The 72,089-nt window shown below is 41.5% G+C and overlaps 1 protein-coding gene across 1 annotated transcript; it reads left to right on the top strand.

Annotated features, from left to right (window-relative positions):
- Nucleotides 1-31,144: 31,144 nt before the first annotated feature.
- On the top strand, nt 31,145-60,152 carry SNX7 (sorting nexin 7; the record flags this gene model as incomplete). Its single annotated transcript, XM_084266189.1, has 9 exons — nt 31,145-31,330; nt 37,378-37,560; nt 39,485-39,595; nt 40,043-40,207; nt 41,192-41,393; nt 43,298-43,497; nt 46,220-46,306; nt 51,490-51,642; nt 59,777-60,152. 9 exons carry the CDS (start codon nt 31,145-31,147, stop codon nt 59,855-59,857), a joined length of 1,368 nt encoding a protein of 455 aa, XP_084122315.1. The 3' UTR covers nt 59,858-60,152.
- Between the last annotated feature and the right edge of the window lie 11,937 nt (nt 60,153-72,089).

Below are 72,089 nucleotides of genomic sequence, written 5' to 3'. Positions count from 1 at the left end.
TGGGTGTTAACATGGTGTAAGGAATGAATTCATTATGAAGAACTCTTACCTGAAATTCCATTATCCTTTTCTTGCCATGCTGACTCCTATCAAACTCATTCATATAACGTAACCTGGAAAGGAATAAGAATCGATGCTAAACTGCTGCTTTTTCAGGGGAGTTTGAAGATAAAAATCAGAGCTCTCCTGCATGATTCAAACAAAACCAGTAGTTTAACACTACTAGTAAACAAAGTAATTGAGCAACATAATTTCAGTGTTGTATTTTGTATCTGTCTGGTAAGATTATTATCTCTGACACTATCTTAAGCAGATGCAGGACTGGAGTTGAAATTAAACAATAGTAATGATATTTGGAGTGCATCCAGAATGATCCTCACTGTTTGTGAGAGTGGCTTCCACATCATTATTTGATCCATAATTTCTCATCTTTTGCTAACCATATCTTTCTACATGTAGTGCACACAGCATCAGCTCTCTGTGGGATGCATCTTCCTTTGCAAACTCCAAAGGGATTGTCTACTTTTGTCAGGAGGGTAACAGAAAGAAATTAAGTTCTTAGGAAATACAGCACCATGCCTCGAACACCTAATCTATTTGGACAGCTTCAGGAAAAATATAGACCCCTTCCACAACGTATTCACATGCTTGGTGTCAGTCAGCAGACTACAGTCAAAGGGTACAGAAGAGCCACTGCAGCAGAATCTCTCTGATTTATCTGGAGACTTCTGCCTGTAATCTGTTCTCTGTGGCAAGGATCTGGGAAGATTTTAGGCTTTTTTAAAAAAAAAAACCTCAAAGATTTTGAATATTTTGGTTTAGAGAAGTACCTGAGAGCTCAGATCAAAATTTATCCAGAATGCTTTAGCCCACGACTCCCATCAGAGAAGATTTCTGCTGGGTCTTTCCTGCGTCAAAAGCATCATAAACCCAATCTTTCCTGGGCTGTTTGAGGACACGCTGCCACAAAGCAACAAATGCCAAGGTGCATGATTTCTTTCAAAAGCTAACAAAAATATCCAGAACAGGTGCAAGCTGAGGTCAGCTATCATTTTGGCTAAAGTTTTCTCCTAGTTTCACTGTTACTCCTACTCCTAATTAAAAGTTTATTGAAGCACTTTGCATACTCTAGTGTATTGAAGAAGCAATTGTTGGAGTGAAAAGAAAAACTGTCAGTTCTGAAAATAGCTAGGACTGCTCATGTGTCATTCTCAGTATATGCTGAAATATCCAGAAAAACGTGGCTCACACTGTGGATTGCATCAGATACCCACACATGTATAAGCAACCCTCTCCCCGCCTTCTCCTGAGGCTCATTTTCACAAAACACATGGTTAGAACTGAGCTATGTTTTCTGCCGTTGGAGTAAGCTACAATGGAGCAAAGCACAAAAGAAATGTATTTCCCTAGTGTTTGTAGGATCTGCCTGTAGAGCTCAGTGTGAGAATTAAGAACAGACACTTATGGTAACCAGCACACTGCAGGGGTGGGGGGAAGCAGACTGCTTTGTTTTCTTGGGTCTCATGACCAAACCGTGGGTAAGGGTACATATGTGCTGAGCATCAGATCACCTGTGGATCAGGAATGCAAGCTTTTTGCCCAGGTCCTGGGAGCTCATCCTCCTGTCCCAGCTGTGCCAAAACCCATCCTGCCCGAGCATCCCCAGTGCATGTGGACAGGAATAGCTGGTGTGACCAGCCCACCTGCCCGTTCCCTTCTCTCCTTCTCAACATGCAGCACTATTTATGCTTTGCCATCATCCTGAAGTACCACCCAATGTTTGCTGGCTTAGGCATGTCCTAGAGGGAGACCAAAGGGTTTCAGTGGCTACACAGATGGGCAATTGAAAGAGAGTGTTGTGGAAATCATATTCCTAGGGAAAAAGAACTGAACTCAGGCAGGTGTTTCTCCATTTCTGTGTGACTCCTCTAGGCAGAACAACAGGTGAGCTTGCTGCATGCTAATCAAGGAAAAGAACATCTGAAATATGCATCTGCACATAAGCATCTGTGCAGAGCTTCTCCACACCAGTTCTCAAGTGCATTTTTTTTCCTGTGCGGGCCTCTTTTGTACTTTGTTGTGCCAAGAGGCTTATTTTGTATAGGTGGAGAGACCCCTATTCACCAGCCATCAGGGAGTGCTATTAATATGCAACATCTTGAATGCATGAGCTGAATGACAAGCTGGCAGAGTTTGAGACTGTGTGGTCCAAGTTTATGTCTCTCCCTGAAGAGGCGAAAAGCCCCTTCCCAAACTCTCTGCCAAACTGTGCAAGAGATGAAAGGAAGGAGAATGGGCAACCTATTTTTTGTGCTTCTCTCTTCCTAATATCTTCACACTATCATTTCTTTCCCCTGGCCATGGTTAATGTGAATGGTCGATTTCACCTAGTTTCCTGCTGAACTTCAATATCATAACAGAACATGATAACAGAGATATTAAACATTTTTTTAACTGCACATGGAACTAATTGGAACTATTTATTGGACTTTTTATCCACGTGCTGTCTTTTGGATGCACACATTGACCTCTGTTGTCTGATTCATCCCTGCTGTAGTGGCTTAAGTCGAGACCTTAAAGTCACCATGCAAGGCCTGAGCTAGTTTTTCAGCCCAGATGAAAGGATACCTGTAATGTTGCATTGTGGCCTAGTTACAGCTTAACCTAGGAAGAGTATGTGGGTGTTTGTACTCTACTCACCTAAAAGATGGGGAAAGGTGCAGAAGGAGAAGAAGGAACCAGACTGCCACCATCCCCGGCCTCAAACCAGGCTACTGCCTGGGGCTGTTCCCAGCCATCCACAGGGGCTTGTGCAAATCAGTTATACCTGCTGAGATGTTCACCTGGGTCCTCCTGCACCAAAACACTCTGGATTTTGTTATCATGCAGCATGACCATGCTGTGGTGTGTGGAACTGATGCCTTAACATAGATCTTTCACCATCACCAGCTGTTCAGCTTTGGGGAAAGAATTAGAGAAACAAAGATCCACAAATCAAAAATTTGCTTCAGAGTCTTGTGATAAAAGAGACAGAACACAGATGGGCCTGCACGTGTGTACCTAGCCTAGCAGCAAAGTCTACTGTGTGAGCAGAAGGGAAATAAGCCCACCCCAGAGACCTGTCCTTGGTGCAGGCATTCCCACTGAGTCCCTGTGGCCATGCAGGGAACTGGCTTTTCACCTGCACGTGGCATTGTAGGGTTAGGGTCAGGTTTGTCTGTACTCAATGATCCCAATCGGATGGGGCATCCCAAGCTGCAAGTTGCAGCCCAGCAACTCCACAGCAGCATCCTCCTTGCTAGGGCCTGATCAGTGGCTCCACCCCAGCCTCCATGCCAACAGCAAAGCGGGCTTGCTCAGGTACCAGCTGTTACCCTGGCATCACTGCCTCCCTCTGCGCGTGCCTTTGCCATTCCCTGAATCCCTGCCCACTCCACAACTCTTGGATTCAGTTGAAATGACTTTCGGGATGTTTTCCTCTTGCCTTAAAGGACTCATCTGCTTTGTTTTGCCCTCAGTCACAGCAGAATGTAGAAAATGGTCTACATGGACAATGTGAAAAACGGTTTCTGTGCAAATTGGAGGTAATGTCAGCCAAACCAATTTGTTAATTTAATGTCTAAAAATAATTTTGTAGTCCCCATTTACAAATCTATATTCTTTCTTATGGGAATATATTATTCCATATCAATTTTGATTGATCAATTCTCAATCAATTTCTTAACTGCTCCAAACATTTTACATTTTTTCACTGTTTCACAAAGCAGGTTCATTTACAAACGATGCTTATCAATCACAAGGTAAATTATGTGTTTTATTCCTTTTTATGAGACAGAAGTCCTAGCCCTTTTCTGGGAAGACTGTAAGTATCTTAAAAAAACTCCTTTCGATTTAGGGATCAGGCCCTGTGAGGAAGGTCAGACAAATGCTGCCAGAGGAATAAAATTACTAGCCACAGTGTATCAGCTTAAGGAAAAAATTGTTACAATCTGGGGGCTGATGTGGGACAAGTATAAACCTAAGTTTGCGTTTTGTATTGGTAAAAAAACCCCTTATACATACATACATTGATAATACCATAGAATATATGACTTTGTTTAAAATTCTGTCTTGCAAATGTGTTAAATTTAGGTGAGTTTTTAAGAGTCCTGTAAAATAGACAATCTGTTAATAGAATTGTCCACAGCATGCAGGAGGGGCTAGCAAGTAACTTTCATGGATACTTTAGATTTGGGAAATTCTGATTTTTACCATCTTGCCCACACAAATAGTAAAGAGATTTTCCAGCGTAAGAGTCACCTGGGTAATTTAAACTTTCAGGCCGACACGTCTCTGTTGTTGAGCGCATGTAACCTCCCTGAGATCACAGGCTGATGCCAGACACGGGTCTTCCACAGAAGAGAAAATCAAAGCTTTGAATCCTACATTCAAGGGCTTCTCACTGAGAGAGAACTGAAATAATTTTAAATAAAATTCCGAGGTATTGAATAAACACCAGCGCAGTGCAGAGCTGGCAGCAGACGCTGGCAGGTACCCAGGATGCTGCCGCCCCAGCCCCAGCTCCAGCCCCAGCTTTGCACAGCACCCTGTCTGCGATGGGGGCAGTTCCAGCGGTGTGGAGCCGGCACAGACGCTTCCCCATGAGCAGACGGACGAGCTGCCTCCTGTGGCAGGCAGCACTGACCTCTGCCCGCTAAACAGGCCATGCCTGAAACATCAAGCATCCTTTCCCTGGGCACGCTGTTGTGTTTGCTAATTGCACCACCTCTGCATAATGCTGATATCCTTACAAACATCTCGTTCTTTCTCTGAGCTGCAGAAAAGCAGGATTGGAGGGAAAACATCTCCCTGGAGTTAAAACATCCTGCCTCAGCCTCCTGCTCAGCTCTTCCATGGGGCAGAGGCCCCCAGACACCACACACATCCACAGGCCAGGGCTGTTTTAATGACATCAGATAGACTTTGCTCACCCTGCTGAGGGTGTCCTCTGATGTCACTACAGAGGGGAATAACTTTCCCCTACACTAACTGTCAGCAAGAAAGGTGTGGATTTCCTTAAAATAATAGAACTCTGAAAATAAAAGGGTATTGATTCAGGCTATCATGTCAGTCACAGAAAAGAACAACCCAGCAGGTTTAATATCAGGAGAGTTTGTAAAAAAATATGCCTTTGATTCTAAAGACCATCAGATATAGCTGTTTTTTAATGCTGGTTGGACAGACTATGAGCTTCTAAATACTTCCTGAGAAAAAATATTTTGCTGGAGACAAGCAAGACCAAGAGAACAAGTTCTCCACTGGACCAAAATAAAATGGTTCCACCAACAACTTCATTAGCACCCTCATCAAAGGCACCATCAGGAAAAGCTGAGCAATGTGCTAGACTGAGCTCTAAGGGCATCTGGTACCTCTTGCCTTGTGCAGGTCCCTCAGCCACTGTTGACACTCATGTATTGCCCAGGTTCCTGAGGACCCTAAACTGACGGGATTCCTGGTTATTTTGAGATGTTACTGACACAAAGGTCAGCAGGCTTACATGGTTTGGATGTTGCCATGTCCCCCCTTGTTTGCAGCAGGAAGGATGCTGCCAAGCCTCAGTCATGGGGCCCTGCGCTGTCTTGAGTAGCCCCTGGGGCATGGGAAGGCAGCACAGGAGCCCTTGGCACAGGGTGGCACAAACAGACCCACAGCATGAAAGACTACAGAGCTTTTGCATTAAACAGAGCTTCAAAGCTCCAAAAACATTAACACCCACCAAAACCCAGAAGCATAAAGGTCCTTTATTAGCTCTATGCAGCTCGTGCCACGAGCTCCGAGTGCTTAGTGAGGAAGTGACCTTTACAAAACTGTTATGATCTCTCTGCGTGTGCCAGTATAGGCACAAAGAGTATTCCAATTTATTTAAAAGGTTACATACCAAAACTGAATATGCAGTACAACTGCGTTATCGCATTGCATAGCTATTGCACTGGACAGCCAATCCTTGGCATGTATGGATGCCTTCTAGGCACATGGGCTGGATTCACTAGTATCAAAACTAAAGATGAAGTAGAAATATGCAACAAAGTAATTTATTCATCCTTTCCTTGTTTATAAATTGCCTACAAATCACTTGGAAAATGCCCTAAATAATCCCTGACTTTAAATTACAAATTTCTTCCAATAAATACTGTTTTAGCTCGCAGAACGTTTGAACATGGGATTCAGGGCACTGAGCACCTCTGCAAGCAGAGGCTCTTCATGGTGAATAATTTAGTTGTCTCAGTTTCAGAAACCTGATCTGATTTCTTTTGAGTTGTACGACCCTCCTAGAGTACCTTATGTATCATAAACAATCTCCCCCTTGCCTGCTGCTTGTTAGAGGCACTGGCTGTGCCTGCTGAGGGAGACTGACCCAGCACTCCTGTTACCTGCCCTCAAGCTGACTCTAGTAACTAGGTGGGAAACCACTCCCCTGCTCTTGTGTGCTAGTGTGTACTTCAGTTCTTTGCTTATGTGTAAGAAAGTGCCCTGAATCAGCCACAGGGAACGTGCCTTTCACGTGACAAGGTCCAGCAAAATAAGTGGTGAGACTGTTATGCACAACATTGGATAATCTCACAAAGAAACCCTAAACTGAAATTAAAAAGTACATTTCTAGATGACTGCAGTTATCGATAAGGACCTCTCCTAGACCCTGCAAGATCATCATCAGCACAACAGGCCAGCAATTACAGGTCCAAATCTTTCCTTGACTGGTCACCCTGAGTCACAGCCTTCCCTCAGTGTGATGAACTCACCTCCTCCAGGCTAGCCTAGTAGGTCTGTGGACACCTCTGTGGGCTGCCAGTGGCTTCTCTTCCCAGCATCCCTGTGTGTTGCAGCTCGGGGCAGAACTGACTCCCCACTGAGGGGTGGGGCATCCTTCTTTCCTTTCCTTGTTTCTGGGAACACAAGTGTGAACATGCTGATCAGAACACGTCCCGTCCTCCCGCCTCACCCCCTGGGATGGATTTCTTTCCCTGCTATAGGTGATCTACTGAACTGTCATTGCTATCAAATACTTTTCCTGCAAGCCACCACACTCAAGAATTAGCTTAAATTGGTGTACCATGAGAAACGTTTTGTACTAGAGATAGGGTTTCTCACTTCAGTTAGCTTCTAACTGAAACCAAACATCACTCTTTGGAGTTCCAATGACAGTCACTGCATGTACACCACTTTTTCAAGGTTACCCCAAATTATAAGCCATTGCATTCTATCAAGATTCACGTGTCTTAAATGGTTAAAAAAAACCCCAAACCCAACAACTTTCTTAAATTTACTCTGCTTGGACACAGTCACTGACCTTGCCAGTGACAACCTCTTAACAGCACAGATGAGGAGAAACTGGCCTCTAAGTTTACACTGAAGTGCAATGTTCAATACACTAAAAAAAATACCCCTCAAATAGAAATTTGAAGTCTGCATAGCTTCTTATTTTCTTTTATCTTCTAATTTGTTTCTGCTTCTGTCAACCTGCAAAGCATGAGGTTAAGGTTCTCCAAAGCGCTTCATCCAGAGGCAGCCTTCCTGCAGTCCTTCAAGCATGCAGTCCCACAAATACCAGGCCACACCACTCGAAATCCAAATCCCACAATTAAATATATCACTGAAAATTTATTTTCTGCAAGTATCTGAAAAGTCTAATTGAAAATTTGCTTTTGCAAATATTCATGAAAGGTAATTTCAAGTGCTTGTATGCTCATAGAGAGCAAATTCACAAAGAGTCATAGACATGATCAATTTGGAGTTAATTTCTGAATTTAAATGAATATTCATAGACATTTTTAACTATTCCTTTAACTTCAATACAGACTCATCAGCACTCATTTGCACCTAGTTTTTATTAGTGAAAATCAGAATTAAAAACATTGAAATCAAAAGTTAACCATGTCTGGAGCATGCTTAAAGAAGACAAAATTAAGCCATCCTTTCTTATCTTCAGAATGGAATAAATCTAGCTTCCTTTTTTATTAAAATTTGAGAATAATTTGTGATCTTTTGAAGTTATTGTTCTGCTGTCAGCTAAAGCTATTTATATGCTTTGATACTAAACATTCCTTTACATAATGGTATCTCTTCCTTCCAATCCCTTAAAAAATACTCATCTGCAATACTTTTTCTCTCCATTTCCTTGGATTCAGTTTAAGTGAAGTTTACAAAATTCCCATTAAATAGTCTAACTTTTTAGCTGGCTTCAAATGCTGGAAAATTGAGTATTAAGAATTTTTTCACTTATGAAAAATTTGGTAGTATCAAGAAAAAGAAGGAAGCTATTTTAGACAAAAAAAAATTTAAACAGCTGTATGACAATGAATTATTGAAACATTTTCTTAAAGAGATTACCTACATGCTTCAAGTGACCTAAGAACTCCCAAGATACGATAATGCAGTAAAATTACATTCTTTTGAGGAGCTTTAGTCCTGGAAGTTTATTTTCTTCACATCTTGTGATTTATTCTTTCTCAGTTTGAATCTGAACTCAGCAGTTCCTCATTTTATTTGACTCCAGATTTATCTGAAAACTCTGGAATGACCCTTGAATCTGTTTGGAAAGACAGGTCTGTATTAAAGGTCCTATTTTCAAAAATATTCTAAGTGATCTAGATATATAAAAGTCTATTTATCTATAGAATTCAAAATGTCTTAGTCACTTCTAAAAAGAGCATAAATCTGGGACTACTTGGCTCTTTTGACTGTTTTTGCTAACTTTACTTCATCAAAGCAATGATTGATGACATACATTGAGTTACATCACAATAGCTAACAAGGGTAATTGTTAATCAGGTTTGTGCACTAGGATGTCAACCACAAGCCTGTTCAAAATGCCTCTGGTAAACCTGATGCCCACCATTCCTGAACAGTAACCGACCTGTTCTTTGTCCTTTCCCCTGCAAAGCTGAAGTGCTGAAGAATAGCATCTCTTAAGAAAATATTCTCCAATATCACAGTACTTTCTAGAAGTTGAAAATGTATTAGTTGCAGATACTGTCTTCATTTATAAGAAGCTAGGTGCTTCTCTACAAAGGAATTTTCTAGAAACCTAAAAGATCTGAACTGAAGAAGAGATGGGCTTTTTCCTTTTGGGTTTTGTTGTGTGCCTTTTTAAAAAAAAAAAAAAAAGAAAAGAAAAAAAAAAACAAACCACCATTTTTCTTAGATTATCCTAACATCTAAAAATCAATATTTTTCTCCCTACTTATTTTTTCAGTACCCAGCTTCTGGGCATGTTTTATACAAGGCAAAGTGAAAGGCTTGGCTTTGAAGTCACAGAAAACTCACTCGCCAAGTGCATCAGCAATTCACGGAAATACACATGAAGGCATAGAGCAGAGAATTGGTACAGATCAGAGAAACTACACAAGCCTCTGTACCAGTTCAGCCTCATTTATTAAAAGGAATTGACAAGATACTCGGTATTGGAGTCTCTGATATATTACTTACAGAACAACAGGTCAAACTTTATGAGAAATTTCTGCTGCTGCCTTTTGCGGATGCAAAGGTCTTTACCGCAGGTGGATCATTTAACTCCCCTTGGATAAGGCATTTTAATTCCATCCAGCCTGATCACTCTTCACCTTTATTTCTGAGATCATATTCACCCTTGTTGCAATAATCACTGATTATCTACAGTTCTGAAAATACAATTGAAACATGACATTTCCTTAAATCCCTTTCTATTATTAGAACACTTATTATTGTAAGGCATGCATATACCTCCTATGCTAATTGATCAGCTAAGATACATCCTAGTAGAGGAAACTGGTTGTAATTCAGACTGCAAAATTCTGCAGTATCCTTTCCCATTCAATACAAGCAATTTTCAGCCTTGTCCTCTTTGCTTCCTCATTTGCCCCACAGTCATTTACTCAAGTATGGGGTTGTGAAGACTGCAGGAGCTGCTACTCTGCATGAAGAAACCATTATATCCATACCAAATATATGATATGCAAATATACCATTGTAATTCATCTGTTTCTTTAGGCTAATTTATATTTTAATGAATTTGGTCATTGGGAATTGAAGTACTTTAGCTTCAAAAACAGAGCTCGTTCAAAACCTTTTGCTGAAATATATAGCTATCAAGCAGGTTTTCAGTCATCTCAAATCATCGTTGAGATCCTTTATTTAGTGAATCAACACTTCAATAAATAAGACAGAGATACGACTTTTGTATAGCAGCCCATAATTTTGTATATGAGATATAAGGACAGCAGAGAAAGACGTGCACCACTGGGACAGTCAGGCAAGCTATTTCTGAGGTACAGTGTGTAAACAAAATTTTGAAACTTATTCTTAAATTACTTTGCCATTATTTTGTGGCAGGAGTAGTCTTTTTCAAAAGAAAATTTAAATTAATTTAAAAGATGCCATCAAGATTTAACAGACAACTTCTAGTCATAATTGGGAACCCAGTTAGGAGCAGCTCATGTGTCAGACAGCTGCAGGAATGGACAGATGGGAACACTCACAAGGCAAAAGTGGTGGCTGCCACAGCCTGGCTTCACCAGAGCTTGTCTCAGGAAGACTATGAAAACTCTCACAGAACTGTAAATGCAGCACAGTCCTTACACTGGTGGGAATATCCAGAACTCTCTTCGTGAAGCAAATTCAGGCATTAATGAAATTTCTTTGTGAAGGGATATAAGCCTTGTCTACACCATGAGTGGGGCTGATTAGCCAGTGCCTTCAGAATTCGCACTCTGGCATTACTTTCCATACAGAAAAGCACCAAATTTAACTTTTACCTAGGCAGAATTTAGTCTGACATCTGCACAGACTAGATTTTCCATTGGCAACACTGAGCCACAGGAAATCTGAGCTTTTATAGAAGCCCCCAGCACAACGGGCGTTTTGGAGCTCTTGCTCATTACCTGGGGATTACTGGTCTTGCAGCTGCTGGAAAGCCTGCAGTGTCATGGTCAAGCTGGAGTCGTGCGTGGTGGCAGTTGTGGGCTCTTGAAATAGATCAGTTTGGAGGGTAAGAACGTGGGGATTCAAGATCACAATCGGGAGGATGGGGAAAGAACACGATTAGGAGAGATGTCACTAACAAACCCCCCCCCACACACTGAAAACAACGGCAGTAAAATCACAACGACGGAACAATCATTTATGTCACAGCAGTTTGAGAGAACGTGGATTTAAAAGGTGTAACCAGACCCTTTTATTGTGGGGGCTAAAAGACCCCGGGCACTGGGAAAGCCAATACAAACACATCCTCTGCTCTATTTTAAACCAGCAGCACAGTTTGCCCAATTAGAATGAAACCCATCTTCGAAGAAATATCTAATTATATATGGTAAACTTATTTTATTTCAAAAGACAGACACCGATGACTCCTAATGACACATCCGCGGTCCCCGGGTGGATGCGGCCAGGCCGCGGGCCGGGCCTGTGCTTATCCAACAGCGTCACCTAGCGGGCAGCGCGCGGGCGGGGCGGGCCGGGCCCGCCAGGCCGCAGCTCGGCGGCGGCCCTGCCGCTTCCCCCGCGGCTTGCACGGGTGCACACAACACAACACAACAACACAACACAACACTCGCTCATCTGTTCCCTTCGCGTTACTGACAGGCCTTCCAGCGTACCAGCCGCAGGCACGCTCGGGCTGGCGGCAGGACTGCGGGGAGGGAGAGCCTTCCCACAGCCGGCCCCCAAAGAAACGAGCGCTGTGCCCGGCGCTTCCTGCCCTCCCGGCTCCACAGAGGGGATTTTGGGCTGCCTCCCTGCCTTCCGACCAGCCCCCTGCCGTCCTTTTGGTCTAGGTTTATAGCTGGAGTTGGGGGAAGCCTTGCTGCCAACCGCATGCACTCAGCAGAGAACCGATCCCGACGGGTCCACGCAACCCCCGGCCTCTCCATATCTTGCCTGGCCAAACGGAGAACAGCCACACAGACAGGCACACACACACCCCCCTCACACACAGCTGAAGAAATTCATATCAATTCACGCACTCACGCCCGCAGTCCCTCACATCAGGCATTTTTCTGCTCAACACCTCGACTGTGCTCACGAAAGCTTCGCTAACACCGGCTTCCTACCAGCCAGGCACCGGCAGCACGTGCTGCCTCCCACCGCAAGGCCACCGGCAAACCGTGGGGTAAATAACAGCATTCTGCAGGCCCGCGCCCTGGAAGTGATCGTAATTAACACACCGAGAAAAGAGGCGCGATGACAACGTGCCCTAGAAGCGATGCATCCCCCTGGCCCTGCAGAACCCGCCGTCAGCCGAGCCCTCTACCTACCAGTAAATCTTATTTTCTGAAAGGGGGCTGGCTGGAAGCTCTGGATAACAACATTGTGAGGGTACAGTCTTCAGAGGGCGCCGGCCGTGGGCTTTGGCGAGAGCCATCTTTTATAAGGTATATATGCCTCTGAGATCCAATACCGATCGTAGCGGCCAGACACGCAAAGCCAGACAGCATTTCTCAGCTCCTTGCTGTAACAGGCTACTCCTCTTCCCAGCAGAGCCCTGGGGCCTGATACCAGCTATCTTGACAAATCAGATATCACAAAATTGTCAGATTGGTAAGCTGTGATCTTTGAGATACACAAATAAAATCCAGATTCCACCTCAATTCACAGGAATGTTGTACTATTTCCAAGAGTCTACTAATTCCAACATATTCCTGGAAGACTTGAGCCATTATTTCTTTAAAATAAATGTAATAATTGGCATCATTAAAAAACTGGATTAAATATGGAAGGTCTTTTTGAGTACATTCTACAAAAATACCACAATACTTTATGCACAGATCTTCAACATCCACTAATTACAACTAGTAGTACAGAGGAGGGAAGGGAAGGGGAAGGGGATCTTGTAGAAATCAGCTTCTTTCGCAACATTTTTTGGAGGTAAGAAATAAAGCAAGGACTAGATTTTATGCTCCAAACCTGATCTCTAACCAGTAAGGTGTTTTTCCTATTCCCTGCTGCTGGGTCCCACTTTACCCAGCTTTTTTTCTTAATCCAGCACTCCTGCGAAGGGCTGCACTAAGTCAGCATTCTTTGACTGGATTGTTCCAGTGATCAATAGAGAAAGGCCAATGATTTATTTATAAAGCAGCAATGCAGCACTGCAAGAATTAGTTACCTTCTGGAAATGTTTCCCACTTTATGCATTTCCTACATCATAAAATGCACAATAAATTTCAGCATGAATTCCAGCACAAAACACATTTTAACTTTAGCCCTTTGTTTTTTTCTCTTTTGGAAGTACTGCACGGGGCTTTTATTTAAAGCTTGTGGTATATTGATTTAGCAAGGAATAGGTAATAGCCATAGAAATTTTCTCACAGTGAGATGTATTGGTAGAAAAACAGTTTTATAACTAGAAACAGAAATGACTGATCTATTGGTTATTATGACCTATTCTGATTACATTATACATAAACTATATAGTTGAACACAGACAAGTTTTGTACTTTAGATATGCTTCAACTAACATAGGCAGTACTGTTAAGCAACAGAGCGGTTCATGTCAACAGTATAATACACTAGAAATTGGTATTTTGCATAGGAAATGGGATATGTGTCTCCTTATTATGTTGATTATCAATATTTGGAGAAATAACTTGCAGTATTATTAGGACAGTTTGAGAAACACAAATGTATCTGAATCTGCAAAAAATACAGCTCATAGCAATGCAGGTACACGCCTGGTGTTTTGCAAAAAGCTAATGGGATAGAAAAGTATGGTTTACATCTTCAAAAAGAGATTTTTTTTTCCTTCTTTTGGGTTACATGTTGCTTCATAATCATCATTTTGCAATATAATGTCAGAATGAAGCACAAAAGGGATTTTTTTCCAAGAATTGGAATTGCCATGGCAACACCCCAGATCTCAGATAAAGTTTGGTCCTGTACCGATAGTCACATTAGCATTTGTTTTTGTGCTGAGTGCAATACTGCATGGGAAAAGCACTTTGGTCTCTCTACTTAAGTATAAGGTGCAGTTTGATTATTTAAAAAATGTGAGCTCTAAGATTTTGACAGCTCCATAGAAATCTTCATCTTTAAACCCACATATTTTTGAAATGACACAAATCATCAAAAGGAAATTAGGTATGGCTATCAATATTAAGAGCAGTTGTTTGCATCTCTAGTCTCAATTATACAGAATTTGAATAACTGTCGATTGTCCCCTTTCCAGCAGCATTTAACTTTACCAAACACGTTAATTTTCAGCCTCTGTATTCACACACAGATATATATATACATATAAACAGATGAAATTAAGTGATGCCTTTAAGCTACTAACGAATCAAAGGAGGGTATTTTTCCCAGATACCGTTGTGAGAATAATTTCCTTACACTAATGCAAGGAATGAGTTGAAGGCACACACAGGCATTTCTTCTCTAATGCTTCAAAACCCTGTCCAAGCTATAAGGGAATTACAAATTACAAATATTCTAACCTGGTAAATCTATATATCTACCAAGCAGAATGTGTTCAGGAGGATTTTATCCTGTAACACTACTCTGTATGCTTGTTGAACAACCTACCAGAAACAAAATACAGAGGGAGAAGACACAACTACTCGAGCTGAAACTCAATTCCTCCCCAAACCAAAACCCAAACCTGAATATCCTTTCTGTCAAAGCAGCATACAGTTCAGATTTCAATTACTGATCTTCTCAAACAGCAAGAAAACAAAGACTCCGTGTTCAAAAAAGCATGCAGGAGATATCTACAAGAGAAAGTACCAAAGCACTTAATATGGATTTTAACAGTTCTGATGACAAAACAAATAGTACAGAATGCACAATGAGACTGAAATTTTGTTGCAAAAATGAGATTCCAGAAAGATTTGACTATCCATCACTGGACAAGTGTCATGAACCCTACAAACAAAGGAATGCAAATATGTGGTCTTGCTATACTCAAGCAGGTACTACACACTCTGTAATACATACAGTGAATAATATAATAGGCAATGTTTCCAGCTGGAGAGGGAATAACCCAAATGGAAGACCTGTGTCTCCTTTCTCTTTAAGGAACAGCTGGGAAGGGATCTCTGAAGCACAACATTAAATGAGGTAGTCATGGATGTCACTGGAGAGATGCTAAATTCTAACATTACATGAGCACACAGGGTCTGTGTGAAATATATACTGGTGTTTGAAGTGCCATGATTTTCCTGATCATATTAGAAATACAACATGGGTCTATGATGACAAGCTTTGCTCCTCAAATGAAAAAAGAAATGACAAGCTGCAAACTGTATTTAAGGGGAGAATAAGCTAATAACCAAAGCCAAAAGCACACCACAAAGAATATGAAATGAAAAAAGCCCATGGCCAGGTACTGTTAGCTAACTTGGGGCTCGGTTTCCAAGCACCAGGAGAACCTTAAGCATCCATTTACTTGCCCCAAGAGGTGAACATTGCTTTTTACTGAGAAGCTTGCTGCCTCGATACACTGTTGTCCTACCTGAGACACACAAGTACTTAGTTAGGTGAGGAGCCCCAAAATGCTTTTGAAATGAACAGCCTCAACAGTTGTAAAGCCCTTGACAGAGAACTCCTGCCTGTCCCAGATGAGGTCCTCATAAGCCAGCAAGGTGTGCTGCATTAGAACCCACTAAAGGGGGATTCATTTTCAGTATTTACTGGTGGGTACCAGGAAAGAGAGGGAACTTCTTGTTACACCTCTTAAACATCAATAAACTTTTTTTATCCTACTGATTTCTGTTCTGCAGAACAGGTGGCTAGCTCAACAATGCAGCAATCACTGCTTGGGTTCAGCCCTGCTTTGATGAACAAATTCTTAATTAAGAGACCTTTCTTACAGAAAAGGCAAAGCATTTCTGTTAATGCACATTTCCCATTCTCCCAAGATATTTATTTTGTATGGGAAATAACTGGGATCTCCTTGAGGACACAGGCATACTTTGAATCCACTTTCCCAGATTTCATGCTGTTAGGCATGAATTATTATTCCTTGTGATGTGAGGCAATGACTTGAGTCATGAAAACTCTGTACTTTGGAGACTGCAAACCAAAACAGAAAACTGGGAGGAAGCTGGGAAGAAAAGACAGACAGCAGTGAGAATGCAGCACTGAATGTCTGGGGTTTTTTACCTTTCCTTGCTGCCCTACACAATTTTTCTAGCAGCTCCTCTTCAAAGGGAGTAGTATTTAGGTAGCTGTGTCAGTGGTAACTCTATCTGCAACCATGCAGTTGTGATTTTATTATGCAGTGTTGTGTTTTAATAGCCATTGGAAAGCATTATTGAAATATTTCATTGCAGATTATGACGACTCTTGTACCAGTAACTAAAGATGTAATCCCCAGGAAGTGCCATTTATTTCAGTGGAGCACAGCTGCACTACAGGAAAAAGCCTGGGGCACCCGCAGCAGCAACAGGGAAGCAGAGGGAATCAGCAGCTTCTGTCAGATGTGAAAGAGGAAACATCTCTTTTAAAGTATTTATTTGCAAACACCTTGCACAATTACAGACATTTCTAGAGGAGTACCCTGTTTGTTTTGTTCCTGAATTAATTTTTCTTCAGGTGTTTTGATGATTTTACCTTTTCCTCTGCAAATAAGTCTATTCCTTGTAAGAAAAGCCTAGCAGTTCTTTCTTTAGCATCCAGCATGCCCACACACGGAGGTTACACACTGAAAAACATATGCCCTGTTTCAACTTTTGCTCGTGCTCTAATGGAGAAAAAGCAGCAAGTCTTTGAAGTGCCTTTCTTCCTAAGCAAAAGTTTTCTATTTTCCCATTTTAGAAAATCATTATACTGTTTCCAGTTGTCATTTCAGTACTGTTTCTGAAAACCATTTCAATGATGTGTACAACAGCCACTGTAAACAGTTATAATTATTTCTGTAGAGAAGCACAAAAAGGATAAAAATAAAATTCAAGGCAATTCCAAACCCCTCACCTTTTCCTCAAAAATCAGGATTACATTTCTGGTGACTCCAAATTTAGAAGCTGGGCTGGCAATCTACTTCTCATGCTGTCAAAGTTGTGTGTTGTGATCTGAAACAGGTCACTTAATCTGTGTCTGCTGGTTTTCTTCCTCCTTCCTTAGCTGTCTAATTTATACAGTGAAGTATCAGGACAGACTATAGCACTCTGCTGCTGATACAGCACATAGGAAAATGAGGCATGATCTTTTAAACACAGTGTTCATTGTAATACTGGCACTGGAAACACTTTCTTACAATGCAAATAAGAACATCTTCGTTACGGAGGTACAGACACATGCCACAAGCACATTTAAGGACAAGCAAATAAATGAAAAAAAACCAGAAGAATCTGAATGATCACCAAATTTTACATTTTACACGAAGGACATTTGCTGCAGTATGCATAACGGAGGGTACAGTATATTCCCTTCCTCAAATGTGTACATTTTCAGTGTGTACAGCTTCAGTAATTAGAAATTTGGATGCTTGAGTTTCCATAAATAACAAAAAACAGCCAGATGCATTTTTGCCTGGTGAGGTTTGTTGGGATTTCTATCTTGCTTCTGATTTCTTTTTCTCTCCACGCGATCGAGAGATTAGAGTCCAAACCACCTCGCTGTATCACTGGCAAAATAAGTCCTATGACACGCTCAATTTTTAGAGTCATTAGCTATCTGCAGACATCATCTTAAGCAGTGGAGTTAAAAAAACCTGAAGAGGAAAAGACAGAATGTATCTGAGGGTAAAAAGCCTTTGTGGGTGTTGATGGAAGTATATGGAAGAAACCAGCAAGAACAGTGGATAATGGAAGATTGCTAGTGCAGGTAGTGGGCTTATCTATATGACAAATTGATGAAGAATGAGGAGGAAAACTATGTTGATTTAATGCTGGCAATTTGAAGCATAGGCTGCACAGCTGTTTCAGACAGAAATACCAAGATAAATTCAGAAGCAACCCCTGCTCTGACAGATTAATAAAATACCAGGAATTATTTGAGCTTCTTAGAGGAAGGGATCACTAAAGAGCCCTTCGAATACCCAAGATATTGCACATAAGAATAAAAGAACAGCTCATCCAGTCCTTGCCTGCCTGTTATCAAGAACATGCTTTAAACTGATAGCCAAGCTTTTCTAGCAGGCGTGAAAAAATACATATTAGGAGGGGAAAAGTAAAGAATCAAGCAAACACCTGGTACTGATGCAATTTTAGAAAAAAACCTGTCAGTGGCACAGCGTTCAAACAGGACACCTAAGAAAGGCTTAGGTAAAGTAAGAAAAATACATCATACAGGGACTTTTGTTTCAACTTATGCTCCTTAAACTTGCTACCAGCAATAGGAATGTTTACCCAGGTAAATGGAATACCCAGAGTTTTTACACTTCAAAAATAAGACAAAGCAACTCAGTGTAAACATTTCCACCACTGCTTTAAAGATGCCTGTGGATGCTGAGCCCTTCATTCTCTGACCAAATATGAAAGACCACATTTCCCTGGTTCTGCCAGGTGTTTAATAGGTGGTCTGCATGTTCACTGCTAACAATATCACTCTACCTGGTCATTAGAAAATACATTTTAGCTGATTTTACTCAACAGTCAACCATGCTTCCTGGCCGGATTTCTGAAACAAAGTTTGATTTACTGGCATTTTTGTCCAGTTCCAAACAATCCAGCACTCTCAGGAAGGCTATGCTGCATCAGCAGCTTTCCACTGCTCTGCTCCAGAACCTTTTGGAAAAATAACATTAATTAATTTACAGACCAAAGGATCAGAACTGAGAGTTAGTTCTTTGCTGGGAGAGAAGTTTGCTGCAGAAGAATGCTTAGGAAGTGATAAGACTGCAGGGTAGCAGTAAAACAAATATATATATATATATATAAAATAAAGGAGTAGCTTTGATATCCCTCCCTTCCTCCCCCAAAAGAAGGGAATACTTCTTTGGAAAACTTCAGTGTGATGGCTCATTAATGAATTATTCACTGAAAGGTAGGATAACCCTTTCCCAGGGGTTACAGCAATGTCAATTGAAAACACGTCAGTCTGCCAAGAAATACCAATGGTGTGGAATAATTCTACTGGAGATGACATAATCACCCCTCTAATGATACACACTCTTTTGATGAGTGTATCTGAACTACATTCCTACAAACGATGCCAGGCATTACCAATCACTTGATAGTTAATTTGGGGAAAATTTAAAGACTAAACAAGCTCCTCTAAGCAGCTTCTAAAGCCATGTTTTATTTTTAGTTTATCAACATTGCCTAAACTTATTATTCATTGCATAGTCCTCTTCCAGCACTATTTTTAACAGTATAAGCACTCTAAGCATTAATTTTAATACTAAAATGACCTGTGTTGTAAAAATGCCCACCACCCCCTCATCTCAATTCTGGGAAGAGCTGCTTCAACCTCAGTCCAGTAGACAGTCCCAAAGGGTGGGGAGCAGCATAGGTTGCAAAATGTGACTTGATCTCTGATATTTGGGTTGAGCCTATTTTTCTCACAGACCTTATAGCTGTAGTACAGAAAATGTGGTATTTGAAATGTTTTTTGCCAGGCTGTTGTGGTCAACAAGGAAACTGCTTTACTGTGGAACCTACTGGCAAAGGTCAGGTCTGTTGGGGGTTTTCACCTCATTCCAAACATCAATGTTTAAATAAAAAATTATAAATAAATGCAATCTCTTTAGGGAAAATAAAATTTACAACTTAGTTTATGCTAGAGGCATGTAAGAGGCCTAAAACACTTACCTGACAGGGTAAAACTTGAAATTCATCTGGTGGACTAGATTCTTACTGGAAAATCTTTGTAAACCCAAGTGTGTCCTTCCCACTCACTCGCTCTCATCCTCAAGAATAAAGTTAAGATCATTTCATAGAGCTGCATTTCAAGAGCTGCATTCATGACAGTTTCACAATGAATCAGCATTCCTGCAATGGTCCAACACTTACAACCATCAGCCAAACCTTTGCAGGTACAGGAAGGATACCCTTCAAAATGTCTTCTAAAGCCTCAAGGTTACACTAATCTAATTACCTGGACCATTTTTTCTTCTCCCTCATCGACATGTACTTGCTGTCACGTAGTGTCAGATATGAGAGTTCATGAGCCCATCTCTTTCTGGGCAGGAAGCTGTTGATCACCATCCTTCACTACGTTGCAATGACTTTTATTTTAAGGCCCGTGGACTCATTCCTACAAGGCAGCCTCCATTTCCCATCACAGTCAGCAGCAGCATTTCTAATGAAGACAGAATAAAGCAATTTAAGACAGAATAAAACCTGGTCTAGTGAAGGGTGTCCCTGTCCATGGCAGAGGGGTTGGAATTAGACAGTCTTTGAGGTCCCTTCCAATCCAAACCATTCTACAATTCTATGAGTTTCTTCTTGGTGTCATACATTTGATCTCTGAACACCAACCCAATGTTCTTAGTGGTTTGTTTCTGAAACTGCTTGCTTAAGGCTGGGTAATTTCATATCCAGTTTAATATCCAGTGTAAGTTCTAGCTCTGCTTGATTTCTGTTCAATTCACCTGAACTCTATGCTTCTTTAGCTCTTTTGTGTAGTTTTCTTTGCCTGACCATCCTTTCTGCAATCCTTTTTCAATCCTCTTGTGTATTTCTAATTCTGTGGCTATTCATCCAGTTAGATTCTTTCTGCAACATTTCCTTCTTTGTTCTGGATATTAATTCCAGACAGTTTTGAAACTTTTGAGTAGGAATTTTCCAGAACTCCTCAACATTTGAGTGTCTGAACTTCCTTGGTAGATTGACTTAATCATTCACATCCACAGAGCATCGAGCTTCGAAATCCTCAGTTACATATCTGTTTGTTTTACTCATGACATTTAGTTTTATCTGAATCATACATCATACATTCTTCAATCAGCTCATCTCAAATATCTTCACTACTTAAACAAAACCTTAAAGTTGGCCTCTTATCAATGAAGTGAAAAAAAATGTCAGCTATTACCAGCAGAAATAACCAGTATTAACATTTGTTCTCTGAGCTACACTGAAGAAGTTAAATACTTCCATATGTGGAGCTGCCCACCCATATGGTCACAACGCCTGGTAGTACTTATGTTTTAACATTTTGTGTGAGGTTAAAGCTTTAAAATGCTTAAAAAAAGATCCCTTTTAGTAACCATGTCCAACCCTACCATATCCTACAGACTCATGGAATTAATAGAATTTTTCTAACTCTCACTCCCTGATTCTGAAGCACTTTTGATTCAAACAACATAGCTACATTATTGCTACTTTTTTCTTAAATGTCTCAGATTCATGTGCAATTCTATCTTTCTTGATTACCCATTCCACACCTGTTTTTCTACTACATCTTTGCAATCCTTCTAACATCCCATACTTTCCTGATCCAGCTCATTATATTTGCATACATGTTAGTTACTCTTTCCTGACCATCAGTTGTTATCCAGGTTAATCAAAACACTTCTGCTGATTATTGCACCTATCTGACCTGTTGCTTCAGCAGGGTGGGCTGCAGCTTCCTTGTCAAACCTCTGGCCATTCCCCCCAGCTGCACAAAGAGCTGCCCCTGCCCCACCACAGAAGAGAGGCAGGTAGTAGTGGCACAACACGTCTCTCTCAGGGGCATGTGCATCCATCTGTGCAGGGCTGACAGAATCCGTCCCACCAAGGTATCCAGCTCTCACACTGCTGAAGCTGGACCAGACTGGTCTACCCAACTGTTGTCACACACACCACTCACTATTTTCTCTTCTTCCTGCTCATGTTTCCACTCACTGCTATTTCCATCATCATTGGGAGACACTTGAACTCACTTTTTCTATTTACAGGAGACAGGTTGGGCTGTCCAAAAAACTCTCAGCCTTACCCCTCATTTCTTAGTTTCAGACTCATTTTAACAATTATGCCAATTTCAGTCCCCAGAGGCAGATTACTGATGCTATTTCCTTATTTCCAGCTTTCTCAGTATGCAGCAGTACATGCCATTATTTACCTTTTGATCAATTGGGAGATAATTTGTATCCGTTCCACTCTGCATTTTGGTTAGCTAAAAATTGACTGATTCATTTGTAAATAAGTATAATTTTGTTTTAAAGCCATTAGCATTTCAGGCCATACTTTTACTGGAGACTGATTCCTTCAGCTTCTGTACTGCTCTCTACATTACTTTTTTGTACTATAAAAATAATAATAAGAAAAAATGCTTTATTAACTAGATCATACTCTTAAATATGTTGCATAGCAATAGGATTATTCATACCTTTTTTTTCATCTGGGTTTAAGTTCACAGCTACTGTGTTTGCTTTCCTTGTTTCCTTTCACCTCATTTCCTTGCTCCTATCAGGCATGTATTTGTGTTCAGGTGTGCATGTAAAATTAGGGAAAAGTGAAAAAGCATCCATAAACCAGCAGGACATTTTTGTGGAAACCTGAAGCCAATTCCTTTGTTGCCTTGCAAGTAATTTGCATCAGTTCTGCTACAGCACAGGAATCATGAATCTTCTTGTGGAACGCTCCTGAAGCCCAAAAAACCACATAGATATCACAGTAGATTTGCTCCAGTCTACCCAATAGCTCCTACTGAGCAGAGAGGATGGCTGGAGGCAAGAATGGCCCCAGTACAAAATACTTGTGCTGCTTTATCAGTACAGGGCTTCAGTCAGAAACCACACAGCTTCTAAGGAATTATATTAAGTGTTTTTGGCAGAGTGGGAATCAAATCAGAGTCTCCCACATCTTACACCAATTCCTTCTGGAAGCTTCAATGGTTTTCTGAAACAGAGGTGCACATTCACACACAGGCACTCCTGAGCTATTCCCACCTGCCAACGAGCTGAAGGAATTCCCAGCTGATTCACTGCAACCCTCTTCCCTACATTCACCTGCTGAGGCTGGCTTTACAGACCCTGCCAGCTAAGAGACAGCCTAAGAGATGCTATAATAGTTAAACTGGAGTCTCATCTTGAGCAAACCCAAAGGTGCTCTCACAGATGTACACAGAAAATGAACCCTTTCCACCAGTTGTTCTGTCCATGGTTTTCTTCCTCCTGTATATCACACGAGAACAAGAAGAGTCTCAAATTCTAACCTGTTTCACTAGTTTCATACCCAGTTTAGAAATGTGAACAATTTGGCAGTATAAATCATTAAGTCAGTTGAAAGAGGAATTCTTACAGAACATCAAATCAACCACTGCAGCATGTCCACAGGCTGAAAAACACCACCTAGCAGCTAGTCATTTGCTGTCTCAAGTGATAGGACACAGAAAAAACATTATTCTATTAAGGCTTCAAAAGTTCAGTAAAGCCAAAAATAGCATGCAGCTTGGCTTCACAGATAAGGAAAGCACAGTTACACACTTACAGTAGGAGGAACTGACCCCTCTGACTTCCAAACTTCTTCACTGTATGGAGTAGGTTAAGTGTAAGCATTGTACTCCATGTCTTTCAAGTTCTCCTATATCCCTTCCATTTTCTTAGGTCTACAGCACCCTTCTAGCAATTGTTTGTCAGAAAGATGAATAAAGAAGAGAAACTGAATGTATTTAAGCTTTCATCTAATACGACAGGGATTTAATTCCTAGGAACTAAGGAGGTACACCTACTCTTCCCAACAGTTTCATCTTGCCTAAAAACTTTTTCTCTCAGTGGAAAACAAGTACCAGTGCTAACTACAGAGCTCAGTGTAACTCACCAGAATACAGTATTTCAATGTCACAGTCCATCTACAAACCTCATTTTAAACACAAGTTCTCTTGCAAATCTACTGGGTCAATGTCTTAAGTGTTCTGCTATCACATCATCCCTAAGTACAAAATCTGTTGAATAAAATAGGGACCTAATTAATCCCATTTGTCGTGGTTTATCTTGGCAGGCAGCTAAAACAACCACACAGCTGTTCGCTCTCTCCCTGGCACACAGGGTGAAAAGAACTGAAAAAGGAAAAAAAAAAAAAAACTAAAACTTGCAGGTTGAGATAAAGACAGTTTAGTAGGACAGAAAATAAAATCAATAATAATAACAGTGATAATGATGACACAGCACAAGTGTTCACCACCCAGAGCCAATCTTTGGTTAGCTCTCAAGTTGAACTGTCCCCCCCCGGCCAACCCCCAGTTATTTATGAAACATGACATCATGTGGTATGGAACAGCCCTTTGGCCAGCTGGGGTCAGCTGTCCTGGCTGTGTCCCCTCCCAGCTTCTTGGGCACCCCTCACCTCCTCATTGGCAGGGCAGCACGAGAAGCTGACAAGTTCTTGACTGCTTGGCTGCAACTAGAACATCTGCATGTTATCAACATTACCTCATCCTAAGTCCAAAACACAGCACTATACCAGCTGTTAGGAGGAACATTAACTCCATCCCAGCTGAAAGAAAGACACCACTGTTTTGCCTCTAAGATACAGACCAATCTTGTCTGTCTCATTTTCTCACAAACCAAAACTACTTATAGTTATTAAGAGAAAACTGGGGGGAGCATATGGCTGGTTGTGCTGCTACTGAATACCACATCTGTCGGAGTACTTCCTTCCCCACCTGATGTACATCTCTTCCAGCTGCAGTCTGACCACACTGTTCAAAGTCACTCTGTATCTTGGATTACATCTTGGCATAAAGCCTCACAATTTAAATTGTTTCCTCTGCTATTCTTTTCTAGAATTTGGCAATGGCTCTTCTCAGCATTTGGAGACAAACTTCTCAATTTTGAAGACAAAGAGTCTCCCAAACTGTACACAGTGTAATCACACCAAGATATGCTAAGAGGAAATAAAATGAAATTATTCTTCAAGCTACAAAGCTAATGAGGTCTACTCTCCTGTGTACTTGTGCCACACCTCCTAAGTTCACTGTGTAGCATTCCCACCTGATCTATGACATGCCTTTGCTAATCCCAAGCAAGGCAGGCAGTGGTGAAAGCCAGGCAGGACCTGGTTCATTGTACTTCACTTGTTCCAAGCACAGGCAAACAAATGCTTTCTGGCACTTTACTGCCCATAAGAGCAGATTATATTTTTCAAGATTTTGGGGGGGGGGGGGGGGGGTGTTAAATATGAAATAGGAGGTAAAGAGTAGCACAGCTGTCTACTACACTATCAGTTTCATAGGAAACTACATCAGGAAAACGTTGAGGTTTTCCAAGACGTGTTGCCTAAGTAAAGTGAAGGGTATGAGATCAAGTCAAATTGTAAAAATTATTCTTTACTCTATAAAACTATGTCAGCTCCTTTTTGGGTTTAGTCATCTCTTAACAGTGTTGAAACTATTTTGAGCTATTTAGCAACTTTATAGCAAATACTGCAAAGAAGAATCTTCTGTTGGACCAACTGCCAAGTTTTAACACAAGGGTTTTTCCACATATTAATATTTGATAAGGAAATTACCCTAAAATGTTGTAAACACAGCTGTTTCCATTCTAGGATTGATGTCTTCAATGATGGGCAAGCTCAGTGCTCACAAAGTGCCCTAATATTACTCGTTTCTCTATTTTACTTATTCATAAGCCTGCTTCCCTGTCTAATCATATTTTCTGATAACACACACTGTTCTAAGTCTCACCAGTTCCCAGATTTTTAAAACAACCTCCACTATTAGTTGACATGCATCATTTGCCTGCAAGGACTTTACAGCAGCTCTTCATAAAGCAAGAGCAGCCTTTGCCTGACAGGTTGGGGGAAAAAAGGATCAGTTACACTCTGCACAGATGCCAAGCAGGGTATCCATGAAGCAAACTCAGGTGTAAAACCTGAAGATGCTGCAGTTACCCTGTCAGGCTGTGTGGATTTCCTCCCCACTCTGGCAGACTGTAATTGTTTACTTAACCTGGGTATTGATTGTAGTCAGACTGCTGGCTTGCTTCCTTCAGCTGCAATTCTCATTTTGGCAGTTCCACATACACCACTTAAAATTCCTCTCTGCAGCCACGTTGTTCACATTCTCTCCTCTGGGTCATCATCCCCTACACATCACCGTACTTTTCTTCCTGCATTTTGAGGATTTTAGGGATTTTTTCCATTTTCTGATCTCTGTAGAACAAAAAGGGGGAGAATGACCCTTAGCAAGAATGACCTTGACCCTTTACAGTTAGGGAGGTACAGAGTTTTATGGGAGAGCTCAGCAATGCAAGATGTAAGTGAGAGATTCTGTGGCACTGCAGCTGTAGAATGAACTTTCCACATTTTATGAATGGCTGTATATATGTAACTTTCTATCAGTAAGTATTTAAGTGTTTATTAGGTCCCATGTAGATCCCAATTTTGTGTCAATAATTCAGGTGTGAATTTGAGAACTAAACAAACCTTTCATATAAAAAAATTCTTAATAGCCACCCTGGTAGTAATAAACTATGGCAAAAGGCACACAAAGTTTCTGTCTTTAAAAATATCAATTTATTAGAACTTCATGAATACAGAGGGTTAGTTCAACCACAATGCACCTTCTGGATTGATTTAACTAGGCTCATCTACCTGTCAGGTCCCTTGGGTAAAGTTTTTTTGAGGGTCACTGAAAGTGTGTGTGAACAATAAGAGATTGTTAAATCCTCATAAAGCAATTCTGTGAAGGCTAATAACCCTTGAAACAATGGCAAGCCCTGTGCCTAAAAGGCCAAACAGTGATCAAAGGTTTGCACTGTTTTTTCAGAGCCTGAAACAGCTTAAATACAGAATACTTCAATTTAAATGCACTACAAACAGACATCTGTAAGTGAGTAAGATTCATATTAGTCACTGTCATTTCTTTTCAGGTCCACAAACAAGCAGGACCACACCTGGACATTGATAAACAGGTTAACTGAGGTCCAGTAATACTCTCTTTCCTTTTGCCTAAATTTCAGCATACCCAAACCAGGCATCAGGAAAATTAAACCAAGAAAGAGCTCAGATGCACATATCAAATGAATTCATACTTTTAAAGTATGCTAAATATTAATAAATTCATTCCATACTTTCAGACTAAAGAGACATTCTAACACTTCAAGCCACGAAGTACAGATTGCTAAATATACTGCTCAGCAGCAGCTATTTGGAAACATGAAGCCATCCCTTCAGCAGAAAAGATAATGCTAGATTAGAGCAGACAGACTCTGACAGCAGTGCAAAGTATTACCAAAAAAAGAAATCAATACTTTCATATCCAATGAAGCTTAGCAACTGTTTTTAGATATTGTAAAAATTATGAAACCAAATAATATTTCACCTGGAATATTTTCATGTCCAAAATTGGGCAGAGTCACATAACTTAAAAGGATAGCAAGTCTCTAGATATTGATCAGGGCTTTGTACATCTACAATGTCATAAAAATGATCTGCAGCTATGAGAGAGATAACATGATTATGAGCACACTACACTGTAATTTCCTTTGGCCAGTCAGAAAGCAAAGACAGTCTGATAGTCTCTGAAAAAAATAGGCTTGCAGGATATCCACTGTCTGACAGATAAATCATTTTACAATATTTCAATTAAAGCACCTTCCAAAGTTAAACTAATAACAACAAAAATAACAGAAGAGCTTAACAGTTACTTTTCAACTGAAACACAACAGGCAGCTGAAAAGCTTAAGCAGCTCACAACTTACCCAGAGCTTTAATGCTCTGGCTCCTTTGCCAGTTGAGGCACAGGACACAAAGAGTTAACCTTATTTTAAGCCATTATATAAAGCTTACTATAAAGCTTGCTCTAATAAATGGTATGATATGAAGGTCAGCCCTTAATTCACCATCAAAATATCTTCTGGGTGGAAACATAATGACTTCTGCTCACACACTACACAACCCTGACAAGGACGCTACTTGACAAGGCGTCTCAGACCCAGAAAAACATCCTCACTTGCATCAAGGTGCCCAGTGTCAGCAGATTCACTAACATGCTTATTATTTGCACTGCAGGGAGGGAACAGCACGAACCAGTGCCAGCCCTCCACACCCTGCCACTGCCTGGCCAGGGAGACGATGAAATACCCCAAGATTTAATCCCGTTCATGACAGTGTGCAGTTGGGGAAACTCAAGTCAACATTAAGCATTCCAAGTGGTGCTGTGGCCTGGAGGGATCACATGCAGCCTGCACACGAGCGCCCAGGAACAGCTCGGTTCTGCTTCGCTGTTTGTAAATTTAATTTGTTCAAGAAAAAGCAACTCAGGAAGGGATTACTAGCGAGGATCAACACTCCTACCAAAGAAAAAGGGGAAAGGCAAGAAGGAATAATATTGACATTTTTGTATCACAAAATAGCTTTGCGGGCTTAGGTGGATAAATAAAGTTGGAGGCAATTGCAGCTCAGCCCTGGCACACCTGAATACTCCACTCTGTGCTCCTGAGCAGGATGGGGGTGGGGGGGGGGTGTCCCCTGAAGATTGCAGAAAACACCACATTTCACAGGATGTTAAAATCTATTTAGCAAAACATTGCTGAGTATGGTCTCAGTGCAATAGCTCTTTTTGCTAAATACTGCAGGGGAAGAGGTGCTGGCAGCCCCACTGGGGCTCTCGTGGGAGGGGAAGTTGCATTGACACCCCAGGGCCCTTTTGATAATTCCAGACAACTGGCCTAGAGAGAAGAGAGAGAAAGCAATGGCAGAATGGTCTCCTGTTTTCCTTTGGCATGGGTGCTCGTGATGATTAAAATTCCAAATAGCTGTTAAATGCAATGTGCATCTTCCTAGAGCCAAGGACAATGAATACCTTTCCCTCACAGATTGGTACTTCAAATATAAAGCACAGAAAGATAAGCACTGCCAGCTAAGATTCTAAAAATATGTCTTGTTAAGCTTGATTAATGAGCTAATAAAAAGCTATAATAAGAAAAAAATCCAATTAAAGCATCTTGTGAGATTTCTCTCAAACAGAAATAAAGAACCCAAGAGAATGGTAAAACTTTGAAAAATTATGATGATCCAGATGACAGCCTTAGTATTCAAACCTACTGTACATCAGTTTTATACTTTCTTTGACTGGCTGTCCTTTATTTATCATCTCTGACGCGTGCTGTCTGGAATTCTGATCCTCAATGAGTTTTGTTGTTGCCTCACAAGTCTAACATCTGAATTTAAACACAGACATATTAAAAACTCTGGCACTGTATGGGTTGTATGTACTTTGTTTGGAAAACCTGTGCAATGTGTGGCACTTGCAAACAGTGAAATAAGGGCAAAAACTCATCCATCACCCATATAGAGTCAGAAAAGAAAGTAGCTACACTTGTCTTAACACTGATGTACAAACAGCAGAGTGGAAAGTGTATATAATGCTGACATCCACTTCTACATCAGTAGCTGGTACCCGAGGGTTACCAGAGAATACAGGAGCAGTGCAGGCACCAGAAAGAAACTGTAAAATATGCAGAGGTGGGAAGAGCTGTAGATTTAGTATTAGATGAGAGGCATCTGCATCACAAGGAACCGCAGGCTGCACTTGGGGTGAACAGCACCGAGGAAGACAGCACACCAGGTTCCTAACAGGCTGGGGCACAGCGAACAGCAGCCGGGCAGGGATGACCTACACCGGCTCTGAGGGAAAGAAGCCCGTGGATCTCGTACCAGGGCCAGTTGTTATTTTAACACTACAAGAAGTGCCTATTTTAACTTACTGAAACGTAGTCTGCCACCGGCGAGTGTCCAAGCGCCCAGGATGGGTGCACCCATCTCCCTCTGGTGGCTGGTCCCCAGAGGAGAGCAACTTCCTACGGCAAACGCTTGTCTTACACAGAAGAGATGGCACACATTTCGGCTAAGGGTCCACCACCCCACAACCCACAGCTCCCTCTGACACAAACATGGAAGTGTCTTGGCACACATTCTCTAATTACAGAGGCGTGTTCTTTTTCTCTTTGCACAGTTCACTGAACGTTCAGCGTTTACTTTTATGTGTTTCTTTCAAGTTGTGGCTCAACACTTCATTGAAAAGCACAAAATACCGAATTAATTTCCTCATCAACTGCCAGGGGTGTTTCACAAATGAATGCTTTTCAAAACGCCTTCACTTGCTTACAGGGTTTGCCTTTTCTAAGCTGACAGGGAAGGAACCAAGGTACACAAAGATGACGTTGTATCTGCCCGTTTGAGCACCCAGCCAGCGCTCTCAAAGCCTACCTTAACAACAAGGTCCCCATTGACTGCAGACCTTTCAGATGGAGCCTGTAAAGACGTACCTTGTTCCACACTGTGCTGTGGTGCCATGCCCAGCACCACAGAGAAGCTCCTCTGCTCAGCATGAAGCTGGTCACCCGAGGTAGCGCTGAACCTCAGCACGGGTTAGAGGCGCTTCAGCCTCTGTCCACCCGCCCGCTCCCAGACTACACGGGCTCCTGCAACTGGGAACACCGCTCAGTACTTCCTACTCAACGCCAGCAGTTTCAAAATCACTCAGCTCTCATTCCCACTTTCTGGAGCTGTACTCGGTGTCCCTCTCCCCACTCCTTCGCAGATGCAGCGTGGGGTGTGCCAGTCTGTTCCCGCAAGTAACCCCCTAACCCCGAAGTAACCTCTGGCCTCCGCACCAGAAAGCGCGCCGGGGCCCTGGATGAAGAGAGGGGCAACCAAATAAGCCTCCCAGCGCAAACGACACAACACTCGCTGCCAAGGCAAGGCGGCAGGCAGCCGGGGCACCCGGCGGGGAGAGGGGCCAGCCCGGAGGAAGGGAAGCCCGGGCCCGCCCGGCCCCGCCGCGCAAGCTGCCGGCCGCCTGGCTCTGCGGGGCTGCCCAACCCGCGGCACAGGACACGCTGTTACCAGCCGGCCGGGCCAGCAGCAGCTCGTTCCCCGAGACCGGCCCCGCGGGTGACTGACCCAGGGCGGCTAACCCCGGCCTGACTGCCCCCGCCGACCCGCCCGGAGCCCCGGCAACTCTGGAAGCAGGAAGATGGCGACACGCGAAGGAGCCCGGCGTCCCTCGAAAACGCCCACGGGCGCAGTGAGAAGAAACCGCCTCCTCCCCTCCGCACGGCCAACCTCCGCAGACAGGCTGCGGCCTCGGCCGCGGTCCCACCGCCCTCCGAGGGGCAGGCCCATAAGCGGGGCCTGCCGGGAGGCGAGGCGCGGCACCGCACAGCCCAGCCGGGCCAGGCAGCCCTCCCACCCCCGTTTCCACTCCTGCGCACTGGGAGCGCCCCCCGGGCCGGGGGCGGGCCGCGGGCGGGGCCGGGGGCGCGGCGGGCGGCCAATTGCGGCCCCCCGGGGAGCGGCTCTGGTGGGGCTGTTGCCCGCGCTCGCAGGGTAGGATGGAGGCAGAGGGCCGGGTGTCGGCGTCGCCGCATCCCCCGCCTTCCTATGGCGGCGGGGGAGGAGCCCAGGACGACCCCGACCCCAGCGCGGGTGCCCCCAGCGCGGCCCGGGGACCGCTGCTCGCCGCCGCCGAGGTGCTGGCGTTGGACGATGAGGAGGAGGACCTGGAGGTGTTCAGCAAGGTACGGCAGCGCCCTCCCGGGGTCGGGCCGGGCCGCGCCGGAGGAGGGGGGGCCGCCGGCTGCTCCCTCGCTCGCCGGCACTTTGCCCTGTCGCGCACCGAGCGAGCCGGGGCAGCACCGGGGGACGGGACGGGACGGCCCCGCCCCGGGCGGCGGCAGCGATTGCGGCCTCTGCTTGGCTGCCCCGCTTTTAGCCCGGGCAGCCTCCGCTCCCTTGCCCGGACAATGCAGCGCCTGGGCAGGGCCGGGCGTCAGCCGGGGCCGCCGAGCTCAGCCCCGCGCAGCCCGCCACGCTCAGCGGAACCCCCGGTGACTTTCTGGGCATGAAAAGGGGGGTTGTGCAAGTCGTAACTGCTCTTACCTTAAATTGGTAAAGTACCCTGGACTCGCTGTAACCTTATCATCACGTTCGTGATGTACTGTAGGTGTATCTGTAGATGAAACAGACGGGCGTAGCTAGTACCCGCGGTTGTACTGAAATACAAACACACGCTCCCGAGTGCCGGTTTGAGTTCTCTTTTAAAGGTTAGGGGCAGTCTAGCAGCTTCACGTGGGGGGTTCAAGAAGGTGACATCTGTATTTTGGTGAAGGGAATCAAACAGATGTAACTGACGATACGTTGGGGTCCACGTTCTGGAAGCACACAGGCGTGGTTCGGAGGAGACTCACCTCCTGCCTTCTCAGCCACTAAAGCACAGAGTCTGTCATGGGTCTGTTTGCCTTACCAAGGCAGCATCAAATGTAAGGATGTGCAGGTAGGTAAGATGGAAAAATATACATAGTGAGCTAAGGGCCTGCTCACCTGAGACGCCTGAACTGCTGTGTGACAGGACGTGTGACACTGCAGAGGAACAGCAGGCATTTCAGGTTTGAAAATATGCCATCAGATGTATTTTCAGATGGACAGATTGCCACAGGAATTAAATCTGTGCTTTTTTGTATTTCTGTGAATGGGATACATGTTTTGGTATGCATGAATAACAATGTTGGAGTAAGAGCTTCAGTCTCCAGAGCTATGTATTTAAACTTTGACTGGAGTAAAAATCTTGATATTCATTCATGGATTTTAGGGCCAGAAGGGACTATTAGGTGATTTAATGGTGTGTAACATGCAAGAGGTCAGGCTAAATTTCCCCAAATTATCTGTGTTATTCTGAAGCATATCTAGGCTCTAGCTAAATCATAAAAATGCCAGTCTTGATTTGACATAAAGAGATGAATGGTTCACTGAACTTGCATCCAAAAGCAACAATAAATATAACTGTAGTTGTTTGTTTCTTACTTTGAATCCTTTTGCTTTTAGTAGGTAAGCGCAGGCAGTTCTGCAGGCAGGTAGGTGTCTGCCTATCAGTACAGCAGATCAGCAGTTACGATTCTTGCTTGTCAAGAGTGATGCTCCTTGGGAATAAGGAATAAAACCAAGTACTGTTGATACAAGTTACTGAGTTACTGCTGATACATGCTAAATATCTATAATTCATGCCAAATATTTCCTACTCATATCACATCTTAACTACTATTAACGTGTGCCACATGATAACGTATTCCTGCAAACAAGAACATTTGTCATACCATGAGAAAACGCTGCATGGGACACCTGCATCTAGTGGTTATATGTAGACCAGAAATGCACAGATCGCTGTCGGGTGCTCTGTGGGGGCTGATCATTCAAGCTGATGAAAATCCATGGGGTTGATTTGGGATTACACCTCATTTGTTCATGTTCCGTGTGCTCAAGGGAAACTGACAGGCTAAATGTAGCTTCGGACTTAACTTTGGTAAAACCAATTTTTCCATAATGTACTGTTCCAGGACCACCTTGTTTTAAATTGTATCTTAATGGGGTTTCTTGTGCCAGTGTCTTTAAGGTAGTGGTGTGGCATTTGCAGGCCAAGCAGGACAGCAGCAGCAGTGCAGTGTTGGGTGCCTGACGCTGACATCCACTTCATTTTTCTCAGTTTAGTCAATGAAATGTACCAGCTACCAAAATGCTGAAAAATGAGATTCTTTAAAATTGTCAACCTCAATACCCTAGGTTATTACTCAAGATGTAAACACAGGGCTTTTATTTTATGAAAATTCATAGACATTTAACCTGGTAGCGTCATAAACCATTGACCCAGCATCCTGTGACATATCTCACGTATTACAGACTAGCATCTTCTCCGGCAGCTCTGATAAACCATTTCATGGTGTGACGTGCATTTCACTTTAGCCTGGTTTCTGTTTCCATGGAAAAAGTTCTGAGGCCTTTTTAGCAGAGATAACAACTTCTGGGGGCCGAGTTATGAGTCACACAAATACAACGTTTCCAACCTGCTTTCTGCCACTAGTCTCCAGGTATTGAGTACCACCGGTACCACAGTGCTGGCTCAGGTAATCTCTGCCTGCCTTGCTAACTGACACGGTGACCTAGCATGGACAGAGCTGTCAGCACGTCGGTTAATACTTAAAGTCTTGATCAGCTCTTCTTTCAGGTTCTGTTCTACAGTGTCTGTCTCCATTTCGTAATTACAGAACACTTCATGGATTTCTGGAAAAGATGTACGTGCCACTTCAGAATCACATAGAGGCTAATTTTTCTTCCAAAACAAGTTGATTTCAGATTTCAGATTGATTTATAAGTGAAATTTTCAACCAAGGAACTATTCTATCTTCCCAAATTTCTTTGCTTTGAAGAATGCTCTACCAACTAAGCTACCATCTTATACGATGAACTTTGCGACCATGTCCTTTTATCTCCAGGCCTTCCTTGGATCTTAGAAGACTGCAATCACTGGATCCTTGCCAGGAGGGATGGATGGAGCCAATCCTGAGTCAAGGAACTATGCACTGGGGAGGAGTGGTGTTTAAGCAAACTCCATGTCTCCTACAGGGAGCTGCAAGCTCAGCTGTGTGCTCAGCCTGTTTTGAGGCTGCTTCTGCCGTATGAGCGTTCTCCTTCCCTTACTTATTTTGGAGTCTTACTGAACCACTGCAGCCAAATGTGAGAGTGAGAAGAGGGTAACTGCAAGTCTTAGAGTAAGGACAACAAGAACAGAGCTCTTGTGATGCTAGGAGTTCGTTGATTTTCTCTCTGCTTGGTCTCCTGGCCAGTAAATGAAAATGCATGAAACTATTTGCTGATCAGCACACAGAGCTCTGCCTACTGCTCTCAGTAGTGAATGGGCTTGGAAAGGAGAAGGGGTATGGCAGGTAGGTGAGGCTGTGTGAGATGTGGGAAAGGACATCATTCTCTGGGACAAGACCTTGTTTCTCTTTGAATGGATGAAGAAGAAAGAAGTTGTGGGGTTTGTTTTTAAGGAAGAATTTCCTGGTTTTCCTGTGTTACAGAACTCCTTTTGCCCTCATCTGTATGCTCACAAAAAACATAGTTTCAACCACAAAATTACAGCTGTATAGAAAGTGGTAATCTTTTTTATACCGTGTTTCTGTGATGACATCAGACATACCACACAAACTTCAAGGACTGCTGGAAGTGAAAGTGAAGTATCAAGAGGATAAAGAAAGAGAAACAGATGCTTGTTTAAAACACATGCATTCCTTCATGTGCAGATGAACACTGGAGCTGTATTGCAACAGAACTGAAGACCCGCTTATGCTATGGATTTTTATTGCCTGTGTTTTGTTTCACAAGCCACATATTCATAAGAGCTTCCATGGAAAAATATACTTCCAGAAACTTGCCTGCATAGAGAATTTTTAGTAGCAACCTAGAAGGAGGAACGAAACATTAAGGCATCAATGACCCATGGAAAATGAGAAAATATGAAACACATTTGCCTTGATCCAGTTAAGGCCTTGCAGAGTCATTATTCCTCGAGTTATATGGCTGTTCAAGTCCCTTACACGCTCACATGCATTTTTCTTTCATTGGAAATTTCCTGTTGTCTCAGCACTGTGAATTCCAGAGGCTGCTCTGAACTAGCAGTCCTCATTCTTCATGCAGAGCATGGCCAGCTAGCGCTAGCGAGCAGTGAAAACAGCTTCTCTTCCCTCCAGTGCTGCCTAGATACCAGCATAGAAATGGTGTGTAGGAACACACAGAGTAAAAATGAAATGATTTACAGGTGTACAAGTGAGAAGCTATATAATATTTAAAGCATTGCCCTTAGTTGTCTGTCCTGCTTTTGTCTCCGTGCTTAAAGAACTGTGCCTAACTCACGGGAGGACTGGTCTATCAGTTATGCTTTCTGTGTGTAAATCTCAGTGTAACTTTCTACTCCATATTTGTTGGAGTATGTTGATAAATCCAAAAGAGAGGGATGGCAATAGGCAATGAGGCTTAAGGCAGGAAATGAACGAGAGAGGAGCTTGTGTCCAGGGAAAGTTTCGATCCAGTTGTATTTGAAGGAAGAAAAGCATCTCTCACCAAGCTCAGCAGCACTATGGTGGTGTGCTCTTCACTCCCACGAGATCGGCCTTGGGAGGGGGCTGTGTCTGGTTTGTGTGGACTCCCACATTTCCAATCCTGGTATTTAAGTACTTTCTCTTTAGCAACATCTTGTTTCTCCTTGCTCAGTAGTTAGTAAGGGCAGACAAGGCAACTCCTTGCCACTTGGTAGTTGGTGTAGGCTAACTACACTTTTAGAAAACAGGTTAATTTTAAATCTCATTATAAAAACACTTCATTGCATTGGATATATTAGAAGAAGTGTATAAAATATTTGATACCTAAAACAGAGTGATTGAGAGAGTCAAAATATCCTTGGGCTTGTTTGGTGGCAAAAGGTCAACCAGCATGATGTCTGTGAATTGCTGCTGACCTGACACTGTTGACAGAATCTGATGCTGTTAATTGGAGTTGCAGACAAACAGCCCAGGGATATTTAGGTGGAACTTGTCCATTATAAGTGTCAAGTTTGGGGCTTGAGGTTTTCTTGCTGAGGATGAGGTGTGTAGGGGTCTCAGCTTCCCTCAGTGGGAGCATGGGGATTCACTGACTGTGGAGCTGTGGCCGTCAGAAGAGGACAGGAGGACAGGAAGCCAGAGGAAGACAAGGTGGGTCCTTTAGGGAGAACTGAAACAGTTTCTTGTTGATCAGGTTGAAGACATCTAAGGTCATTGCAGGGGTGTTAGACTAGATGACCTTTGAAGGTCCCTTCCAACCCAAGCCATTCTGTGATTCTCTGGTGTTTTTTTTACAATTTATTCATTTATTATGCTCGTTTGTTGTGTTAGTGAATTTATTGTCTGAGTCACTGTACCCTTCAAGATTTTAGATTAGTGGATCTCATCTGGACTTTCATCTAAGAAAGAAAATGAGATTTTTTATTTTTTGCCTGTTCCTAATTTCCACTCAGTTTTGAGCTTCTGAGTGTTCACCATGGAACACGCTGAGCAGAAGCTGCGGCTATGGGGACATATTATTAGAGACCTGTGGTGGAAGTGGTTGATGCTATCCAAAAGTGGTTTTCCACTTCAGCAAAACAGTGGTTTGTCTTTTTAGAAATTAGGAAAAAAATCTGAGGTGCATCCTTACTTACACTTTTTCTTATTAAAAATATTTAAATTTATGTATCTGTAAAAGTTTTCCATTTCAAACTTTATTTTAAAGTGTATGCACGCTGAAATACCCAATTCCAATAAAAATTCTCATTTGGGTTTTGTCTTGTTTTCTTTTAAAATCATCCCTTTTTTATCCACCCTGTCCAGGTTATTAGAGATAATTCAAATTTTGTAAGTCCTCAGTAACTGGCTTCTAATAATTAGAATAAAGCTGGTAAGTATCCTACCCAATTACTGGGTGCTTGGATTTGTAACTAATTTTAGCATTCATAGGCAAATTCTCTTGCTCTCTATGCATAGCACCCTGGTCAAATGGGGGCATTTTTCTCTTTCATCAGTTTTAGAATAAATCTCATTTCTTACTGAAACAAACACAGAAAAGGATTATAGATTTGCCATGTACTATGTAATTCTTTCATCTGCCATATGTTTTATCTGTTTCACCTGACTATTTAAAAGCTTGCCATTTTAGCACCTGAGATAGGTCTGTTTGCCTATAAAGATGTGTTGATATGGATGTTCTCATGTCGTGTCTGTAGGATACATCACTGGCTGAGGTAAACTCATTCAGCCCTTCAGTGCCAATATCCCCCGCATCGATGATAAACCAGTATAAATTTGAAGATGAACCAGAACTAAGAGATCTCTTCATTACAGTCGACGATCCCGAAAGCCACATTACAGCCATTGAAACATTTATTACGTACAGAGTAGTCACCAAGGTAAGCACCAAGTCTCACACGGCGGCAGTGGCGCACCCTGGTAACAGCAGTCGCAGCGTCAGTCGCGTATCATGCGCTGGGGTAGGACGACATGTAAATTGTCCTCTGGTTTGGCTGAGTTATTGACCACTAGAACTGTGTGAAACTGTGCAGTAGATTCTGAAAAAAGGATGTCAGTGGAAGTGTACACGAGTGCGTGCTTGGGTTTGGTATGCTGAGAAAATGGCTAATGATTTCTCAGCAGCCAAATCAGTTATAGGAGAATAACATTTGCTAGTGAGTATGAAACAGTGCAAAGACTGTTTCAGGTCAAAGGCACTGAATTAGACTAAGTACTTATGACTTTTGGATCACTTGCTGGCTGACAGTCATTTGTCCTGCATAAAGTCTTCCGATTCCATTCTCTTGTCACTACAGTGTCTGCTATCCCCTGGACATTTGTTCCCTGTTTACAGGTGCTTATGATTTCTGAGGCGACTGCCACACTTCTCCAATGAAAAAGTCGTATTAGGAAACAACTACGTGTATTTTTAGCTGTCCTGGATACAAATTATTGAGTGGAAACAAGGGAGAAAGCCAGCCTTGTGAGACTAGACAGCTCCTCTGGGATTACCAGCAAATATTCTGCAGGCTGCATTTTGAGAATCGCACTGTTAATTTATTTTACTTTGAGTTCTTTTTAAAAGATTCATTTAAAACCAAATTTTCAAATGGGAATTATTCATCCTTAAATAAGAGGAGATATCAATTCTTCATAAAATATTTAAAGACTAGGAAGAGAGTTATCTTCGTTAGGTTGCTAGCAATAATTTTCACTTTATGCATGTTTTTGTAGACAAGAACATTTTTTCTTCAGGCAAGTATGGAAGGGCTGAAGGTGGATTGCTTTGGTTTTGTTATCTATTCTATCCTTTCTTATCATATTTAATTTGAAGTGCTGGTTGTTGATGATAAAGTAATAGCATTCCTCCCACATACCTTGAAAAAAATTTATTCAGCCCTCAAAAATGTTTAGATTACAAAAGCCTGTTTTGAGGTTTTTAGAATTCACTTGCATCGCATTATAAATGGCTGTGCAACAATGAATGCTAAACAGCACGCATTACTTTAATGAAAACACGGTCTCTTTGTGGCCTGATTCTAGAAGATAGAGCAGTGATAAAATAAATCTCATGGTCTGACAATTTTGCAACACTGTAATAAGCATTTTTCCTAGGCATTAAAGGTTTGCTGGCAAGTTCTAACAAAGGGCTACAAAACTGGAATTGATGATGGAACGCAGAATCCATTAAGCAGAGCAGAAGTGTTATTGCTATGATATGCTGAAGTTTTCATGTTTTCAATGGGGGGATGGTTGACTAGTGTCAGCAGGTCCCAAGGACCCGTGTCAGCTATTTGGGGTTTTTTTTCAGAATGCTGAAAAATGGACTTTCCTCACTAGTAGATTACTAATCACTTTAAAAGAAATGCCCTAAAAGTAATGGACATAATTGTGATTGCGTAAACAAAAATGCCACACTAAAATAATTATTGAAGCCTTTTGGAAACAGTGTGGTAGGGTAGTTCTTATCAGTCACTCTGCGTGAAGTTTAATGCTGGCATTTTATTTTATTTTATTTTATTTTATTTTATTTTATTTTATTTTATTTTATTTTATTTTATTTTATTTTATTTTATTTTATTTTATTTTATTTTATTTTATTTTTTACAATAGAACTTTGATCTCTTGCTAAAACGGAATGTGTTTTATCTCCTTGAGTAGTCAGTCACTGCACTTTAAAAAACAGCAAGCAAATGACATTGGCAAAACACAATATGCATGCATTCTGTTCAAGTAGTCAGTTTTCTCCAAAATCTGAACCTCTTTTGTTGCCTTTTCCTGGTATTCTAAGATGGGCCTGTTTTTTCTGCCTCTGTTTTTCAGACATCACGTTGTGAATTTGATTCCAGCGAGTATGAAGTTCGAAGACGGTATCAGGATTTCCTTTGGTTGAAGAGCAAACTTGAAGAAGCACATCCAACACTGATTATTCCTGTTCGTTTGCTAAAACTTAAGTTTTTATTTATTTATAAGATATCTCCAGTTTTATATACACAGATGTTTGAGGTCTTTCTATTTATATGATCACTTCAGTTTTATATACAGAGATGTTTGAGGTCTTTCTTCAATTTCTGAAGCCTCAGAAGCATTAAACCAACCTATTTTCATTTGCTTTATATTTATGTGATAATTAAAAATCCCACAAAGGTATTTCTTATATTTGTAATTGTGCCATTTGCAGTAATTTATGTCCTTATTAGTTGTACTTGTCCTTCTGCATTGGGTGCTACAAGGACCATGGTGTACCGCTGTTGAATATAACTTTGTAATGGTTTTTTGTATGGTGACTTTTATACCTGTGGGTTTTAGTAAGCAGAAGAGCTAGTGTCACACCCTAACATTATGCAAATTACACAATATATTTCTTCTTTTTTTCCTTAGCCATTGCCTGAAAAATTCATAATGAAAGGAATGGTGGAGCGGTTTAGTGACGAATTCATTGAGACTCGGAGAAAAGCCTTACATAAGTTTTTGAACCGTATCGCCGATCATCCGACTTTAACTTTTAATGAAGACTTCAAAATTTTTCTTACTGCACAGGCCTGGGTAAAATGACTTTATTTTTATTTACAGCTACAGGAAACCACACCTTGCGCTAGTAGAGTCTATCAGTCGTCTCCCTAGCTCAGTGTTCAATAGTGTCCTCCCACGGCTTGTTACAGACGTGTCAGAAGGCGGCAGGGAATATATGGAATATTCATCCTCTGAGATAACCTTTTCTTCTGTGCTTTTGGTAATCATGCATGTGGCCATAAATACTGCTCTACTTTCTGAAGGAGATTTTGTTGCTGCATTTTGGATTTTTGTGGCAGATTCACATCCTTTCAGCTCTGCATGTTTTTTGGTGTACAAATACGCTTCCAAGATTATATGAAAAGTAGTATTTTAAATGAATTCTTTTTTTTTTGGCATGGCACAGTCTTTTTCATCTGCTTTTTTTTTTAGAGCTACACTAGTCTCATTAAAGAAAAATACAGCCTTTGAATTTCCTGTGGTATTTTTGCAAGATGTGTCCAGTTGAAAATTGGAGTTTTGTATTCAGAAAAGTCTGCCTCTGAACTTCAGTAAAGGTTATTCTAGCAACATGTAAAGAGGGTTACAAAAACAATAGATGGATTACTTCTTACAGTGGGGACATTGTTTGCTTTTCTCAATGACTTATTTCTGCAATCATTACCTCTGTGTTCCTGTTCAAAAGGCTAAATTGCAGACTAGGGAACTCACCCTACAGGATGAAAGGGTAAAGGTTCTCTGCCATCTTTAATCATTCTTTGTGAGAGTGTGATACACAGCATGCTTGTGTTTGCCCAGAAAGGCTTAGCTAATACAAGCACGTGACTGGACCCATTCTGACACTGGTCTAAGAATTTTAAAGTAGTATTTATACACTAAAAAGATGCTCAGAGGCTTATGTATGTGGTTTTGTTTAAAAAGGAAGTAGAAAGGAAAAAAAAAAGCTTTCCAGATTGCATTATTTTCAGGGAATTTACAAAAGCACTTGGAAGTAAACATGGCTTGTTGTGTCTTTAGGAACTCTCCTCACACAAGAAGCAGGGTCCCGGCTTGCTGAGCAGGATGGGACAGACCGTCCGAGCTGTAGCCTCCTCAGTAAGAGGAGGAGTGAAAAATCGTCCTGAAATGTTTACAGAAATGAACGGTTACATGGAAACCTTCAGTCAGAAAATAAATGTCCTAGACAAAATAGCTCATAGAATTTACAAGGAAGAAAAGGGTAAGTAGAAATTTTCCACTTTATTCATTTAAGAAATTAATCTATTGGAAAAGTAAATTAGTTTTCATTGTGCTGGACAAAATACTCTGTCCAGCAAGCAGTGGAAAAGGAAGACTTGTGTTTATACTCTGATTTTTATAATGGTCCTTGTTTAGGCAGACCTTCAAGTTAGTCTGAATAACTTGTTAATAGGATGAGCTTTAACATGTCACTGAACTACCTGATAAGGAACTTAGAAGAAAACATATGACTATCTTTTTACTTGTGCTTTTTGGAAACCTGCATGACCTTTTGGTTTGTACTTTTGGTGGAATGTGAATAGTCAGAGTTTGCTGTGCTATCCTGTACAGGCATAATGCTGGCTAGATTACAGAGCTCTCAACATCTCTGTTTGTTTGTTTGCTTCATTCTGCACCTTTCTTCTTTGTTGACCAAATAGATCTATTTTTAATAGCTTTACTGTTTGCCATAATTTCTGTCATGGCAACTGTGTCTGTTAGAGTTTTCTTAAGAGGATGACTTAATCTCAGTTTTTTCCTTAGTGACAGCAGTTTGCACACCTACTTGCAGTGCTAAACTACTGACTTTCTGAGATTCACCCTGGTCTCAGACTAGGTCTGTTCAGCAGAATTTCCACTGGTCAACACTTGAGGGATTTTGTTGTCTATATAATATAATTTGAAGAGCTGCACTGTTTTCTTTAATAACTAAGCCCTTGTTCTTCATTGTGCAGCACCAGAACTCAGTGTCCCCTCACTAAGTTGGAGGGGGTCTTCTGAAAGGAAAATGCATGTTGGTGAAAACAGTTCATTTTAATACCATTCATTTCAGTGGAAATAGCTGGCTGTGGTCTGTAGGTTCAAGGCATCAGTGCCAAAATATTTCTTGGAAAACCTTATGATTTTTGACATGGTCCCAAATGCTGTAAGTTATATTTTCTTTCTAGATTTTCCAAATAGCACTTGGCAGAACACTTGTATGCAGGGCTGCACTGTCCTGAATATGAACTGCTGATAGCCGTGATTCAGAGAACATTCCTGCTGCAGTAACTTCACATGGGATTCTTAATTACATCTTCCATGGAGGTTTTTTATTGCCCAAAGTAAAAAAAAACCATAAAGTAAATGTTCCACTTTTCATGCCACATGTCTGCTTTGCATCTTTTCTTGGATATTTCTTCATTATAAATTCAGTTGTGATGGGACTGTGTTTTCAGTACATGACCAGTGTGTTCACAGTACCCTCCTGTGAACATGCAGCTTCCAGACCATATCCAGCCTTGGCCAAGTTCACCCCTCCCAAACCACACAGTGAAGTCTGGGCTTTCTTTCTGCTTTCAGATTATCACTTGGCCTAGAGACCTAAGAGAAATAATATGTAGGATATCTTTCTATTCAGATTAATAAAAACTACTGAAGGAGACAGTGCCTGCAGAACTGGAGTGAACTTCAGTGTCTTCTGAAGCTTTTGGGACATACCAAGGCTGCCAGTTTTATCAACTGAGACAGGGTTCAGAGCATTACTGCAGCAGAGGAGTTCAAGGCCGTAGAGGCAAGTCTGCTGCTCTAGCTCCTCTCCCCCTGTATGAAGACAACATGAAATAATCCAGGTCATTGGGTGATGTGAATACAACTCTTCAGGTCTGCCTGAGTGTCTATGTCCTTTTGGAATGACTGGGGTGCTTCTGCTGATAGATTCCTTGGAACTACTTAATTACAATACATTAATCCATTAGTTTATTCACATACAATGAACTGCAGTTTACTTATTTTGGTCACTTGAACAAATTTAAACATTAGCCCCAGTCTCTCGCTTTCCTGACAGTAGGTAGGAGGTTGCAATTAGTATCTCTTAGATACCTATTAATGAACAAAAGATTAACATGGGTGTATGTTCCTGTTAAGAGTACTTCAATGAAATGAAGGAATATGGCCCCATCCACACGCTCTGGTCAGCATCAGAAGAAGATATAGCAGACTCCCTAAAAGGTGTTGCCAGCTGCATCGACAAGTGCTGCAAGGCTACGGAGAAGCGAATGGCAGGGCTCTCAGAAAACCTGCTGCCAATCTTGCATGAATACGTTCTCTACAGTGAAATCCTGATGGTAAGGTTTCCTTCAGGCTTCCACATGGGGGTAAATAGCACTTGGCTTACTGCCAAAGTCTAGAAGGAAATTTGTACTTGATGAAAATGATTGTTACTATAGGTGCACAGCATGGGATGGCTGTCCCTTCGCAGAGAATCTGGTTGGCCCTGTTTCCTTTGTGAATCAGGCAAGAGGCAGCCCTTCTGGAGAAGAGCTTGATAAGTTTGCATGACCAGCAGCCTTGGTAGCTGTCTGAGGAGTGTCTGGTTTTGCCATCATTGTAGCAGAGAGGTGGGAACACGGAAAGGTTTGGGGAACAGCAGCTGAGAAAGACCTCCTCTGACACTGCTGAAATAGGAATTCATGGAGTAACAGATTGTGTGGGGGAAAAGGAATGGAGAGGTTTTTCCCTTTCTAGGAGATGTTCCTAAACTCTGTTTTCTTTTTTCAGAACAGCAGGGAACTTCCAGTGCCTGTGCTATTACATAAGCATGTGTTAGTCTTTGCCATAAGCTGATGCTCTCAGTTGCCTTTAAGACACACTTTTCTTACTCTTGGAGACAATGTAGAAAATCTGACTACAGAGTTGATAAACTCAGTGCTGACGGATAATCAACACAATTAAGTAACTGAATTCATATCATAATTCCCACTGTGCTGCCTCCAGAAAGCCAAATGTGTCTACAAAACCCTCTTTGTCCAGGCTTTGAGCAATGCAAGCTGAAGTTTCTGTTCTTGCCCTTCTGCTGGGAGCCCACACCCTAAGTCAGAGCAAGACCCAAGGTAACTCTGCCACTGTGTGGGGCATTGCAGATTTCACAGTAAGGCATAGCTACTGAGAGGTTAAGAATTACTGCTGCAGTGACTGTTGTCTTTAAAACAGCAGCCTCACTGAAAGAGAGACCATGCAAAATGACCCTCAGCTCACAGGCTCCATTATTTACACGTACCTGCAAGTAGATGGGGCTAGGTACAGCTTTGCTTAAAGGTCTGAAGATATTCCCATCCTAGCAATTGCTGGTCTTCTTCCTCTCCCCCACTTCTAAACTTATTTTTCAGAAGTGTTGCCCATGAGTGCTCCTGGCCTTCGTGCTACTGAAGAGATGCTGCCTGCCCATTGCCTTCTACTCTGCAGCCTGGCTCACCCTTTCTCAGGTGCTCTCTTTTGTCCAGAGCACAGAGAGGTTTCTGTGGCCAAACCCCTGAGTGCCTGCTTGGCTCTTCATGCACATGTTGCAAGCAGCTGTTGCCCACTGCATTTTCTGCTGGCAGTGTTCATGCAACACTTGCAATGCTGCACTAGGCTGCCCTGAGGTCCTGTCCAGAGGAAAATGTCCTCCACCAGTTTATTCCTGCTCTGCAACTGTTCCTTTCCTTTCAGTCATGGTGATTCTTTTATTCTTCCTACAGCTTACTTCCCTCTCACGGTTTGGAGAGGGAACTACTAGTCAGGATAAAAATACAATGGGGGAAGTCATGCACTAGTAAAACCTGCTCTCAGAGGTGTGCTTAACCCCTCATCACAGGGACCTTTGTGCCGTGCTGCCAAGGTCATGCACCAATGTGCCAAGGAAGGTGTGGTCAATACAATACAATCTTTGTACTTTCCAGTCTTAGGAATTCAGTCTTACCTGGGGAAAGAGATGAATTCATAGCTAAAATACTTAGATCTGGATTGGCTCCTTCCTAAATGACTCATAGAACAAATCTGGGGAGTGCAGAGTAATGCTGTGTCTCAGGGTGCAAACTGCAGCAATAAATTGGTTTTTGCCCCCCCTACATGAGGGTTTTGTGGCAGGGCACCCTTAAATATTACACCAAAAATTGTAAAAGTATAGTAGTATGTTTTAAAAGCACTGTCCCTCTGTTTGCTGTGAGAAGTCAGCACTTGTCTATAGTTGTAGCACATTAAAATAATTGTGTTTATCTTACTTTAAGGAGTAACTATGATAAAAGTTGCCAAATAGTCACTACAAGAGTTTTTAAAGCAGCAAAAGAAATAGTACAAAAGAGAAATAATTTGTAATACAAAGGAAAGCTCTTCCAGATATACTTGGTTTGCTTCTGTGCTTAAAGCTAAACATTTTCTGTATTTATCTAACCAAAAGATGTTCTGTGCTGTTGAAACACAGATTTACCAGCATTAGTATGTATTACTAATCTATTACTCAGAATTGCCCAAAGTCAGGTTTACCAATTTCTTCTAGTGAGTACCTGTTCAAAAAGAAGCACTGAAAAATTACATGAAAATTACCCTCCTAAATTATTGTATTAAGTTTGTTAAAGTGACAGGATTTCAAAGAGAACTTGGTCACATAGAGACAGCTAGAGAAGGGAGAGCTGCTTGTGCCCTGTGCTGTTTCAACACGCCCTATGCTAGAGGTGAATACTGAAAATCTCTGCAGTATATGCAGAAGCAGTAAAACCAGTTGTGGCAAGGTAATGTAAAAGGTTTTGAGATTCAGAATGGTCACATATTCCCTGCTTCTGAATGGCAGATTCTTGCAGCACTGGCTTTGGAAAACACCTCAGGTAAAATACATGTATTGAAAAATAAGTCTTCCATTATTGTTATTTTTTTTTTCTTGAGGAAAGTACATGTATCATGTTAGAAGTATTAAATGGCATCATTCTGTGATGTTGCCTTATTCAATAGACAAGTTGTAAGATGGTTTTCTGAATAGATGGTTAAAATTTGGTGCCATTTACATTTCTGTTGTGTTTGTTTTTCTATATTAAGGGTGTTTTGAAAAGGAGAGACCAAATTCAAGGCGAGCTTGACTCCAAAGTTGATGCTTTAGCCAATAAAAAGACAGAAAAGGATCTGGTGAGTATGTACAGAAAGCTGAAGTCTTCCAGGCCTTATTGTAACTGCAAAAGATGATCTTCTGAAGGAAGCATGTCCTCTCAGGGCATGCTTTCTGATTCCACAGTGCCTCTATAATTCTCATTCTGAGATGATTTGGTCTTTGTAGCTACACATGCCAGGCAAAGGCAGTCATGAGAAAGATGCAGAGATTTAGTAGATAGGCTGCTGGAGCAAAGGCCTGGTCATAGTGGGTGACCACAGTGTTTTGGCAACATAGACAGTACCACAGCTTATTTTTACCATTTCTGTTTCCTTCCATACTGAAGTTAAAAGAAAGTAAGTCTTGCTGTAGTGCTCTGGTACCTGCTGCTCCACTGATGTAGGGGGCAGAGCTGTTCATTAAAGTTATTTAAAATAGAAAGTTCTGGATTCTGTTCTTTCAGGCTTCTGTCTCACCTGGTTGGGCCCAGGGATGTTTCCTTGTGACACCTTCATTCGTTCTAGTGAGGTCAGAAAGTACCTGGCAGCCCATTCGGCCTGTGGAGCCTCACCCCTCAGTGAGGCTCCACAGGCCGAATAAAGGGAACTTCTGGGGTGGGTATTGCCATTTAAAAATTGTGTTACTGTCTCACTCTCCAGCCTAAGGAATGTCCTATTAGTGTGGTGTTAACAAACAGTGTTACACTGGAAATAATACATAAAGATGACTAAATAATAATCACTGGAACTCTTTAGTACATGAAAGGAGGAAGTCCTTGACATTTCAGATACTTTTTATTAGGGTTGTCTTAATTAGTTTTCATGTAAAGATGAGTTGTTTAGATAGCTTTTGGCACTTGAAATGCTTATTTTTATTTGTCACTGAGCTAAATAAATACGAATATATTACTGCTGTCCTCTATCTGTGATGGCTATGGTATATTTTGTAACATTTTGCCTCTGTGTGCTGCAGTGGGACAGTAAGTAAATCTGGTTTTGTTTTTTTCTGAAGTAGAAATTCTGTCTACTTACACTGTCCTCTTGTTTCACCACCTTTGTGTTCTCTAATCTGAGGGTTTTTTTTTGTTTCTCTACTTTATCTGCTGCTTCACCTGTCCTTTTTTCTCCTTTTATATACAAGGTTTGAGGCTGTTATCAACTGTATGGTGGACGGGGAGCTGGAGAAGGCCCCTAGCCTGGGAGCTGGGGTAGCAGGTCCCAGTCCTCTGATGGCTGGAGGCCTGATGCTGCCTTGGCAGTGCACGGGCAGTCCTGTGTTGGGCTCCTCCTGTAGCCTGCTCGTGTCTCCAGCACCCCGTGCCATGAGCATTCGTTGCACTGCCTGTAAAGGGACTGTATATATTCACAGTGCTCCTTATAGGCCCCTTCCAACTTGAGATGTTGTGTGATTTTATGATTCTGCACATTAAATCAGGCCGAAAGGAGTGCTGTCTGTCAGTTACTTGTATGCAGCTAGTGACAGCACCTTCTGACCGCTGCGTCCCTTTTAACCAGCGCTTCCCGTTTCTGGGGCTTGTTGGCCACCTGCTGAACTCAGCTGCGTTTGCTCGGAGCGGTTCAGCGACGAGTTCCAGTCCCACGCAGCTTGTTTAGCAGCCAGGCATTGCTGGCCACCACAGGGAAGGGAACACTGCCCAGCAGGACGTGCTCTTTTCAGAAGGTCTTTCTGCTGTAATCTGGTGGAGTCCTCAGACAAGGTACACTTGCTGTTCCTGAACTGTTGTGGACAAAAAGGAACGTGTTTTTCTTTAGCGTAGTATTGATCGTACCACGTTGATTGGATATTGACACCGGTTTACTCCATAATGAGGTGCTTGTTCTTGCTTCCAGTAAAATTCTGAGACCAGTTTGCAGAATCTGGTCTTTTTTCACTCTTTCTGTGTTTCCAAAACTGTGTTTACCCTTTTGGTAAAAGCCTTTGGACAGTGTGATTACCCGGGTGATCAGACCTTTGCTTTATCTTTCCAACCTCTCTATTTCTTGCTCATTTCAAAAAGTTACATTTCTGAGAGCCTGATTCTCCTTGCAGTCTCACAAAAGCAGTAGAACAGATGTCTGTTGGTCTAATCGGATCATAATAGCCTGTGTTCTCTAATTGAGTGGCAGCTGTATCCTGAAGTCTTTTTCTTGATTAGAAGTTGAAGCCTTTTTTATTATTGATAGTTAGGCCACAGAGAATGGTGTACTGCTATTTTCAACCATTCAAATAACTATTAACTGTTGTCTTAATAATTTTTTACTATGTTTTATATTTTATTAAGTGTTGAAATATTTTGCCAACATTTCCAAGCAGACTTATTTCAGAATAAAGGGTGGTCATAACACAGGTGCTGTTACTGGAATTGGTGTCAAACACCGAGTTTGGCACATTGCTATTCCTAAAGAACTCATGTAGCATCTAATAATCTCATAGATGTCAGATTGAACTTGTCAGTGCAATCTAGTAGCCAGAAATTCTGCTGACAATGAGTGGCATGAACTCTAATCTCATTTGAAGTACATTTCCACCATAGATGAGGAATCTCAGACTGTCATTAGAGCTAATAAAAGGCTGTGAGATCTTTAGCATTGGTCACGGCAAACATTAAATGATTTAACAAACAGGAGGCTATACAGCAGAATACAAAACATCCCCAAGGTCACTGCAGCTGCAATAGGCTGGAATCACTAATTAAACCTTATGAGATGTCAGGCTCATTGGCTGGGAAAGAACGTTTTCTTGACCTGTGCCTCTGCCACTTTTCAATTGCATCTTATGGCGTTGCTGAGAAGCCAAAACTTTGTCCCTCACTTCAAAATGTAGCCCATGAAGACAGAGGTTCTTTAGGGTGTGGAAGGACTGGAGCCTGATTTTGCATGTGGGCTCTGACAGAGATATTTGTGAAGACTTCTGCTTATCTAGACCTTTCTTACCTCCAGAGCTCTGGCTATGAAGACATTGGAGTTCATGGCTCTGTCACTCCCACACTCCATTCTGAGGGCATACAAAGCAATGCTAGTGCATCCCTTCATGGTATGGGAGATTTTAACAGTTTTGGTGCTGCCACTAGTGCTGATAGTAATTCTGACAACAGGTTGGTATAATGTGCTCTGACAGAACCAGAGAAGCACTAAATTCTAACTTAAGGATTCTAGTGTTCAGGCTTGAAACTGAGTAGTGAAGAGATGAAATGCTGAAGCTATCACATTCTGAATATATTTTGTATTGCCTAGCTGTGGGATTAATTCATGCAGCAGATAGAAATTTATGGTATTTTGCACAGCAGGATAGTGTAAAATGCCGTGTCACTTTCTAGGTAATTTGGGTGTTGGGCCAGGGCTGTTTGGCTGCAGGTCACACTGTTCATGTCCTGTAGTGCTCTGCCCCAGCAGTGTCTGTCCCCCACCTCCCTGTCCCGCGGTCTGATGTCCGATCAGCACTGCGCTGGCTTTGCAGATCGCTGAGCGAGATGTGACGTAGCACACCAGCTGCCTCGCTGAGAGCAATGCAAGGAAATGGATTCAGAATCATAGTTCATTTTCAGCATAAACTGTAACAATTTACACTTTGTAAATGAGGAACAGACGAGGTGGGTGTTTTTGTTGAGACCAAACCTTTCTTCTTTGATTTCTGCTGTCATGGCAGCTGAAGAGGGTGGCATATATGCTTCATTTCAAAAATAACCCAAAACCCTCTCTACTTGAGATGAAGAAGTGTGTCATAATTCTGTCTTTAGACCTTAAGCCCAACCCTTGCTTTAATATAACACAAAGTTTCTTTTGGGCTTTAGAGACAATGTTTAAATCACATATCCAGGCAGGGATGTAGAACAGAGTCTGCCTGTCCATGTCAGGTTGTGACTATACCATGGAAGAAATTTGTAGTTCCTAGAAAAGGCAAGACAAAAACATACTGTAAAATAGTGTCTTCAAGATACAAAGAACAAGATAAAGGGAAGCTGCCACAGCCAGGACTTGTAAGTCAGAGTTCTTTACTTGTGTAGCCTAGCTCATTCCCATATAGGGACTTCTTGCAAAAGCAGAAAATGGATTCGCTGCTTTTCCTACTCCAAATCATCTAAAACTATTCACTGTTTTCAGTATTCTGTGTGCATTCGTTTCTGGTATTTGAAGAAAAGGCAATTACCTAGTAACATACCCTGTAATTCCTTTAAAGGTGATTTCCCTACATTTAAAGACTTGGATTAGCATTTTCATATTGCACACAGTGTTGATAGTTGAAGTTATCCTTGTCCATAGTTTGACTACTGGACTGGCTAGATAATTGAACTTTTCAGTGGTGCCCAGTGACAAGACAAAGGACAACAGGTATGGACAGGAACACAGGCAGAAGATGGCCCTCATTCTGTGACTGGGTACCAACCAGAACTGACACAACCGATTACCAAACGTTACAATAGGTAACACAGTCACTGGGAAGACTAGAAGACTCATAAAGAGAGGGCGCCTGTCCAATTGCTCATTTCCATTAGCAACTGGAAGATCACTTTATGCATCTACAGTAATTAGAAGAAAATAACATCTGTAGAGTAGACCTCAAGGTTTTTGATCCTGGACTGCTGTGAAAGAGTTTCTTCTCTGCAGAAGTCCTTTGGCTTTATTTCTTTCTCTGCTTCTGCATTCCTCTCTCCCTCACGTGGTCACACAGAGGTTAGTTCCACAGGAAAGGATGGCAAGGTGACAAGCAAGAAAGTTTGTGCTTTTGATTTCTGCTGTCTTCTGCCCTTTCTGGTTTCTTCTGAGGTTATCGAAGTTTCTGTTTCTGGGTTGTCTCAGTTTTTAGGGCCAAATCTAACTGGTTTAAGTTGATTCTGCTGCAGTAAAGCCCTCTACATTTTCCCTTTTTAGATGTACTACTGTCAAGTGCTAGTAAAGAGGTGCCAGAGTCTGAAGCTTCTCAGTCAATAAAAGTATCTTCAGCAACACTTTTAATTCTGGGCTAGAATTTCTGTAACTAATATTTTGGAAATTGTACCATGTTATTGATTAGGAATAAAATTTCAATTTATCCCTGGGGAATGATTATTGATTAGGAATAAAATTTCAATTTATCCCTGGGGAATGGTTTTCTGAGTGAAATTAACTACCAGCCTTGGTGCTGCAGTCCTGCTTACCTGCAATACAATCCCGTGATTTCAATCACTTCAAATTCAAAGTGGTGATTTTATTACTACTTTTTAATGTTTGCAATTCATATTTAGTTCTCAGAAGAGATCGGGAAACTTGAAGACAAAGTCGAGTGTGCCAATAATGCTCTGAAAGCTGACTGGGACAGGTGGAAGCAAAACATGCAGTGTGACATGAGATCAACGTTCACTAACGTGGCTGAGAAGAACCTCCGTTACTATGAAGAGGTAAAACACTTTCTCAGAGCAATATTACTTTTTCATTGATTATTTTGGTGGAGAAGTCCACGGGTCATCTGTAAAGTGGAGTTTTTGCATTTCAGTTCAGATTTGTGCTGACTTGAGCGTTAGTTTTTGTGGGGAGAGGGAGACAGTTACCCTTAATCTGACATGTTCGAAGCAAAATGTGTTTTATTTGTGCCCAAGCGGTTGGTCCTGAGTCCATCATCGACAGAGGGCACTCTTGGTTTACTAACCACAACCATGTGGAACATATTTTTCAGTTCAGTGTCAGCTGCTGTATTTCAGTTTGGAAACCTTTTGCTGCAACTGCATGAACAAGCCCTCTGGAAAGCTCAAACTTGTGGAAATGATTTTGTATGAGGAAAGCATTCAGACAGCACATTCACAAAGTCCTCTTTGCTGTTTCTCTGAGGAATGGTCTTTCATGAAATAATCAGACTTCACAAGGATACAGAACAACAATACAGTTTTGAGAAGTCAATATAAAAAGCTTATTGCACTTGTAAAAATATAAATGCTGCAAGTGTACACAATCAGTGCACTGAATCTTTTTATAATTAAAACTTCTTACTTCAGAAAGAAAAGTGATTGAACTTAGATTTTTACCTTCCACCCAAATGCCACAGCTGGTATTCCTGGTAAGGATTCCCTTTTACAAGAATGGATACTAAGAGAATGTAAAAACATGTAACAAAATATGTTAAGCATTCTGCCAGGTTTCCTCAGGGGGAGTGTGTTGGTGCTGGAAGTGTGTGTTTTGAAAACACCCCAGATGTGAATTTTTTTTAAGGATTCCTCCTTATTTTGGGGAAACAATTGGAATACACTAAGCCATCTATTAATAAAAAATTCCAGATTTTCACAGATACATGTTGACATCTGTAACTTCCAATCCTGTATTTTGAACTTTTTATGGATTGCCTGTTAGCCAATGACAGTGTCCTGATTTCACAAATCATTTTGTTAAAACATAATTGAAAAGACAGAGCTCTTGATCATCAAGTCTAATTAATTAACATACAGTCTGTGAGATGCATGGACATTGACAATCTGTTGTTACATATTAAGATCAAAATATTTTCTGAAATCAGGCAGGAAGCTTTTGGCATCCTCTCACATTTTCTTCAGATATTGCTGATCTCTGACTTCTATACCAGCAATATGTACGTTAAAACAGTGCTAAATATACTGGAATATTTTCTTAATGAATGATTAGCTAAATTAAAACACAAAAATAATTCTTTGGTCCTCTTTCCTGTCTACAGATGCTTTTTGCTGAATTAGAATCTTAATTCAGAATGCCAAAGATTGTACTGTATGTGAAATTACTATCATAAGTCACAGACTGCAGAGGATGGCTCAGCTACCTCTGTAACTGCCAGTGGTTCTTCTTAAATAGCCTCTGAAGTAACAGACAAAATGGTTTATACTGAGGCATTACTCTTTATTGGTGCTTTTCCTCAATAGTGAAATCTGCATAAACTGTTTTTGCTGTTACATCTCAGTTGATGTAGATTTTTGAGAAAATACCTTATTTTCCTGCAGCTGTTGCAGTAATAGGAAACGCTGTGCTAACTGCATCGCTCCTTCTTTGCAGAGTGAGGGCTTGCCAGGCTTTTTTCTGCTTTAGCAGAAAATCATTATTTTAATGCTGACATTTAAGAGATTTATACAAAATTAATATTGGCTTGGGATTTTTGATCCACAGTGTGTATGTTTATTTGAGACCTGTGGTTAATGCTGATGATTAGTTATTGGAGAAGTCATTACTGGCAGAGGCCCTTGGATCACAAACTACAGGTGTGTAATGCACTCCTGACAACAGCAGAAAGAAGCCCTGGCATCTGCTTTTGCTGTTTGGAAGGGAACCTTCAGGAAGGGAATCTCACAAACCTGAGAATCAGAGTATGATTTTTACACTTTCAGTAGAAAACAAAGTCCTACCTTAAAGATAATAGTTTGAGCCTCCCTCGTTAAACTCATGCACAAGGACAGTGCCTGTTACAGTGTTTTTTCACTTGTTCAGCCACTCCTTGCATCATTAACCCTCTCTCACAGGTCCAAAGTTAAACTACTCCTTCATGCTTTTGATGCACCATTTCATGCTTACTAATCCTTTTCTTGCTGTAGCATTCCTCATCTTATTTCTTGCTTTTTTTCCCTACCCCCATACCCCATTGATGCCATGGATATGATTCAGTTGCACAGCCCTTCTGTCCATCTCCCACAAGGACTCATCTGCTTCCTTACTCAGTCACTACCTGCTTCTCCTTTCCACACCTTCCCCCCAGCACCCCACCCCAGTGCAACTCGTGTTCTTCCCTCTCCTGGAGCAGTGTCCCATTCCCTTCTCTATGGCAGTGTTTTACCATGCTGGTGCTCAGCCTTGCTGACTTCATTTCCCAGGTGTGCAACCTCCCCAGGAGTTACTAACTGTTCCTGGTAGTGGCTGTTCTCTGCATCCCTTACATGTCTGAGAACTACAGAGTAACAATCTCACATTTTCTGTTGGCTTTTGCAGTAGAGAATCCAGTCCTTCCAGACGTTATCGAACTAAAGCCAGTGTGATGAAGTAAAGCATAGCAGTGTGTCAAAGTGCACTGGAATTTCTAAAGTGTAGTTTCCCATTTGTCACCATAAGGAGGAGGAGTACGACCTTGCATTTGTTTGGATTTTTCCCTAATTGTAGTTGCCTTAGGATTCAGCTGTCAACTTCTCAAGCATCACTTAGCTAGCACAGAAGAATACATCCCCCTTAAGCTGTAATGTTCACATCACACAAAGTGCTACTTTAGTGTTACATGGAGTTATATTTCTCTGGATTTACTAATTAAACCAGGTAAGGGTATTTCTGTAGCCTTCTGGTTTATTCACTATCTATGTTTAATGCAATTGAATAAGAAGGGTTCCTTTGTTTCTACAGCAGTGCAGTCACCAATCTCTTGGTGTATCTCATTGCTGTGGTAACAAAGGCACTAATTAAAGCCCAGTGTTGCAAATTTACAGGGTGCTCCTATGCAGAACTGTGAGAATGAAGGCTTTCCTGTGATCATGTACAAGTTATGTTATGTTATAATACATTTAAATATGTCACTTAGTAGCCAGGAATGACCATGACTGACCAATTATTTGGCAGTTCCATAGAGTTCTCTACTTCCTTACTTTGCTTCTGGAAAAGAGTTTTAAAATACAAACTTAAGTCTCTCTGTATTCCACAAAGGCCTAAAGCTAATAACACACTGCATTAATAATGACTGTGAATGCAGTGCTAAAATAGAGATGACTGTTTAAAATCCAGAACTCGACTCCTTTTTCTGAAGCCAACAGCTCCCACTTGTTTGCCTTACAGGGAGCAGTTGACTGAAGTATGTGTTAACATCGTACCCTTTGTTCTATTGCTTTTCCCCATGCCCTGTGGGTGACACTGTTGTCTGAAAACTCACACCTCAGTCCAGAATCTGTCTAACAGCTGAAATCAGAAACTGTCTGCAGGGTGGAACTTAGAGTGGAGAAATCTGATGGTCACCTGGAGTATTTTCATTGTTAGGTATAGATATTCTGTAGAGCCCTAAAGATGCAGCATTACTAAAACCAAAACAAGAAACAAAGTTGTTGGTGGTGGTATTATGCTTTAGCTAGCATGTCTGCAGTGTTCCTGGTGCAAATTAGCAAAACCAAACCTGGCAACATTAAACTAGTTTCAAAGAGAAATTGAACATTTACTAATTTTTTCCTTTTGCTTTTCTTCTGCATTTCCTGTAGCCTCTAGGATATTTACATCATAAAAGAAAAAGAAGCACTTTTATTTTTATCAGCAAAGAACTTTTTTAACCTGTTCTATTCAGAAGAAAACACCTGAATAAGTGGCTGGATTTTGCAGCCCTATCCAAAGACTAGTTACACATTATAAATCCAGCAAATATACCAGAGTTTCATTTGCCACTGCTCACGAGGCACTCGCAAATAGAGCAAGATTGGTGGGGTTTTTTTCACAACATAGGATGATATTTAATTAGTTTTGGCATTGAAAGAACATGTTTTTCCTTGTGGATGTCTGAGCCTTTGTTTTAAATCATAGCCTCTAATTTTATTTTTCACATGTCAAACCAATCCCATTAAACCTTTGCAGCTTAATCAGATAAAAAGCTAAAGTTATCTTTTATATTGTGAGGCCCTTTTTGGTATTGGAACGGCTTACTCTTCCAAAATGATAAATAATTTCCTGATTTTCCTAACTATTTCAAGCACAATTTAGTTTATTTCTCTGACCTACATTGTTGTACAGGCATAAATTGATCCAGAAGATTCATTAGGGCGAAACAATGCTCCTTCCCCATTGCAGCAACTCCCCTCTAACTCCAAAGCCCTTATGTACCTCTCTATCTAATGTGAGCTGTAGAAAAATAGATGAGATTGGTTGTTTGCCCTAGAGGGCTTTGTAGTGATGCATTTAACTAGTCATTTGGTTGCGTAGCAGAAAGGTAGCTGCTCATGCATGTTGACCACTCCTACCTTAGCAATGCCTGGGAATTTAGCTAACAAATTTCATGTGATTTTCATCATGATTTTCATCACACGGCTGAGCTGGTTTGTCTCTGTGCATGTCTCTTCAAAGCCAGGATCTCTCTTTCAGCCTTCATTCACTTCAACATAAAAATTTATTCCAAATACATTTAGGGAGACTTTTTTATAGTGGAAATTGCTATTTCTTTGCACTCTAGTTTTTGTTTCCTTGCACCCTGAAACTATGGCAGTATTTTTTGTCTGTCTTTCGAACATGCACAGGGCTTCATTTTCAGATTCCCTTTCAGAAAATGCCATCATAAATGGTATTTTTAAGGTATCAACCATGGAAATGAGGGAACTGGAACAGAAACACACATGGCATGTGACACGCTGCTTCTGTTATCGTCCCTACTACACATTCTATTTTTAGATCTCTTTTTCAGTTAAACAGGCAATTGTACTTGATGAAAACCTTTCTCCTATTTTTTTCTAAAAAGGCTGTTGCAGAATAGATGTGTGAGCTGCAGTGGTAATCAGAATATTTTAGGTAAAGTAGCCTTATTTAAGCTCTTGCTATTTCATTTTGTGTATTTAGGCTTTTTAATGTCTTCTGCTGGGCTTTTACAAGTAATTGGATTATGAATTTCAATCCTAGGCATGCACATTTAATTTCCTGGGTTTGGGTTTTCTTCTTTTTCTCTTTCTGCCTCCTTTGTGAGAGCTGCCTGATCCTCTACTTAGATCCCTGGTTTCAACGGAACGAAGTAAAACCATTGAGTAATAGTGCTGAAGTATACACATCACTAACCAAGTGTCGTTCATGGAGTTCATGCTTCACAGTATAAAAAGCCTGAGCCTAAGGCACAGAGACCTAGTTTTGTTTTGGTGTGGTTAATTATAAAACTTGTCAGCTGTATCGGCTCTGTGATGTCTGACAGGGAAATGAGACACCATTGCTCTTACATTTTGGAAAATGTCTTTTGGTTATATAAATAAGGATTAAATTAAAAAACTGAATAACTTGTGTACCTGAACAAAATGCTTTGCATCTTTGTCGGGAGAGACTTCAGTAGATTGTATCTCTCTGGTTAAGTAACATATTGTGATTGCATTTTAACACGTGCAGCTTGGCTCAGTGCTGCAAAGAGAACAGAAACCATTTTTACATTCTGGCCAGTGCTGATATATGTGTTTTAATGCACATCACTGAAACTACACAATTACAGAACATGGAGTTACCTGCCATAAATTAAACTGCCATTCAGAAAAAAAGTCCATCGCTGCCAACAAAAGACACAGTCTGAAGAAACAGTCATCATTTCTTGTCCCACACCTAGATAAAACTGAGGAGAACAGATGTGCCTTGCAGCTTTCTAGGATAGTAATCCAGCCTGGGCTCTAGCAAACAGAACTCTGAGTCCGAGCACCACAGTGAAGACACATTGCTGGCAGCTGCCTTGTTGACATTTTAAAACCAAGATGCCACCTTCCAGCTCAAGCATCTCAGACTCAGCTGACAGTGCCACATGAAGTAGGGGAGAATCTAATGATCAAACCTTAAAGGCTTCATACAAAAGGTCAAAAAGACTTTGTAAATCAGAAATCAGTTTGTAATACTTGCAGATCCCTCTTCACGCTGACACCATTTTCACCATTTCTACCTCATTTTTTTACCATTTAAAAATAACATTTCTCCAAGAAGTCAGTGGAGAAAGCAGTTTTCCACACGAATCTTGCCCTCTTATTCACAGTAATTCAAACCTTAGCTGGGCACTGAACAGCAGCACAATGTTGTGTGCAAAAGCAGCAGAAGCTAGTTGGGGATTTTGCCAGCAAGAACAGAAAAGAAAGATTGGGGGAGTAGATTCATGGTTTCCATTCAATGTATGAATAGCAGGGACAGTCTGTAACATGCCTGATAACAACTAAGAACCTATGGAGAAGTTAGGTCCCTGATACTTTTGTCTTTGTGATCTCTTAGGCCAGTTGGCTGTTTTGACCTCTCTTGTTATCTTGCAGACCAACATCCTTTACTTTTTTATGTCTTGAGAGACATAATCATGGATGACTTTTGTTTTCTGTTTCTTGTTACCAATAATCCTATTGGGTGTCCTTGGTTCCACATCTCTGAGTCATCACGGACTCCCCCAGCTCCAGCCATCCTGTGTGTCTCCTTCATTTTGCTCTCTGAGCTTAGACTTTATTTGTGACTATGAGGTCTTCCCACTCATCTACTTGCACACAGCTATGCAACAACACCAGGAACTAAGCTTTTTAGTGGAATACAATTAAATCTACATACTTGATGGCAGAGTCTTGACATCATTCACAAGAAATGTCTCATAAGAGAGTGTTAGGTGGCTGTAAGTTCAAGCAGCATGAATGCTAGTGCACCTTCCATGTATTACTGAGTATTGACAGTTGGATGCTAGGTACTTCATTGTAGCTGGGCATAGGAACTTACTGTGAATAGCTTATGGCAAAAGTTTTCAATTAGGGAATGATGCTTTTTTCAGGGTACTGATTCAATTCAAAGTTCAGATAAATGCAGTCTGTTGTCCAGGTTTTAATACAAAGGAAGATATTTCCTAAGAAATTTCAGAAGGTTTTTTTATTGTGAATATTTCAGATTCATCATGAAAAAACTATGTACAGTAAGTAGTATATAAGTTGAACTGTCAAGAGCAATAGGTATGAGTGTATAAATCAAAATTTGATTAGAACATTTCCCTTTCAAGGCAGTGTTTTTCTTCAGTAGCATCAAAACAATAAAAATTATTGTATGAGTTTACCTGCCCTGTGATAATGACAGGCTTGAAATAGTGGTAACTGTTACTTTGGGTAACAAACATCAGCACAGCACAGGTTACCCAGTGATGGCCTTGCCATGACTCTCAACACTGATCTGTGATGTCTAATGGTTTGCCAAGCTGCCAACACTCACTTAAGCCAAACTGAACAGAAGTCATTTGGGGATTATTTTTTAAAAAAGTATTTTGCTGCCTACAGTTTTGGTGCTTCAAATAAAATAAAAAAAAGTTTGTACAATTATAAATGTATTTTTCCATGAGGAGAGAAATGCCATTTGTTGTAAGGATCACAATTTCCCCACCCCCTGGCTTTCTGGTCCCAATTCGTTCCCATTACTCAGGGGAAAAATGAATTCTCTGCGTGTTTAGAAAAATGTTTTCATTTAACTTGGAAGGAAAATTGGGTATACAATAGGAATCCACAGAGATTACAAGGGAACCGTGCCTGACAGCACGCTTTCTATTTGGAAGAAACCTTTGCCTGTAACTAAAGGGAGAGATTAAAGAAGAGCATAATTAACGTTAGCATCTTCCATGCTAACACATACAATTACAGTGCTCACACTGTGAGCCTGTCATAATGTAAAAGTGACCTTTACAGCTCACTCAGCATGTTGGCTAACATTTTGCATATCACTGAGCTGCCTAGGAAACCATATTTTGCTCTAACCACAGTCCCACAAAAGCAGCTTGTGACAATGGATATGTATTCTGGGGTTTTTTTTTTTCCTCCTTGACTACCAGGAATCTGTCTGCTATATTTGTATGGATCTATAGTTTGCTTTTTGGTTTTGTTTTTTAAGTGCCTTGCTACATGGGAGTCCTTCCTAGCATCTCAAAGAGTGGATCTTCATGTGGAAGAAGATTCTGAAGACAGGCCTTGAATACAATCTCTGCTTGATCTCTGCCTTTTCCATGCAGTTTCTCCCAACCAAAGAAGTGCTTTATACAAGATCAGATACACTATGAAATTTAACTGTTGAAAATCAGTGAAATGCAGGAAACCAGCTCATCAAAAACTCAGGTATTATAGTCCTGAAATACATTTTGGAACATGCTATATATTGCTTTATATTGCTTAGCTGTGATTTTACATATTTTTATGCAAGTGTTTGCATACAATTGTTTTCATAAATATTGCATAATTTGGATATAAAGTATTTTAAATATGTAAAAAAAGCTCCATTTTAATAAAAAATTTAATAAGGAAAGCTTGTCTTCATTCTGTGTCCTAGTCTTTACGAAGTACTTTGGTATTTTAGCATGCTTCTTGTACTCTCTTTGTTGAGTAATTTCCTGTCCTTACAGAACTACCTAGCATATTCTTCAAGAAGCTCTTCAGGATTATTTTACTGGATTGTGCCAGTCACCCGATGGCAACACAGCATGGAAAGATGCTGAACATGTTTTGTGAGATTAATGCTGCTTTAAAGTACTGTTAATTCAGTTTTCAGTATTTCCATGGATGTTTTTTAAAGGATAAATCAAAACCTGGCAGTTCATGAAACAGACTTGCAACAACAATACAATGTTAGTTGCAGCACAGATCCTGCCAACACAAAAGCTTCCATTTGGGGTTTGCAGGATCAAACCTTTTACTCCCATGGTGTAATCCATAACCTCCTCTCTCTCTGGACAGCCAGTGTGGAAGAGAAAGGGATAAGAAAGGAAAAGAGGGGTTTTCATTAAAATGATGAACTGACTCACTCACGCAATGTGCATGGAAGTGTTCCTGTCATTGAATGATTCCACCCAAAAGGTCTGTCAGTCCACACCTGGAATTCCTCAGTTGTTCCCCTGGTAGTTTAGGTCTGAGCAAGCCTAAGTCTGAACACAGAAAGAACGAGGCGCAGGACAGGGACAGCCTAACTGCAGCTCTGGCCTGGCACACCGGGGCTTCAGCCATCACCTTCACCTTTGTGGTGGCATTTTGTGAGCTTGCTCATGTCAGTCACCTGATAGTGAGAGGGGGTCAGTTCCTGAGCATGCAGCTGCACATGGGCCGCTGTGAACCTGTCCGACCTGGACAAGTTGTTTTGCGGCTTTGATTTTAAGGAATTCAGCTTGAAAGTGAGACGTGGAATATCAGCACAGCCTTTCCAGCAGTGCAGACAACTCCTCTCATGCTGCCCCCATGACATATTAACAAAAGCTCAGCTTTTTTTTTTTCCCCCAGCAATAAAATAGCAGTTCAGATGCTTCTGAAATGCCACAGGAAGATGCATCTGTCCCACCCTGTGTGGACAGCTCCCAGGAGGGAGGCATCCTGGTGGCGCTGGGCCGCGCTGTGCAGCATCGTGTCCAGCAGCTGCTGGCAGTGGATGCTTGCAGGAGGCATGGAAGAACAACGTGGCTGCACCATGCTCTTTTCCCATTATATCCTTCCCACTGATTTTTTTATGTTAGAGCTTCTATTAATGTGCTTAATAGCCATGAATGCCTTTCCTGTGCTTTATTTTTTTTTTCCATCTAAACTTTTAGGATTTACCATGCTGAGTATCTGTGGATTCCACAAATTAATTTTCAGGAAAAATCAATTCATTTTGTCATTTCCTAAACCTGCAACCCAACAATTTCAGGTAATTCCCCCTGCCTCTTAAATTATGAGAAGAGATGAGCAATTGTTTCTTATTTGTTTTCCCTGTGCCACTCAAGAATTTCCAAGCCTGTAGTGTGTCTTCCAAATGCTGCCTCTTTTCCTAGAGGAAAAGCCATAGCTTAGTACTATCTTGTACAGAAGGCGTTTCACATCTCTGCTCGTTGTTGCTTTTCTCTAGATTTTCTAGTTCTGCTACAACTGATGTTCAAAATGCAGGCCCACCACAAATGTACATGTTGCCAAAATTATGCTTTGATTTTTTTCATCATTCTTTCCTACAACTTCCTAATTTATTTTTTAAAGTAGCCCTGAATGCCGAGCTGCCATTCCACAGAACTGTCCACTAACATTAACAGCTATTCTGAAGGTTACTAAATAATTTAATTTACATCAGTGTGTATATATAGAAATGGCTTTTCTCCAGTGAGCATTAATTTGCATTTATTAGTAGTGACTTTTGCCTGCTGTTTTTAGCTCCTAATCTCTCAGTGGTGTATGGTCCTATAAACAGGATTCCAACAAGACAGGCAGCAGTAACGCTCTGTATACCAGGTAAGTGCAAGGTCAAGAAATTGAGCTGTAACCAGGAAGGATATGAATATTTCAGTGTAACCAAAAATCAAATACCATGACGCTAATTAAGGCTCCTCTAAGAAAAAGGTGAAGTCTGGTTACCTGAGACAGGGAATGCCAATGTGTGTTGCACTGATGTTACGTGGCTGTTCTGCCAGAGCAGAAAGCTGCGCTCTGAGGCCTTTGAGAATCAGAGGCACCATCAGACATTTTGCATCCTTGAGAAAGTGCAGGCTGCAGCTCATTATGTTCATGATTTATTTTTCATTTCTCTTCCTCTCTAGCTAGGCCATGAGGTACATAGGGAAAGCCTTTAGCAATCAGTTAAATAGAGGCTTTCTTGTGACCAGGTTGTTACCACACAGATGACAGAATCACAGACTTGTAGGGGTTGGAAGGGCCCTCAAGAGATTATGGAGTCCAACCCCCTGCCAAAGCAGCTTCCTTAGCACACATTGTGCAGGTAGGTGTCCAGATGGGTCTTGAATATCAGTAGCAGTGAAGCTGTTACAGTGTGAACCAGCTATGAACTGCTGACTGGCTTTCTGCGGCCTTCACTCTGGCCCTGCCATCCTCGAGGGGAGAGACGAGCCTCATCTGTGCAATCCCACAGAGGCAGCTCATTAAATAAAGAGTGGTTAAAAGAAATGTTGGCCAAGAAACAGAGCCATCAACTCCTTCAGGAAACCTGCTGTGTTGCTTTCCCAGGCTGCACTGATGTTTGGGTGCAGCCTCACTGTTGGCAGTGGCTCGGCCTTGCTGGGAGGAACATAAGAGGCAAGAGACCATCCAGTCCTGGAAGGGGCAGGCACAGACTTTCTGTGGATTTTGCAGGTTTTGGGGACATGAAAAGTGAAGGTACATCCTGGTTTAGGTAAGATACACAATTAAAGAAATGCAGAACTGTAAAAGGTTGTCCTTGTTCAAAATCTAATCAGAGAAATGATCAGAAAGCATTGTATTACTCTTCCTACAGGCAAACCCCCTTACTTTGAAGTTTAAAATTTTTGATCCAGACTGTGGCATGACACCGATATTTCAGCAGGAATAATTCCTTTGATAACTATATTGCTTAGAAGGCTAGTTAAGGAAAAGCATTCTTATGTCTGCATGAATAATTAACCAGGAGTTGCCAATAAGCCATTAATTGTCAAAGCCAAACTAAGAAACTTCTCTGAAATCAAGGCAATGTTGATTATGTGGTGTGGGGAAGAGTCACTGTTCTTTAAGTAATTGTTATAACACTGTCAGCTTAAAGAGCAACTGACTTGCCTTTTTGAACTGCCTTCTTTCATCAAAAGCAGTGGTTGCAATGTTTTTTAATATATTTATATATATATATTTAACAAAAGCAAAGCATCTCACCAGGCTCTTTTCCAAATGAAAAGAAATAAGATGATGTGGTTTTATTTGTACTCTGGAATTGTGTTAATTTAAATAATAAATTAAGCTTTCACCAGGAGGTAAAAAAATAGTATGTAAAATGAGAGCTGAGCACCAAGCTCCATACACACACAACTGTCACAATGCTCCTTTACTTCTAAGTGGAGAACTGTTTTTTCGCTCAGACACTGCATTATTTGGCTGTTGGGCTACAAGACAAAGCCAGACCTGTCCTGACCACCTGCACCTCCTGCCCAGGAGCTCGTAAGAATTGCTCAGGCCTCACAAAGCTGGTGCCCGGCCCCTAAGGCTGGCAGGGACTAACTACCTAAACCAGCAGCAGCCCACTGAAGTTTCAGAACCACTAATGCTTTTTCATGTCTTTGTATTGCTTGATACTTCACACAGCACGAGTCCAAAGTTTCTACCTAATAAAAGCAAAAGAGGGAAGTTTGAGGGTTCCTTTCAACCTAAAAATATTCTATGAGTCTATAAAATAAAGTGAAAATTGAGAGTAATTCTATGAAGAGAAAAACTCTTACAGGAATTTAGTACAGCCTCTCCTACCTTTGTCCACCAGCAATACCTTTTGCAATAAACAAGAAAAACCTGGCAGATACTCTGCTGACATAAAAGCAAGGCTAAAGCAAGGTTAGAGAAAGATTTGCAATTAAGTTTGAAAGAAAATAGGTAGGTGAGAATAGCTCTTTGGAGACTATATAGTTATTCACTGACAGGACAGTACAAATTTTGTAAGCAAATTCATTGTGACAGCTTAGCATATTAAACTTAGTTGTTCAATATTTATTGGTGCCTTCCAGCACGTTGCTTCATTTCTGTGGTTGTACATATTTTCTTACCACCTCATTGTGGGGAAGAAAAATAATGTTGAAATATGAAAGGGAAGGCACAAAAGCAGGAAGAGCCTGGCTTCAGAATCTCCTGTGATGATGACTATGGCACACAACTGTTAAAAGAATTTAAAAATATACCAAAAATTTGTGCCTTGTCTTGTCACATATTGGTACAGCAAAGGAAGAAACACTCTTCTGCTGAAGACTGAACCTAGAAGCCTTTTTTTATACTAACCTTTTTTTGCTGGAGCAGAGACACACTTCATACAGACCAGCATCAGTCCTACACAGAGTATCTAACACAGAAAGGCAGTACTGGGTCAGACCAGCAAGTCTTAGCCAGTTTCTTTGAGCTAAGGTAAAAAAAGCCAGGCTGTATCTGGCTAAAGAGCACAGACACCTATAGAAGACATTCCCTGATTTTAGGGTTTTTTTTTCCATGAGAGCTGCAAAGCCACTTCCTACAGATCCCATGCTGGTTCCTGCTCACCTGCTGAGCACCTCGCCCAGGTTTAATAAGGACTTTTGCAGCCACGTTAGGACAGGGTAGAGAGTTCCCCAAGAGAGGAAGTGGAAAAGAGCAGGGCATGGAGGGCTGGGAGCCAGGCACGCAGTGGGGAAAGGTAAGCCCAGTTCTCTCAGCTGCAGTGCTGCCCCAGTGCTGGGAGAGATGCTGAGGAGCACAAGGAGCTACTGTACGTTGTGTTGTTACTCAGAAGAGATGCTGGGAGTGGTACAAAGGTAACTGCCATCTGTCACTTGGATTGCAGTCTCTAAAGAGATTTCAGAGTATTTCAGATCAGAAACGTACGGAAGGAAAAAGAATCCCTTAGAGACAATTAGAAGGCTATTTGCTTTCATGATTTAAAATATATTTAGCTAAGCTTTTAACCCTTAACACAAAATGTGCCTGTTCCTACTTTATATGGCTTGTTACCTTCACTGACTGCATGTTGCATCTGAAGTTTGTGAGGGTTGCTATGGGAATTCTGCCTTTACTGCTCAGAAAGTCATTGTCTGCAACCTGACAAAGCTGATCCACATCACTGCTACAGATGTTCATCTGCCCTTAGAAGCAGCTGTCTTATGGAAAACACCTTTATGGAAAACAGTATTATTTCCTGCCTGCTTTTTCATATGTAATCTCATTTATCAAACACATTTATTCAACTACAAGGCTGTGAAAATTGTCCTTGGGAGTCCCTCCCCAATAACATAGATCTAGATGTAAGACTGTTGAGAGGTGGCAGCTGACACGTAGCTCGTGTGAGGGTTGCTCTGTGCAAAGAACATTTCACTGATAATTTTAATTTAAAAATCTGAGAACAGAATTCTCTAAGTCTAACAATACAAATGTATTTATATGGTGGTGGTTCTTTTTTTAGTCTGTTCATTCATTCTGAGATATGTGAATATTCCTGATGTGATTGCTGACCAACCCATGCAGAATCCATGGAAATTAATGAAAAGACCAAAGACTCTGTTCAGCTGCTCTAATTCAGTCTCCCAGTTAAGCAACACTCAAATTATTAATAGCATTTGGGGAAAATTTGCCCATTAAAAAGGAGCTGGAGCAGAAAAATGTAATCAGGATCTTGACTTTACTCTGGTATTTGGTACTGACCACAGTGTTTCTGACATTTGTTTCTAAAAGGTTGGAGGGTGATTTTTTTGGGGGGAGGGAGCATTTTCCATTGTCTCATCTTAAGTATCTCAGCTGTTCCCAGTAGCAGCAACATGTGTTTAGAAGGGAAGCAATAAAGCCTTAATTATAGGGCAGTGCAACAGCTACAAATGCATATTCTACTGCTACATGTTCTTCAGAAGGATGTAATCAATTCACACTGTTTTTGAATGATGTTTCATATTGTGATCTTGTAAACAGATCTTAAAATAGCCAGTTTATAAAGAAAGCTAAATCTCTATAATTAGGAAAGCTTTTCTTTTTTCCAAATTAACCCTAAAAGAAAAGTGGGAGGATGGAGGTACAGCAGCTTTGATTTTGAACCCCCTACAGAAGTAAAAGAATGCTGATAATTTGAAAGTTTGCTTTGTTTTGTTTTGGGCTTTTTTTTCAGAAAAATGTGGAGCCATTAAACATACACAAAATCTAAATGTGGTGTGTCAGAGATGAACTTCAACTGTTTTTCCTGCAATGCCGAATCACCGTGACCGAGTTCAGACAGGGAAGTGACACTGGTTTGGGTTTCAATACAAAAACAAGGAAACAGAGTTGACACAACTCAGCATTTTCAGAACTGGTTTCACACCATATCATTTAACAAGTGGCCAGTTGCTTCTGCTCCACACCATGATGGTGAGGTCCTGTTGGAAGCTCAGACCTCTTGTGAACTGCACTGTAATGGGGTTTTCAACGTGCCACCAACCAAGGCTGATAATGTACCAGGTACCATCCAGGAAAAAACTAATGCTTCATTACAGCAGATTTTGAGAACAGCTGCAAATGCCACAGAGATGGAACTATAGTGTATCTAGAGCATATTTCATCTTTTGGGGTTAACTTTGAAGAAGCTGGGATTAACAGAGAAATCATAGTTATAAAAGCTCTATGCCAGTATCTATAGCCTTGAACTCTGGTGTATAAAGAAGAAGGACCTGATAAAAATGTGAGGTAGTTTTTGTTGCTTATTAAGAAAATTTGAGAGGATCCTGTGGTTGAGTAAAGTACAAGGATGTTGCACCAGCCCTCTCAGGGCTCAGTCCTTTAGTACAGACACAGCCACTGAATGCAAGGGCTGAATGTTGGTAAAAATGGAACAGCTCTACCCATGACCCTAAGGGGCATGAAGATGCCTTTTAACCACCTTCTAGTTGCTTAGGCATAGCTCAGTTTTGGACTCTAGCCCCTCTCTACTTTTCCACTTGCCAGCAAAATTGAGCACAGCTGTCAAAAAGCTGATCAGCAAGCTTAGAGTTTCCATATTTGCTACAGATGAGTGCTATTTTGTGGAACAAGAGCTTCTCAGCAGGGTCTCCCACGTAACAAACTTCAGAACAGAATACCTGTCTGCCTTATTTATCATTTCTATGCAGAAGAAGTTCATAAGTATGTTAATGACCAGGGAAAGAAGGTATGCCTCTTTGGAGAATACTATGTCTTTTTACAGTAAAAATTACTGTTCTCAAAGGAATAGAACCAAAAGTATTATAATAAACTATAAATTCCTCTTGTGTAATCTCGTGAAGTTTCTTAGGACACAGTGATATCCCCACCCTGTGGCAGAGGGCAAGGAGAGCTTCTCACTTTTCTAACTCTTCAACAAAATACAGATAGTAGGAATGAGAGAGGCTGTCAAGTCTCTTGGCCTTTTCTGTTTCTTTTATCATGTACTTCTGCAGCATATGGGTATAACTAATTACATTTTCTGAGCAGATGTGCAAAAGATGGATTGATATGACAAAGCTGGTAAATGTCCAAGGAGGAGGAGACCGGTGTGCCCATGACAGATTTTGTAAATTTATGGAAATGATGAATGTAAAACATTTCATTTTAACGTTATTCCCAAGGTTAAAAGAAGCCAAAGTCCATTGCCAGTGGGGAATAAGTGTGTAATGTGCCTCCATTTCCACTTCTGGAAAAATTAGGTTTTTTCAAACTCTGTTTGGACTATGTTGGGTTTTTTAAACTTGTTTCCTTGCTTCTCTCCCTTTTTCTACTTACTGTTGAAAACGAAGGTAAGTAGAAAAGGATTTGGAAGGAAAGCAAAAGTTAATTCTTTCTCACAAACGTTACAAATGAAGAGTCAACTAATCAGACCAGTGAGCCTGTACACACTGCTCCTGAGCAAACAGCAGACAAGGAATGGACAATGTTGTTACCTGATGCAGTATGTGAGGGCAGATCTGCCGGACCACGCAGCCAATGCTGCTGAATGTGCCTACCCAAAGAAGAACAGAAGCCTCGTGGATTCTGTCCTTTAAAAATATATATTGTCCTAATTCAATATTAAGCTGGTGAGAAAAGCAATTTTGCAAAATAAAAGTAACATATTACTTGATGTTCCAAGTGGTATTGTTCTCCAAGTGTCACGGCCCTTTTGTAAGTGGGGATTTCTGATCCTGTGATTCCTGTTTGCCAGGTCTTGGTAGGTTCCCACCTGGCTAACTCCAAGGGGTCTTCCCTTGTTTTCTTTGTTCTGTTTTTAATCAGAGCTGAAGGAAGTTTGAGAAGCTGGCATACTGTCTGTAGAGAGAGAAGTAAAGAGGAAGAGTATTTTTGCCTCTCACGGTGATTGGTAGTTGTCACCCTTTTTATTTTCTCCCTTAGTCTCTTCATTATCATTCACGTCTCTCACACCTCTGTATTCACCTTCCCCAATGTTCAGGTGCTTTTCCTTCCTAGTTAATTTCTTTCTTCAATTCAAAATCCTACATTTCCCTCCGACACCATGTAATATTTATTACATTAGTGCTAAAGCTGCATGAATAATTTATCAACTATTTTGCCTCTTTTCCTATTCAAGTATGGCCCATAATGATTTACTTGAAATATTCATTATTTGAAATGTGCTGCTGAATAATTTTTGCAAATAATTCTGGGTCTATGTATTGTTCAGAGGTGCAGCCAAAACCCCAAGAGACAATGATCTGACACTTCCATCCAACTGGCCCCTGATGGAAGCTCTTCTGATCCAGCGTTTGGTGCATCTACTGCAAACACCCCCTCTTGACTCTGGCCTCCTGAAAATACTCCTCAAGGCTCACTTAAAAGTTTCAATACAGAAAAAGAGTACCCACCACATAAGGGCATATTTTCAGATTACTTGGAAAGGAAGGACATAAGAGTCAGTGGTTGAAAGAAACTCATTCAGCAGTGAGAGGGAGCTTACTGCTTGTTCAGCTAGCTGATGGGCTGCCAGTGCTGTCTGCACTCAGTCACTCCCTCCACTCCACAGCATCATCACACAGCAACGGCCATCCCAAGTGACACGTTCCTAAAGAGTGAACATGTGATTTACACAGCCAGCCTGGATGAGGGAAGGCTGGAAGAGAGAAGGCTGATCCCAAGAGCGACGATAGTGCTGGGGAGCTTCCTCTGCAGCATCGATGCTGGCAGCAGCAAGAGATCAGCATCGACCCTCACGTAGATGGATGTAAACAAGAGACTTCACTTATATTTAGCCACACATTTTTCAGCCACCAGTGGCAGCAGGGTATGGGTACTGTGTATATATGGATGAGGGATGCCACGCTCTGGGGAGTGAGGGGCTGGACTTTCAGGAATCTGAAATCTGGTGGGATCAGCAGGCCCAGTGCCTTGTTCCCCACCTGTGAGCATCTGGCTTTGCAGTCACTGTCTGATCTCATCGGGGTAACAGCTATTTCCAAGCGAGTGTCCTAGCCTATAAAGCTCTCTGTTAATGAGATCTCAAGGAACGATCCCTGGACAAGCCCATCCTCACCTTCTAGCTCATTTCTGCACCTTCATAACAGGCGGCAGCACTTTCTTGGCTAATTTGGCTGCTTTGGTGAGAGAACTGGCGCCATAAGTAAATATTTAGGAGTAGCATGGTTATTATTTTCAAAGCATTTGTGTAAGCATCTTTGTAAATACTGCAGTTCCTTAGATGTCAGCTTTCAAGGCCAGGGTGTGTTTCAGTTTTGTTGATAAGGCATTTAACACTGCAGTTTCTGCTCTCAAGTTGGGACTTCTACTTGCTGCTACAGTGCAACTGATATTACATATATGTATATACGTGTATATTTGGAATGTTCTAGGGATGCAAATTGTTCACATTTGTAGTAAGAACAAGCTGCCATAGCAAACCCAGGGCTAGGCCCCAGAAAAATGTCACCTCTAAAATGCAGTAAGGCTGTTTGCAAAACACTGTCAACTATGAAGTTAGTTCTCAATGACATTTCTCCTCAGTGAGGAGGCTGCTTTTAATTTAATTGCTAATTAAAAGTTCAATCATTTGCTTCTTAATATTCCCAATTTAGCAGTAAATGAACATTAAGTGATATGATTGCTGCTGAAGTCCCCGACCAAATTGGAAAAGGAGGGGTAGGGGACAACCTTTCAAAGCATTAGTGCTCTTAAGCCAATTTTCCACCTTCTCATTTTGTTGTCGATGCTACACGGGGAGTGCTGCCCCTCAGGGTTAGTTTCACTTGACTGAAGAAGGGGACCTTACGTCAGTGTGGCTGTCTGCTGCGGGCTGGGAGAGCCGCCGGCTGCACCTGTGCTCTGCGGAGGCTCTGGGAGCGTGTCCGGGGCAGTGGGGAGCCACTCACCCAGAGGGAGAGACAGCACATGTCAACTGGAGCTGTGCTTGGAGGAGGACAGAGAGAAGATGCTTTGTTACACACAAAGTAAACAAGTAGGACTAATTTGGAAGACAGTGAGGAAAACAAATATAGTTTTTCTTTCTGAATTTCTAATAACCCCACGATACAAAGAAATATGTGTTAGGAAGAGCATGAAGTAGACAATTGGTACTGAGAAGTAAATGATTGACTACAGAAGCTGTGACTTTTTGGAAGCCTGTAATTTCTTTCTGTTAGGCTGAGCTGTCACCCTCCGTCGCCAGATTCCCCAGATGAATGTGTATCCTGTAATTAATTATTACTTCTTCTTTTTCTGTCTGACCCCTGGAGTGGGTTTTTATAAACTGCAAATTGTCAGAATCTGAGTCGCATTCAGTGCTGCTGACAGTAGGAATGATCAGAAGAATTCATTTAACAAATAGAGATGATAAAATAAAATGTCACATTTTATTACATACTTTTGTTCCATCTGTCTGAGCAATTTTAAATGCCAGATTTAAAGAAGTGCCAGCAGGCCATGTCTTTCAGGGGTGCTTGCACATAGCTGCACCATGTTTCAGTATTCCCTTTCTATTAAGGGGATAATTTGACGGCACAGTTAACGCCTGGAAGGGGTCAGGAGCACGTGTGTTTGCAGTGGGATGCTCACCCATGCTACAGCCCCCGTGGGAGCTCCCGGGGAGAGCACAGGGAATCACACCTCCCAACTTCCCTCTCCCTAGCTCAGGCAATAGCTGGGAAGCTGCATCATTGTTTCCATGGAGCTTCTGAAGGTCACCACAGCTCACCTCCGTGCTGCTTGCTAGTAAGGCTTTCTCTATCAGTCACAGAATTGTTCCTGTTTATGTAACAAATATTGAGCCTCTGGAAAATCTCCTGTTACCTTTAAAGTGCTTGTGTTCCATCAGTGAGGCAGAGCAATGCTAGCAGTGGTTAGGTGGCAGGTTGTGGTGCTCTTATTATGCTCTGCTCCTTGTTGGGATGGCCCCTGCCCTGCCTGCCAGGGCTGCCTGACCAGCTGAACGTGCTGCCTACCGCATCCTCCTGACCAAGGAGGGAAGTGGAACCACCTCAGCCCTGAAGTCCTTCAAAGACTGTGGGTTTTAAAGTTCAGCTCAAACTTCAAGCAACTTGGATTCATTTTCTGCTTCAAAAATTATGTGAAAAAACGAACAGGGAAAAAGACCCAGAGGAAATAACAGTAGAGAAAGAAAAAGATTGGGAAATGGAGCACGAAGAGGTAGAATATAAAATGTAGAATCTCTGATCAAAGAGAGGAGATAAAAAAAAGAGCTAATGAATAAGTAAGTAAATATTACATACTCCATGTCCAACCTCTACTTTCTGTGCCAGCTCGGTGGCATTTTGGCTCTGATCTCTGATGCACAGAACTGGCACTAAGAGGCAGAAGAGGTTTCT

This window comes from Gallinula chloropus, assembly GCF_964237585.1.
Source record: "Gallinula chloropus genome assembly, chromosome: 6".
Classification (NCBI taxonomy): Eukaryota; Metazoa; Chordata; class Aves; order Gruiformes; family Rallidae; genus Gallinula; species Gallinula chloropus.
Note: the sequence above shows the minus strand (reverse complement) of the source record. Positions and strands in the feature narration are given on the sequence as shown.